We start from the raw sequence: 72,089 nt of genomic DNA, 5'->3' as shown, positions 1-72,089 counted from the left end.
ACGCAGCTCGCGTTCGAAACGCGTAGGCTCAGGTTCAAAGCCTGACTACTTGCAGCTTGGGACTGCGTCTCCCTTTCGATTTTACTACTTTTCTCCAATAAACATGGGACTCTCATCTCCCTTTTAATACCATCATCAGCGCTGGATCAATTCTTTCTCCTCATTTGATATTCTACACCGCGGGCCGTCGCGGGGATCCGACTGACGCTACCAGGAGACGCAGACCGGTGAGCTGGAGGTTCTCTCCCTGTTTTCAGGCTCTGGGATTACAGTCATAGCGAGGAGGAAGAGGCAGAGGAACTGTGGCTCTGGAACAAACAGGGGGAGAAATGGGCAGTGGCACAGCAACAGCCTCTGGAGGAAGAACTGGAGGAGGAACAGTGAGCTGATCCAGATGGGCCATGATAGTATTTACCGCCTCAAAGAGTTGATCCTGGCGTGTGCGTAGGTCATGCACCTCTGTCTGTATCTTCTGGACTGCGGTCTTGGGCTGGCCAGCAAGTTCCATGGTGTCACGATCACAGGGTAGTCAATGGCCATTCTAAGCTGAATGTGCCTGCTCTCGTCAGATCGAAGAAGTTACACGGCTTAAGGCCTCGCTAGTACCAGTGTGTAAGATGCGAACCAGCGCTCACTGATCCATGGCTGCGGGCGTCGGGAGGTAAGTAAACCCGACGGCCCACGGCCATGGACGCTACAGTATCCCCCCTCTTAAGCCCCCTCTTTTTGGGACCAGAGCGAGGGAGAAATTTCTTAATGAGAGCAGGGGCACTGAGGTTCTCTTCTGGCTCCCAGGACCTATCCTCAGTGTAATGACAGGGATAGGGAAACAGACAAGTGAGCCCTAATCTACCCGCCACTCAGTCCCTGCCTACTTGCAACGAACCACCCTAGGCGACGGGGTACAACTGGGCGACGGTCCCTACACTCAGTAAGTGCACGACAGACAACCAGACAAGGAAACACAGAACAAAGGGAAACGGGGCAGTTGCCCACGGCAACACCGTGAGCAACAAGAGTAGTAAACGAGCCGAGTCAAACCAGGAGAGTACGAGGTGCCAAACGCAGAGCAGGAGAGTAGTGAACAAGCCGAGTCAAACCAGGAGTGTACAAGGTACCAAACGCAGAGCAGAAGAGTAGTCAGTAAGCCAGGGTCAATACGAAGCAGGGACAAGTAGTTCAAGAAGCTGCAACAGGGCCAGGAAACCAACAGAGAAGAATCACAAGCAAGGAGGAACAGGAAAGGCAGGTATAAATAGACAGAGGGCGGGAGCTAGCTCCGTCTGGCCAGGCTGTGATAGGCTCTCCCACTCCTAAGCCTGCCATCCTGAGTGGTGGAAGATGGAGTCAGTCTCACAGACATAGAAGCAGGTGCAGACTGATTACCTATGGGCTTGGATACAGAAGCTGTGCCTGGCAGATCCTTAACACTCAGGACCAAACCCTCTCCAGTCCACCAAATAGAAAGTCCTTCCTCCTACCCTTTTGCAGTCCAGGATCTCCCTCACCTCAAACACATCAGAAGAACCGCTGGGAGCAACTGTGGAGCTGGAAGTCTTACTGTAGCGGTTCAGGACCACTGGTTTCAGGAGGGACAAATTAAAGGAGTTGGGGATTCTGAGGGTAGGAGGCAGCCGCAGCTTATAGGAGACAGGGCTTATCTTTTGCAGAATCTCAAAAGGACTGAGGAACCTGGGAGCAAACTTGTATGAAGGCACCTTCAAACGAATGTTCCGTGAGGACAGCCAGACTTTGGTACCTGGAAGTTACTGAGGCGGCTCTCTTCTCTTTGTATCCGCTTTTCGCTTCATGCGATCGACTGCCAGCAAAATAGAAGACAGGGTCTGTTGCCAGATTTTCAGAAAGTCCCCAAATGCAGAGTCAGCACTGGGTACCTGAGATGTAGTTGACACAGGAAGAGGGACTTGTAAAACGGAGTGGTGGACTCACTTGTGTGGTTGTTATACGAGAACTTGGCCCATGGAAGAAGCTGTACCCAGTTATCATGCTGTAAGGAGATGAACTGGTTCCAAATGCTTCTCTTCCCCGTGGATGGGTATATCCTCTCTCCTAGCCAGAGACTTTATTCATGTCTGCCTATATCAAGGAGAATTTGGAGAGGGGTTTTATATGAAAATCTTCCTCCACGGCCGAGGCCCGATTCTTCTTCTTTAAGAGAGATGGATCTCTTCGTCCCTGCATTGACTACCGTGGTCTCAACAAGATCACGGTCAAGAACAAATACCCGTTGCCACTTATATCCGAGCTGTTTGACCGTATACGAGGAGCCAGAATTTTTTCAAAATTAGACTTGCGTGGAGCTTATAATTTGATTCAAATCCATCAAGGGGACGACTGGAAGACGGCATTCAATACCCGAGACGGGCACTACGAATACCTGGTGATGCGCTTCGGACTGTGTAACGCTCCCGCAGTCTTTCAGGAATTCGTCAATGATATTTTCCGAGATCTCCTCTATATCTGTGTTGTAATCTATCTCGATGATATTTTGATTTTCTTCCCAGATCTGACGCGACCCATCGGAGGCATGTCCGTCAGGTTCTACTGCGATTAAAGGAGAATCACTTATATGCCAAGTTGGAGAAGTCTTTGCCCTTCCTGGGCTACATCATCTCATATCAAGGTCTCAAGATGGATCCGGAGAAACTAAAGTCTGTCCTGGAATGGCCACATCCTCAAAGCCTGAGGGCCATACAGCATTTCTTGTGATTTGCCAATTTTTTACCTGCAGTTTATTCCAAACTTCTCATCTCTGACTGCTCCCATCTCTACCCTTACCAAGAAGGGTGTGAACGCCAAGGTGTGGACTCCAGCATTTATTAGCCTCAAGAAAGCCTTCACTTCAGCCTCGATCTTCCATCATCCAGACGTATCTCGGCAGTTTTCATTGGAGGTGGACGCTTCTTCTGTTGGTGCAGGTGCACTTCTGTTCCAGAGGAGCTCCAAAGGAAAGGCAGTAGTATGTGGCTATTACTCGAGACTTTTTTCTTCTGCAGATCGCAATTACTCTATTGCAGATCGGGAGCTACTGGCCATCAAATTGGCTCTGGAGGATTTGAGACATCTTCTAGAGGGCGCAGCTAACCCCATCTTGATCTACACCGACCACAAGAAACTCATCTATCTCCAGTCCGCTCAACGACTAAATCGGCGTCAAGCCAGGTGGTCTCTGTTCTTCACCCATTTCCAATTCGTACTCCAATACCGTCCCGCTGACAAGAATGTGAGGGCCGATGCCCTGCCCAGGTTATTTGAGACAGAAAACACGGTGGAGCCCCTTCAAAGTATCATAGACCCCTCCTGCATTGTCACTGCCAATCCTTTGCAGGTCAGAGACATCCCTCCGGCGAGGACTTTCGTTCGGTTGGCAGACAGGAGAAGAATTCTCCGCTGGGGACACAGCTCTAAACTGGCTGGGCACGCTGGTGTTCGTAAGACTCGGGACCTGATTGTTCGTCTCTTCTGGTGGCCCACCGCTACCCAAAGATGTTGTGGACTTTGTCTCTTCCTGCATAGTGTGTGCTTCTAACAAGTTTACTCACTCCAGACCTGCCGGCCTGCTCGAACCTCTGCCTGTACCCAATGCTCCCTGGCAGCACATTGCGATGGACTTTGTCATGGACCTTCCTCCCTCAGCAGGATGCAACACTGTCTGGGTGGTGGTGGACCGGTTCTCGAAGATGGAACATTTTATCCCACTGACCGGCCTACCTTCTGCTCCCCGACTGGCGAGTCTTTTCATTCAGCACATCTTCCGCTTGCATGGCTTGCCACTTCACATTGTGTCCGATCGGGGAGTTCAATTTACCTCAAAGTTCTGGAGAGCCCTCTATAAACTCCTGGATGTGAGATTGGACTTTTCCCTCAACCTATCACCCCCAGTCCAATGGGCAAGTCAAGAGGATCAACCAGATCATGGAGAATTATCTCCGCCACTTCATCTCCTTGCAGCATGATAGCTGGGTACAGCTTCTTCCATGGGCCGAGTTCTCGTATAACAACCACACAAGCGAGTCCACCACTCTGTTTTACATTGTGTACAGTCCACATCCTAGAGTCCCTCTTCCTGTGTCGACTACATCTCAGGTACCCACTGCTGACTCATGCATTTGGGGACTTTCTGCAAATCTGGCAACAGACTCGGTCCTCTATTTTGCTGGCAGTCGATCGCATGAAGCGAAAAGCAGATACAAAGAGAAGAGAGCCGCCTCAGTATCTTCTAGGTACCAAAGTCTGGCTGTCGTCACGGAACATTCGTTTGAAGGTGCCTTCATACAAGTTTTCTCCCAGGTTCCTCGGTCCTTTTCAGATTCGGCAACAGATAAGCCCTGTGTCATGTACTCCCTTCCTGCTGCTCCTTCGGTCTCCTGGACGTCGAGAGTTACTCGCTCGGGCATCGCCCGACCTGGCAGACTGAGGCAGTCTGCAGCCAATAGGGGCTCAGGAGTGTCAGGCCAATCAAAGCCTGGCTGATGTTCTTGAGATACCTAGCCTGGTGCTTTCCCTTGTTTCAGACTCCCCTGAGCGACTTGCATTTTGACTCCTTTGTGACCTGACCCTCAGCTGGACTTCTGACTTTTCTTTGCCTTCTGACTTTTGTTTTTTCCGCACTCTCCCGGTTTGACCCTGCCTGCCTGACTCCGCCCTTTGCGCCTGGACTTGTCCGTGGCGCAATTTCCCTGCCTCTCCCTCCGTGTACTTCCCAGGTGACCCTTTGTTATTTCATACTGTCTCTGTCTTATCCGTTTGTCAGTTCCACTGGTAATAATATAGGGAACGCTGCCCAGTTGTGCGCCGTCGTTTAGGTCGGGTCGTACAAGTAGGTAGGGACACAGGTTTCGGAAGAACAGGGACCTCACTGTTTACTGTGTATTTGTCCGTGACAGAATTACAGGCCCTTTATATGCTCTTCCCTGTTGTCTGGCTTTGTTTGCCATGGACCCCTTGGTAGTGTTAACAGAGCAAATGCAGTGTCTCACCCAATTGGTGCAGGATCTGGCCCAGAGAGTCTACCAGCAGGAGCATGCCGCGCAGGTGGCCGCCCCTGTGTTACCCGTGGCAGCCTACCCTCCCGCACCTCAGCTGGAATCCCAAATCCACTTACCCGATCGTTTCTCTGGCGATTGAAAATTTTTTGTATCTTTTTGTGAGAGCTGCATGCTTTATTTTCAGTTACGGCCCCATTCTTCTGGCTCTGAGTCTCAACGTGTGGGGATCATCATATCCTGTCTGCTGGGGGACCCTCAGGATTGGGCATTTTCCTTATCTCCCACTAGTCCCCAACGCTCCTCTGTCGACGCTTTATTTTCCGCCCTGGGACATCTCTATGACGAACCCGACAGGACAGTGTTCGCTGAAACTCAGTTAGGGGGACTTCGTCAGGGTAGGAGGCTGGTAGAGGAGTACTGCTCTGAGTTTAGGAAGTGGTCAGTGGAATCTACCTGGGGTGACTCGGCCCTGAAGTACCACTTCAGGCTAGGACTGACTGACTCCCTGAAAGACCTGCTAGTAGGTTACGCCCCCCCCCCCGACTCCCTAGATCAGCTCATGAATCTCGCTGTCCGTCTCGACCGATGCATACGGGAGTGTCGGCAGGAACGGTCCGGTCCTCCTACTCCAGTCGATCCTCCTAGGTCTCGAGCTGTCCCAGTGCCATCTTCTTCAGCTGACTACCAGGAGGAACAGATGGAGATAGGGATCACAGGAGATCCGAAAGTTTGCAGGGAGTTCCGCTGCAAAAATGCCTTATGCTTCTACTGCGGAGACTCGGACCATCTACTCAGCGCCTGTCCCAAACGCAAAAAAGAAGACTCCGGAAAGCTTCCGCGCCTAAGTGGTCATCGGGGAAGTCACTTAGGCGCGCAGGTATTTCCCGTTCGTTTTAATAAGGTCTTGTTGCCAGCCCAGGTGTCATTTTTGGGCAAGACTGGGATAGGTTCTGCGTTTGTGGACTCAGGGTCCGTTGCCAATTTTATTTCCCACAGTTTTGCTTTGTCGATTGGTTTACCCCTTATTGATTCGTCTGTTCCTATTCCCCTGGTAGGGGTAGACTCCTCCCCGTTAGCTTTCGGGCATGTTTTCCAGTCTGCCCCTGTGTTTTGTTTAAAGATTAGTTCAATTCACTTGGAGGAATGTACTATGTTTGTCCGTAAGGGGCTACCCACCGAGATTTTATTAGGTCTCCCCTGGTTGCGCAAGCATAACTCCATCTTAGATTGGGTGATGGGGGAACTTGTTACTTGGGGTGAGAAGTGTTTGCCATCTTGAATGTCCACCTTAGCCTCTTCCCTCCAAAGCCATTTTTCGGATTTTCACGTATGTTTTTTCCTCCCCACCTTCCAAATACCATAACGCTTTTATTTTTTCATTAATATTGCTGTATGAGGGTTTGTTTTTTGCGGAAAGAGTTGTAGATTTTCACAGCACCATTTTTTGTACCATATAATGTAGTGGGAAAAAAATATATGCGGGGTGGAATAGGAAAAAAAACAGCGATTCCTCAACCTTTTGGGTGGTTTTGGTTTTACGGCGTTCACTGTACGGTAAAAATGGCATGTTAACGAGGCTCTGTCACAACATTATAAGTGCCCTATCTCCTACATAAGGAGATCGGCGCTATAATGTAGGTGACAGTAATGCTTTTTATTTAGAAAAACAATCTATTTTAAACCACTTTATGAGCGATTTTTAGCTTTATGCTAATGAGTTTCTTAATGCCCAAGTGGGCGTGTTTTTACTTTCGACCAAGTGGGCGTTGTACAGAGGAGTGTATGATGCTGACCAATCAGTGACCAGTCAGCATCATACACTCCTCTCCATTCATTTACAGAGCAGCATCGCGTTCTTACTAGAACACGATGTGCAGCCACATACACAGACATTAACGTTAATCAAGTGTCCTGATAATGAATATACATGACCTCCAGCCTGGACGTCATGTGTATTCAGAATCCTGACACTTCTGAATCTTTTTTGTGAGATTCCAGCAAGCCACGCGTAATCTCGCGAGATTACGATCGAAACGAGATTTTGTTTCCCTTGCTGGAAATCTCACAGAAAAAATTCAGAAGTGTCAGGATTCTGAATACACATGACGTCCAGGCTGGAGGTCATGTATATTCATTATCAGGACACTTCATTAACGTTAATGTCTGTGTATGTGGCAGCACATCGTGTTCTAGTAAGAACGCGATGCTGCTGTGTAAATAAATGGAGAGGAGTGCATGAAGCTGATTGCTCAGCGTCATACACTCCTCTGTACAACGCCCACTTGGTCTAAAGTAAAAATATGCCCACTTGGGCATTAAGCAACTCATTAGCAGAAATCTAAAATCGCTAATAAAGTGGTAAAAATAGATCGTTTTTTTAAATAAAAAGCATTACTGCCACCTACATTGTAGCGCCCATCTCCTTATATAGGAGATAGGGCACTTATAATGTGGTGACAAAGCCTCTTTAACTTTATTCTGCGGGTCAATATGATTACAGCGATACCAAATTTATATAGTTTTCTTTATGTTTTACTACTATTACAAGGAAAAAAATGATTTTTCTGTCGATTTAGCCGTATGAGGGCTTATTTTTTGCAGGGCGAACTGCAGTTTTTATTGGTACTATTTTGGGGTATGTGAGACTTTTTTATCACTTTTTATTTCATTTTTTGTTAGAGAAGAAGGGACCAAAAAAACAGCAATTCTGATGTTTTTAATTTTTTATTTTTTACGGCCTTCACCGTGCGGACGAAATAATGATATATTGTAATAGTTCAGACTTTTACGGACACGTCAATACCAGTTATGTTAGCTTTTTAGTTTTTTTTACATTGTGCTTGAGGGAAAATGGGAAAAGGTTTTTTTTTTGAGCTTTTCATTTTTTTTTGTTTGTTAAAAAAACTTTATTTTACAGTTTTTTACTTTTTTTGCTTGTCTCCTCCGCCCCGGTACTAATCCAACCGGATCAAACTCAACCCTTTATTGTGGAGATAGATGCTTCCGAGGTGGGTGTGGGAGCAGTATTGTCTCAGGGTCCTACTTCTCACACTCACCTCCGAACCTGTGCCTTCTTTTCCCATAATAGCTCTCCCACTGAGCAAAATTACGATGTGGGCAATCAGAAACTGCTGGCCATCAAATGGGCTTTGGAGGAATGGCGCCATTTTCTTGAAGGGGCAAGACATCGGGTGACGGTCCTTACTGAGCATAAAAATTTGGTCTTTTTAGAATCAGGCAAGAGACTCAATCCTAGACAGGCTAGATGGGCTCTATTTTTTACCAGGTTTAATTTTATTGTCATCTACAGGCCTGGTTCAAAGCATATTAAAGCGGATGCTCTGTCCCGTAGTTTTCTGGCCACCCCTCCGCCTGAGACCAAACCTGAAGCAGTATTGCTTCCTGGTGCGGTAGTGGCAACCGTAGACTCTGACCTGACCACAGAGGTCACGGCCAGCCAGGACACTGCTCCTGAAGCCCTTCCAGAGGACAAACTGTTTGTACCCCTACACCTCCGGCTGAGGCTCCTCCAGGAGTGTCATGACTCAGTCCTGTCAGGGCACCCAGGCATCTCTGGTACCAGGGACCATGTCACCCGTGGTTTCTGGTGGCCAGGGCTGCTACGAGATGTCCGAGCCTACGTGGTCTCATATGAGACCTGCGCCCGGTTTAAATCTCCCAGATCCCAACCTTCAGGCTTGCTGTGTCCTTTGCCGGTGCCCAAAGGACCCTGGACCCATCTAGACATGGATTTTATCACCGATCTCCCTTCGTCCCAGGGCAGGTCGGTGATCTGGGTAGTGGTTGTAAAGGATCTGCCAGACACAGCTTCTGTGTCGATGCCCGTGGTTAATCAGTCTGCACCTGCTCCTAGGTCTGATAGAGTGACTCGATCTGCTACCAGTCAGGCTGGTAGGTTCAGGAGTGGGAGAACCTATCACAGCCTGGCCAGATGGTTCCCACTCCTCAGGTTCTGAGAGCCAGCGAGTGGGTATAATTCTGTCCCAGCTCAAGGACGGGCCCCAAGAATGGGCCTTCTCCTTGGCTCCTGACGCCCCTGAACTTTCCTCTGTTGATCTTTTTTTTTCTCCTCTCGGGCTCATATATGACGAGACTGACAAGACTGCCTTTGCCGAGAGTCAGCTGGTGACCTTACGTCAGGGTAAGAGACCCATTGAGGAGTACTGTTCTGACTTTAAGAAGTGGTGTGTTACTTCTCGGTGGAATGACCCTGCCTTGAGGTGCCAGTTTAGATTGGGTCTGTCGAACGCCTTGAAAGACCTGTTAGTTAGCTATCCCTCTTCAGACTCTCTAGATCAGGTTATGGCTTTAGCGGTACGTCTTGACCGACGTCTCAGGGAACGACGACTTGAACGTTTTTGTGCTTTCTCCTCTGGCTCCCCCATGATGGCTCCCGAGGTTTCGTTGCTTCGTTCTTCCACGGAAAACTCGGATGAACCAATGCAACTCGGGGCCTCAACAACGTAGAGAGCTCCGCAGGAAGAATGGTCTCTGCTTCTACTGTGGCGATGACAAGCATCAAGTGAACAACTGTCCTAGGCGTAAGAAAAAGCAGCCGGAAAAACTTCTGCGCCTAAGTGACCATCGGGGATGTCACTTGGGCGCAGAGGTATTTCCCGTAAATATGAAACCTAATAAGATCTTGCTTCCCTTTCAGGTCTCTTTTGAGGGTAGGTCTGCTACCGGCAGTGCCTTCGTGGATTCAGGGTCTTCTGCTAATATTATGTCTGTGGAATTTGCTATGTCTCTAGCTATGCCATTGATTGATTTGCCTAAACCTGTCCCGGTAGTGGGTATCGACTCCACTCCTATTGCTAATGGTTATTTTACGCAGCATACCCCTGTTTTCAACTCATTGTTGGCTCCATACATTTGGAGCAGTGCTCTGTACTGGTGATGCAGGGATTATCGTCCGATTGGGTTTTAGGCCTTCCCTGGTTGCAGATGCATAATCCCATGTTTAACTGGAGTACTGGGGACCTTACCAAATGGGGTAATGAATGCATGACGTCATGTTTTTCTGTTAATTTTATTTCTCTCCCTGAGGAGGTGAACACTCTACCTGAGTTTATTCAGGACTTCGCTGATGTTTTTTCTAATAAGGCCTCCGAAGTGTTACCTCCTCATAGAGAATACGATTGCGCTATCGATTTGGTACCAGGAGCTAAGCTCCCTAAGGGTAGGATATTTAAGCTCTCTTGTCCCGAACGTGAAGCCATGAGAGAGTATATCCAGGAATCCCTGGCCAAGGGTTACATTCGTCCCTCAACTTCTCCGGTAGGTGCTGGCTTCTTCTTCGTAGGGAAGAAGGATGGTGGTCTTAGGCCGTGCATCGATTACCGAAACTTGAATAAGGTCACTGTAAGGAACCAGTATCCCCTTCCTTTGATTCCTGATCTCTTCAATCAGGTTCAGGGGGCCCAATGGTTCTCTAAGTTTGATCTTCGGGGGGCTTATAACCTTATCCGCATCAGACAGGGGGATGAGTGGAAGACTGCGTTTAACACGCCCGAAGGTCATTTCGAATACCTCGTCATGCCCTTTGGGTTATGTAATGCTCCCGCGGTCTTCCAGAATTTCATAAATTAGATTTTAAGAGACTACCTGGGGGAATTTCTGGTAGTGTACCTTGATGACATACTTGTGTTTTCCAAGGACTGGTCCTCCCACATTGAGCATGTTAGGAAGGTGCTCCAGGCCCTTCGTGAAAACAAACTCTTTGCTAAAACTGAAAAATGTGTGTTTGGGGTGCAGGAGATATAATTTTTGGATCAAATCCTCACTCCTAATGAATTCCGCATGGACCCTGTCAAGGTTCAGGCTGTGGCTGAATGGGTCCAACCTGCCTCCCTGAAGGCGTTACAGTGCTTCCTGGGGTTTGCTAATTATTACAGGAGATGTATTGCTAACTTCTCGGTCATCGATAAGCATCTTACTCGCAAAGGTGCTGATCTCCTGCACTGGCCTCCGGAGGTGGTCCAGGCTTTTGAGGTCCTTAAGAAGTGCTTTATCTCGGCCCCAGTGCTGATTCAGCCTAACCAAATGGAGCCATTCATCGTGGAGGTTGACGCCTCCAAGGGGGGAGTGGGTGCTGTCCTGTCGCAGGGTACTTCTCCAGGAAGTTCTCGCCCACTGAGAGTAACTATGACATTGGCAACCGCAAACTCTTAGCCATTAAATGGGCATTTGAAGAGGGGCGCCACTTCCTGGAGGGGGCTAGGCACCAGGTAACGGTCCTTACCGACCACAAGTATCTGGTTTTCCTAGAATCTGCCCGGAGGCTAAACCCGAGACAAGCTCGATGGGCGTTGTTTTTTACTAGATTCAACTTTTTGGTCACCTATAGGGCTGGGTCTAAAACTATTAAAGCTGATTCACTGTCGCGTAGCTTCATGGCCAGCCCTCCTTCGGAGGAAGATCCTGCTTGTGTTTTGTCCCCAGGTATAATAATTTCCTCTGTTGATTCTGACTTAGTCTCCGAAATTGCGGCTGATCAAGGTTCAGCTCCCGGGAATCTTCCTGAGAACAAGCTGTTTGTTCCCCTCCAATTCCGGCTAAGGGTACTCAGGGAAAATCATGACTCCGCACTATTTGGCTATCCAGGCATCCTGGGTACCAAGCACCTCATTGCCAGAAACTATTGGTGGCCTGGGTTGCCTAAAGACATTAAGGCCTACGTCGCCGCTTGTGAAATTTATGCTAGATCCAAGATTCCCAGGTCCCGATCAGCGGGCTTACTATGTTCTTTGCCCATTCCCCAGAGACCTTGGACCCATATCTCCATGGATTTTATCACCGATCTGCCTCCATCTCAAGGCAAGTTGGTGGTGTGGGTTGTAGTAGACCGCTTCAGTAAGATGTGCCACTTTGTGCCCCTCAAGAAACTTCCCAATGCTAAGACGTTAGCTACCTTGTTTGTCAAACACATCCTGCGTCTCCATGGGGTTCCTGTCAATATTGTTTCTGACAGAAGGGTGCAATTTGTTTCATTGTTTTGGAGAGCTTTCTGTAAAAAGTTGGAGATTGATCTGTCCTTCTCCTCGGCCTTCCATCCTGAAACTAATGGCCAAACCGAGAGGACTAATCAGTCTCTAGAACAATATTTAAGGTGTTTTATCTCTCACTGTCAATATGATTGGGTCTCCTTAATTTCCCTCACCGAATTTTCTCTTAATAGCCGGGTCAGTAACTCGTCAGGGGTCTCCCCCTTTTTCTGTAATTTTGGGTTTAATCCACGGTTCTCTTCCGTTTCACCTGGTGGTTCCAACAATCCCGAGGTAGATGTCATTCATCGGGAAATGTGCACAGTCTGGGCCCAGGTTCAGAAGAACCTAGAGGCGTCGCAGAGCATACAAAATACTCAGGCAGATAGAAGACGTTCTGCTAACCCCTTGTTTGTGGTCGGGGATCTGGTGTGGCTGTCTTCAAAAAATGTGCGCCTTAAAGTCCCGTCCAAAAAATGTGCTCCCGGTATATAGGGCCATACAAGGTCATTGAGGTCCTTAACCCAGTCTCCTTCCGACTGGAGTTACCCCCGTCTTTTCATGCCTCCCTCCTGAAACGCTGCTCCCCGTCCTTGGCTACCTCGGGGAAACCTCCGGTTCCTGTTCTCACCCCTGAAGGGGTAGAATTCGAGTTGGCCAAGATTGTGGACAGCAGGATGGTCCAAGGCTCCCTCCAGTACCTGGTCCATTGGAGAGGATACGGGTCTGAGGAGAGGACTTGGGTACACGCTCGGGATGTTCACGCTGGGGTATTGCTCAGAAGGTTCCATCTTCGGTTCCCCAATAAGCCAGGTCCACCTAGAAAGGGTCCAGTGGCCCCTCATAAAAAGGGGGGTACTGTAAATGATCTGCCAGACACAGCTTCTGTGTCGACGCCCGTGGTTAATCAGTCTGCAGCTGCTCCTATGTCTGATAGAGTGATTCGATCTGCTACCACTCAGGCTGGTAGGCTCAGGAGTGGGAGACCCTATCACAGCCTGGCCAGACGGTTCTAGCTCCCACCCTCGGCCTATTTATACCTTCATTTCCTTCTTGTCTTTGCCTGTGATTCTTTCCTGTTTCCTGGCTCTGCTGCTCCTTCTATTATTATAGACCCTAGCTTTACTGACTACGCTCCTTCTCTGCGTTTGGTACCTCGTACACTCCTGGTTTAACTCGGCTCGTTCACTACTCCTGTTGCTCACGGTGTTGCCGTGGGCAACTGCCCCATTTCCCTTAGCTTCTGTGTACCCTTGTCTGTTTGTCTGTCGTACACATATTGAGCGTAGGGAACGTCGCCCAGTTGTACGCCGTCGCCTAGGATGGGCCATGCAAGTAGGCAGGGACTGAGTGGCGGGTAGATTAGGGCTCCCCTGTCTGTCTCCCTACCCCGTCATTAAAGTGGTAGACCGGTTTAGTAAAATGGCCCACTTCATTCCCCTGAAGAAATTGCCCAATGCCAAAGAGCTAGTTATACCTCTTTATTAAACATATTTTACGTTTGCACGGGGTACCTGTTAACATAGTTTCTGACAGGGGGGTCTAACGTTGTTTTGGAGGGCATTCTGCAAGCAATTAGGACTAAACTTGTCCTTTTCATCGACCTTCCACCCACAAACTAATGGCCAGACTGAGAGGACCAATCAGTCTCTGGAACAGTAACTCAGATGCTTCGTGGTCGATGCCCAGGATAAATGGTTCCGGTTTTTGACCCTTGCGGAATTTGCCATCAATAATCACATCAGCACATAGTCAGGAGTATCTCCATTCTTTGCTAATTATGGTTTTAATGCCCGGTTTTCTTCATTTTCCCCAGGAACTTGAGAGTCATCTGGGACCTGGTCCAGAGTAATCTCAGGGCAGCCCAGGACCGCCAGCGGCTTCAAGCCAATAAAAGGCATTCAGCCAATCCTGATTTCTTGGTGGGAGATCGGGTTTGGTTATCTTCCAAGAACCTCCTCCTGAGGATACCCTCCAGAAAGTTCGCCCCCAGGTACATCGGTCCTTATGAGGTCAAGGAGAGGATCAACCTGGGTCTCCTTCCGCTTAAAATTGTCCCCCTCCTTCCGCATCCATGATGTGTTTCTGTCACGAAGGGTCTCTGGACCCACTGGATTGTACCGCCTTGGTGGTATGGCAGCTGGCCAACAGGGCACAGGTCAATGTCTATAGTTCATATAGGTACCTGTGGCAGCTCGAACAGTAGCAAGGTAGGCTCGGCTAGGACTAGGCAGCAGGCAGACGTCAGTTGAGGTGAAGCAGGTCAGGCATGGTATACAGCACGGCACAACTTTGGCTCAGCACAGTACTCGACCAGGATAGTATGGAATGCAGGGAACAGAAACAGGAACACACTAGGAGACCATTGCATAGACAAACTAGGGAAACAACAACGCTCAGGCATCAAAGCAGGAGGCTGGACCCCTCTTATAGTCCAGGTTACTCACGGCCGGATGTTCATCAAAGTCCGGTGTGCGCGCTGCACCTACGGGATCCGGCTGAGGTGAGTGGAAGCGGCTGTCAGGGAGAGATTGGTGCTGACGGCCCGCAGCCACGGACATGACAGTTTCATTCCTCCTTTCTGAAGAGATATGTTCCCCCCATCCTTCCCATAGGGAAACCTCCCGTCCCAGTATTGACACCCGAGGGACAGGAATTTAAGGTGGCCAGGTTGCTGGACAGTAGAAAGGTTCAGAGGTCTATCCAGTACCTGGTCCATTGGAAAGGATATGGTCCAGAGGAGAGGACTTGGGTTCCAGTCCGAGATATCCACGCTCGGACCCTTAAAAAAAACTTTCATAGAAAATTTCAGAATAAACATGGTTCGGGGGTGGAGGGTTCAGTGGCTCCTCGTAAAAGGGGGTACTGTCACGTACTCCCTGCTGCTCCTTCGGTCTCCAGGACGTCGAGAGTTACTCGTTCGGGCGTCGCCCGGCCTGGCAGACTGAGGCAGTCTGCAGCCAATAAGGGCTCAGAAGCGTCAGGCCAATCAAAGCCTGGCTGATGTTCCTGAGATCCCGCCCTCTCCTTATTTAGTTCAGCCTGGGGTAGTTGGCCTTTGCCTGTAATTAGAGTTACCTAGCCTGGTGCTTTCCCTTGTTTCAGACTCCCCTGAGCGACTTGCATTTTGACTCCTTTGTGACCTGACCCCTGCTGGACTCCTGACTTTTCTTTGCCTTCTGACTTTTGTTTTTTCTGCACTCTCCCAGTTTGACCCTGCCTTACTCTGCCTTACTCTGCCTTTTCGCGCAATTTCCCTGCCTCTCCCTCCGTTTACTTCCCAAGTGACCCTTTGTTATTTCGTACTGTCTCTGTCTTATCCGTTTGTCAGTTGTACTGGTAATAGTATAGGGTACGCCGCCCAGTTGTGCGCCGTCGTTTAGGTCGGGTCGTACAAGTAGGTAGGGACAGAGGTTTGGGAAGAACAGGGACCTCACTGTTTACTGTGTATTTGTCCGTGACACCCTGTCTCCTATAAGCTGTGTCTGCCTCCTACCCTCAGAATCCCCAACTCCTTTCATGTGTCCCTCCTGAAACCAGTGGTCCTCAACCGCTATAGTAATACTTCCAGTTCCACCGTTGCTCCCAGCGGTGGTTCTGATATGTTTGAGGTGAGGGAGATCCTGGACTGCAAAAGGGTAGGAGGAAGGACTTTCTATTTGGTGGACTGGTGAGGGTTTGGTCCTGAGGAGAGGTCCTGGGAGTCGGAAGAGAACCTCAGTGCCCCTGCTCTCATTAAGAAATTTCTCTCCCGCTCTGGTCCCAAGAAGAGGGGGCGTAAGAGGGGGGATACTGTAGCGTCCATGGCCGTGGGCCGTCGGATTTACTCACATTCCGACGCCCGCAGCCATGGATCAGTGAGCGCTGGCTCGCATCTACTTCCTAGGAGACACCAGCGCTCACTTCCGCTCTGGTCCGCTGTGTCCCGTAGGGTGCGCGCACGCTCGTGCCAGTTCTTAAAGGGCCAGCGCGCGCACATGAGAACAATCATCATCATCATCAACTACACATGATTTTCTGGACTATACATAGGAGCTAATACTTTTTTGTTCTAGGAAATTATCTAACCCTGTTTTACAGCCATCTACTGTCCCTGCTGTCACCAGCTCCTGCGGTAGGCTATTCCATAGATTCACAGTTCTTACAGTAAAGAAGGATTGTCGCATCTGCAGGTTGAACCTTTTTTTCTCCAGACGGAGGGAATACCCCCTTGTTTTTTGAGGGGGTTTTACATGGAACAGGATTTCACCATATTTTTTGTATGTGCCATTAATATATTTATATAAATTAATCATGTCCCCCCTTAGTCGTCTTTTTTCAAGGCTAAATAGGTTTAATTCTTTTAATCTTTCCTCATAACTTAGATTCTCCATGCCCCTAATTAGCTTCGTTGCTCTTCTTTGTATTTTTTCCAACTCCAGGGCATCCTTTCTATGAACTGGAGCCCAGAACTGAACTGCATATTCTAGATGAGGCCTCACTAATGCTTTGTAAAGTGGCAATATTACAAACCTGTCCCGCGAGTCCATGCCTCTTTTAATACACAACAATATCCTGCTGGCCTTTGAAGCAGCTAATTGACACTGCATGCTGTTATTTAGTTTATGATTTACAAGTACACCCAGATCCTTCTCAACAAGTGAATCCACCAGTGTAGCTCCCCCTAGGACATATGATGCATGCAGATTGTTGGTACCCAGATGCATAACTTTACATTTATCTACATTAAACTTCATTTGCCAACTGGACGCCCAAACACTCAGTTTGTTTAAATCCGCTTGCAATTTACGAACATCTTCCATAGTCTGAACTATATTACATAGCTTGGTGTCATCTGCAAAAATAGAAATAGTGCTATTAATCCCATCCTCTATATCATTAATAAATAAGTTGAATAATAGTGGTCCCAGCACTGAACCCTGGGGTACACCACTTATAACCGGGGACCATTCAGAGTAGGAATCATTGACCACAACTCTCTGGATACGGTCCTTGAGCCAATTCTCAATCCAAACACAATCTATATTTTCTAAACCTATAGTCCTTAATTTACCCATTAGGCGTCTATGGGGGACAGTGTCAAATGCCTTTGCAAAGTCCAAAAACACTATATCCACAGCGGCCCCTCTGTCTAGGCTTCTGCTCACCTCTTCATAAAAACAGATTAGGTTAGTTTGACAACTTCTGCCCTTAGTAAAACCGTGCTGGCTGTCACTTATAATACTATTTTTTGTCACATAATCCTGTATATAGTCCCTCAATAGCCCCTTAAACATTTTCCCCACGATGGATGTTAAGCTTACTGGTCTATAATTACCCGGGGAAGACCTAGAGACTTTTTTGAAAATAGGCACCACATTTGCCCTGCGCCAGTCCCTTGGCACTATTCCAGTCACTAGAGATTCTCTGAATATTATGAAAAGGGGGACAGAAATAACTGAACTAAGCTCTTTAAGAATTCTAGGGTGTAACCCATCTGGTCCCGGGGCCTTGTGCACATTTATTTTATTTAATTTAGCTTGGACCATATCTACATTCATCCAATTCAGTATATCAACTGATATATTGACAGCCCTGGCATCGGCTACATCAGCTGCCCTTTCTTCAGTTGTATATACAGAGCTAAAGAACCCATTTAGTAACTCTGCCTTCTCTTGATCCCCTGTGACCAACTCCCCATTACCACTAGCTAGGGGTCCTACATGTTCAGACCTTGGCTTTTTAGCATTTATATACTTGAAGAATTTTTGGGGATTTGTTTTACTATCCTTGGCCACCTGCCTTTCATTTTGTATTTTTGCTAATTTTATTACATTTTTACAGATTTTATTAAGCTCTTTATATTTTACAAAGGCTGCAGATGTACCTTCAGATTTGTATTTTTTAAATGCCCTTTTTTTGTCATGTATTGCCCCTTTCACAGAAGGGGTAAGCCATGTGGGATTTAATTTTAGTCGTTTATACTTGTTACCAATAGGAATAAATTTTGCACTATAATTAGATTTGAAAATCTCCCATTTGTCATTTGTCCCATTATTTGACATTAGTTCTTCCCAGTCTATATCCTGAATTTAAGCCCTCATCCTGGGGAAATTGGCTTTCTTAAAATTAAATGTTTTTGCCCTCCCAGCCTGCGTTTGTTTTTTACAGTATAGGTAAAATGTAACTATATTATGATCACTGTTACCAAGGTTTTCACGAACATTGACATTCCCAACAAGATCTGCATTATTAGAAATGACCAGATCCAACAGAGCTTCACCTCTAGTCGGGTCTTCCACAATCTGGCCCTTAAAATCAGGTTGAGGAAATGTCTCCCCTTTGTATTTGAAGCCGAACCATGACACCAATTAATATCCCGGAAATTAAAATCTCCCATTATCACTACAGTACCCACCTGTGCAGCCCGCTCCATCTGTTTATATAGCTGACCTTCCATCTCCTCAGTTATATTGGGGGGGGGGGGGGTCTATAGATTACACCAAAAGTAATTTTTTCAGTGTTTACCTCCCTTTCTAGTTCCACCCACAAGGTTTCAACCTCCTCACAGTATTCACCCACTATTGTCTCTTTCACACTCGCCTTCATATCACTTCTCACATACAGACATGCACCACCCACCTTTCCTATTTGTCCTGTCTTTCTGAAACAGTGTAAAACCCTGTAGATTTACAGCCCAGTCATGTGAAGAGTCTAGCCATGTTTCAGCAACACCAACTATATCTATATTTTCTTCCAGTACCAAGGCCTCCAGCTCCCCCATTTTGCTTGCTAGACTTCTGGCATTTGTGAACATACACTTTAACTTGCCTTTCAGTTTTTCACTTTTATTATCAGAAATGTGATTTGACATTATTTGGGCATTTTTATTTACACTGCTGTTTTGTAACAAGAGGATCTCCTTATCCTGTGGTCTAGTCCTCTCCCCACATTCTGTTTCTCCCCCCACCAATATAGTCTGACCCCTCTCTAACCTGACTACCCCTTTTTTTTCTACATTGACCTCCCTCCACAGCCCTAGTTCAAATACTCCACCACCCGAGCTAGAATTCTCTCCCCCAGCACAGTGGACCCCCTTCCATTTAGGTGCAAATCATCTGCAGAATACAGTTTGTACCCCAATGAAAAGTCAGCCCAGTGCTCTAGGAACCTAAAGCCTTCTCCTCTACACCAAGACTTCAGCCTTGCATTTAACTCCCTGAGCTCCTGCTGTCTTTCCTGTGATGCGCATGGCACAGGCAGTATTCCTGAGAATACAACCTTGGAGGTCCTTCCCTTCAGCTTGTAGCCTAGTTCTTTAAAATTATTCTTAAGGCTCGTCCACCTACCATTTTTTGTGTCGTTGGTACCGACATGGATCAGGACAGCTGGATCATCACCAGCCCCTCCCAGCAATTTGTCCACCCGTTCCACCACATGCCGAACCCTGGCACCAGGGAGACAGCAAACCATTCGGTTGAGGTGGTCTTCGCGACAAATTATTCTATCCGTCTTCCTGATTATAGAATCCCCTACGACTATCAATTGTCTTGGCTTACCTGCATTACCATCCCGCCGACTACTAGCTGGGCTGTTCTCCCGTCTGTTAGGGAAATCAGTATCCACTAGGGCTGCCATTTCTGAGACCGACACCCTCGCATCATCACCCTTGGCAATTTTGCTTGGAATGTCAGAAACAGGATTGGCCTTCCTTTTCTTGGACCCCTTTCTACTGCCCCTAACTACATTAACCCAGCTACTTGCCTGATCCTGCTCACCCATGTCTTCACCCTCCAGTTCTAACCCACTAACTGCATGCTCCGTGAGCAGCAAGCTCCGCTCAAGATTGTCTATCTTCCTCAGTGTTGCATTCTGCTCCTCCAGATCTCTAATGCGAGCTTCCAGGTGACCAACATGCTCACATCTGCCACAGAGGTATTCACCCTGGAACACCGGCTCCAGTCGTGCATACATATGGTAAACTGTGCACTGAAGAAAACCTCCAATCTTGCTATCCATTATCCCAGTTACAAAAAAACAGTGAACAGTTGTTAATGCAAAAAGAATAGAAGAGTACTTACTGGGGCTTTAACTCCTCTTTTTAACTCCGGTTTTTGTAACTCCACTTGATATACAGACCACTTGTTTAGCAAGCCAACCAGAGCAGGCTCTACAGAGTACTGAGGCCTAATTTATACCACCTGGGACCAGCTAACCCCTCCCCCTAGTCAGCTGCTCAGCAGGAAGTAAGCTGCAAAGAAAGAATGGTTTTAAATTGTGTCACTTTTGCAAACTTTTTAGCAAGCAAGCAATTAATTCATATATCAAATACAATGGCCCCCCACTTTGTCACACACAACACAGTAAGTCAATCCGGTTTTTGTAACTCCACTTGATATATAGACCACTTGTTTAGCAAGCCCACCAGACTACAGTGTACATGTAGTGGAAAAATTTCTTGATTCTATTGCCCTTCCAACTCTAACACAGGAATAACTTGATTTCCTCAACTCAGATATCGCATTAGCAGTAGTTAGTGGGGTTATTAAAAATCTGCACAATTGTAAATCACCTGGCCCGGATCGGTTTACGGGGGAATTTTATAAAAAGCATGGTGAACCAAGTCACCCCTTCGCTATTGGGTTATTATATGTCGGTGCTGCGCACGGGTGGTCTTCAATCTGGATCTAATGAAGCGTATATTAAAGTGTTGCCAAAGCCAGGTAAAGACCAGTTTTTCCCGGTTTCGTATCTGCCTATTTCTTTTATTGACCAGGACTTGAAGATCCTAACTAAAATCATGGCTGATTGGCTGGCAACTCTCTCGGCATAGGTGGGTTTAATTAAGGGCCAATCGGCGGTGGCTAACATTTGCAAGGTATTTGATCGGGTCCGGCATCGTCTTCAGGCAGGAGAAACACCTGCCTTGCTTACCTTGGATGCAGAAAAAGCATTTTATAGTGTAAAAATGCATTGGCTGGGGACGGTGCTGGACAGGATAAATATACTGGGGGCTAAAAGACTCTGCGAGGGCAAGAATACATTCTCCAGGCTTCTTATCTGAATGATTTCTGTAGAAAGGGACTTGCCGGTACTGACTCTTGTCCCCTCTTCTCTTTGATCTGGCGTTGGAGCCTTTGGCAAGGCTGTTAGAGGGAAGTAACGCTGTCTCTGGGATTAAGGTAGGAGGGCGAGAGATCTGTTTACACTATTTGCGTACGATGTTTTGATCTTTATGTCAAACCCCAAGGCTCTGACAATTATTAGACTCCAGACACAGTTTTCACTAAATTTTTCCTCCTCTCAAACACAAAATTATCTCAGAACTTAACAAGTGGCAACATCTACCGATTACTCTTCTGGGATTTTCGTAACTAGTGAAAATGGGCAGAGCATCAGCTAACGCTTTGCCCAGGGTCTCCAGCACTGTCCATCTGGAGTGATGGTTGGGCACTGGGGTGGCCGCAGGCTGGTATTATCAGGCTAAGAACCGTGGCCTTTCCCACCCTGATAATGCTTGCTTGCTGCTATGTTGTATCTGGCTAGTTATGAAAAATGGGGGGGACCCCACATAGTTTTTTTAAAAAGTAAATAAATGATTGGAAAAAAATTATGTGGTGCCCCCCCAATTTTTCATACTCAGCCAGATACAACATAGCTGCAGCAGGCTAACATTACCAGGGTGGGAAGGGCCATAGTTTTTGGGCTTTCCCAACCTAATAATACCAGCCTGCGGCCTCACCAGTGCCGTCCATCACTACAGATGGTCGGGTATTGGATCATACCCGGCTCTTCCTGGTACCCCTGGTGGCGGTGGGTACCAGGGTAATAATGGGGGGTTAGTGTTAGCCTTTTCACCAACTAACACTAAACCCTGCTATAGTAATGGACACTGTCAATCAGACAGTGGCCATTACTAAGGCAGTAGTAATAAAGTTAAAAAAACCACAATTGAAATAAAAAATCCTACACAACCATTGTTAACTATTTTATTCAGATTATAAAACACTGTCATCAAAGTAGTCTTAGAATCCAAAGTAGTCCAAAAACTGAACCTGTAAAAAAATGCAAAATAAAATTAGTAACACTTAAAAAAGCATAGCAATTATTATACTTACCCTTCCTGATTCCAGCGCTGTCAGCGAGCAACGCTGTTTCTTTTATTTTGATGCACTTCCTGTTGTCACTTTTGCACAAGTGACAATATCTCTTATCTCTCTATCTCTAATTAAAACATTATTACCAAACTAAACCTAAATGTTTAAAAAAAATGCAAAGATAATATTTGTTAAAACAAAGTTAAAGTGACTTTAAAGAGTAATAAACAATGCCACAGGTAACTGATTAGGTAAATAAATGGTTAAATAAGGTTGAGCAATAGTCATAATGGAGCTGGTCTTGCACCAGTGACTTGGAACCTGAGTGAGAGGGGCTGATGGGTATGTTTGGGAGGGGGTGATGAGACAGCAATGGGATAAGCTTACACTTATTAGAACATCCTCAGGTCACATTACCATGCTGGGACCTGCAGTGTAGCACAGGGACAACAATGACAAGACAAGATTACTTTGTTACGTTAAAGACTGTAATATTGGGGTAAATATATGAGAACCACTGATCTGACATTCTTAAATCCCATTGAATCCATTAACATTATAGCATTTATTATTTCTAGTAAATAACATTTTCTGGATATAGCATTTACTTTATGAAGAGATGGGAGAGCATACAGAAAGAAAAATACCCATGATTGCAGCAAAGGAGACTGGTAAGTATTATTTATGGCGGCTATTAGTATTGCTGTTTACTACATCACTATTAACAGGATACATCCCATGATATAACCCAGTGGTCTCCAAACTGGTACTCTCCAGCTCTTTTCAAACTACAACTCCCAGCATGCCCTGTAACCCACCCATAATTTTCTCTCTATACCTTAAATGTAAAGGTTTTGTGCTTATCTATAAAATCCCGTATTTTATTCATCTCAACCTTCCATAGATACATCTTTTATGTACCATCTATGTAAAATGCTTTAAAGACCTGCGTTATCTTTAGACTTTTAGGTGACACCTGTTTGTATGATACTGTAAAATTAGTGGCAGAAATCTTCAGTTCAGAATGGGAAATATTTGTCATTCTGAATAAAATTGTAAGATTTCTACAACATCTATCACAGAGCGCAGGTATAAATGAGACTGTCATGTAATTTATTTCTATGGCTCGTGAAGCAGTATGTAGCGTTTGATTTTACATCTGATGAAAAAAATGTTCTTTCCAGCACACCAATTATTTCAATGTTGATTCACCAATTTAGACTCTGTTCTCACTGGCGTTATGGTTTTTGTTTTTACAGGATCCATAACGCATATGACACATCATATATGATCTGTTTCACGAATCAGTCATGATCAATTATGATCAGTTTTTTTTTACCCCCATTGTCTTATAATGGGTTTAATTTATTTTACTGGATAGAAAAGCGCAGCATGCTACCCTATTCTGATCTTCAAAAAGTTACAGAAACCTAATGAAAAAGTGAACAGAGCTCAACTTATCATACCTAAAAGTCATGACCACTGAATAAGAAATTAGTGGTGGTCTGCTTTCAACAATCCCTTTTTGTTAGAAAGGTCCCCCTATATTACTCCATTGCATAGACCTAGAGGGATCATCTGTAATCTCTGGGGGAGTCTGATAGTAAGTGTTCATTTCCCCTGCAGCACCATCACAGGGGAAATTAAGCATTACACAATTTTCATTGAAATAAATTGGTTGTCTGTGTAATGAATGGCTGTGCTGGGTCCTCCAGTGTAAGAGACACTCTTTGTAGCTGCTCTCTGCTCCGGATAATTTATAAGGGTCTTAAAGGGGGGATACCCCACTAAATGTGTTTTCCAAACAAGGCAACTACCCTTAAGCAACCCTCCGTTCTTGGGACAACATTTTTAAATATGATGGTGTATATGGTGTAATATTACCTGGTGCCCTCCAGTTGTGCCCCTCTGCCGTGGATCCGCTTTTTTAGGGTTCCCTCTATGCTGTCATAAAATGGCCGCAGCACTAAGAGGCTTAGCGATGACCGAGAAGTTAGCAATAAATCTCCTGTAATAATTAGCGAAACCCAAGAAACACTGTAACGCCTTCAGGGAGGCAGGTTGGAACCATTCCGCCACAGCCTGGACCTTGGCGGGGTCCATGCGGAATTCATGAGGAGTGAGGATTTGACCCAAAAATGTTATCTCCTGCACCCCAAACACACATTTTTCAGTTTTCGCAAACAGTTTGTTTTCCCGAAGGACCTGGAGCACCTTCCTGACATGCTCAATGTGGGAGGACCAGTCCTTGGAAAACACAAGTATGTCATCAAGGTACACTACAAGAAATACCCCCAGGTAATCTCTTAAAATCTCATTTATGAAATTCTGGAAGACCGCGGGAGCATTACATAACCCAAAGGGCATGACGAGGTATTCGAAATGACCTTCGGGCGTGTTAAACGCAGTCTTCCACTCATCCCCCTCTTTGATGCGGATAAGGTTATACGCCCCCCGTAGATCAAACTTAGAGAACCATTGGGCCCCCTGAACCTGATTAAAGAGATCAGGAATCAAAGGAAGGGGATACTGGTTCCTTACAGTGACCTTATTCAAGTTACGGTAGTCAATGCATGGCCTAAGACCACCATCCTTCTTCCCTACAAAGAAGAAGCCAGCACCTACCGGAGAAGTAGAGGGGCGAATGTAACCCTTGGCCAGGCATTCCTGGATATACTCTCTCATGGCTTCACGTTCGGGACAAGAGAGATTAAATATCCTACCCTTAGGGAGCTTAGCTCCTGGTACCAAATCGATAGCACAATCGTATTCTCTATGAGGAGGTAACACTTTGGAGGCCTCCTTAGAGAAAACATCAGCGAAGTCCTGAACAAACTCAGGTAGCGTGTTCACCTCCTCAGGGGGAGAAATAGAATTAACAGAAAAACATGACGTCAAGCATTCATTACCCCATTTGGTAAGCTCCCCAGTATTCCAGTCAAACGTGGGATTATGCAACTGCAACCAGGGAAGGCCTAAAACCAAATCGGACGATAATCCCTGCATCAACAGTACAGAGCACTGCTCCAAATGCATGGAGCCAACAAGGAGTTCAAAAACAGGGGTATGCTGTGTAAAATAACCATTAGCAAGAGGAGTGGAGTCGATACCCACTACCGGGACAGGTTTAGGCAAATCAATCAAAGGCATAGCTAGAGACATAGCAAATTCCACAGACATGATATTAGCAGAAGACCCTGAATCCACGAAGGCACTGCCGGTAGCAGACCTACCACCAAAACAGACCTGAAAGGGAAGCAAGATTTGATTACGTTTCATACTTACGGGAAATACCTGTGCGCACAAGTGACCTCCCCGATGATCACTTAGGCGCGGACGTTTTCCGGCTGCTTATTCTTACGCCTAGGACAGGTGTTCACTTGATGCTTGTCATCCCCACAATAGAAGCAGAGACCATTCTTCCTGCGGAACTCTCTACGTTGTCGGGGGGACACAGAGGCCCCGAGTTGCATAGGTACCTCCGAGTCTTCCGTGGAAGAGCGAAGCAACGGGACCTCGGGAGGCATCATGGGGGAGTCAGAGGGGAAAACACAAAAACGTTCAAGTTGTCGTTCCCTGAGACGTCGATCAAGTCGTACCGCTAAAGCCATAACCTGGTCTAGGGAGTCAGAAGAGGGATAGCTAACTAGCAGGTCATTCAGGGCGTTCGACAGACCCAACCTAAACTGGCATCTTAAGGCAGGGTCATTCCACCGAGAAGCTACGCACCACTTCCTAAAGTCAGAACAATACTCCTCAACAGGTCTCTTACCCTGACGTAAGGTCACCAGCTGACTCTCGGCAAAGGCAGTCCTGTCAGTCTCGTCATAAATGAGTCCGAGAGCAGAAAAGAAAAGATCAACGGAGGAAAGTTCAGGGGCATCAGGAGCCAAGGAGAAGGCCCATTCTTGGGGCCCTTCCTGGAGCCGGGACATAATTATACCCACCCGCTGGCTCTCAGAACCTGAGGAGTGAGGCTTTAAGCGAAAGTAGAGCCTACAACTCTCCCGAAAGGAGAGAAAAGTCCTCCGGTTCCCTGAGAACCGGTCAGGCAACTTGAGGTGGGGTTCAAGAGGTGAGGTGAGGGGCACTATCATGGTAGCGTCAGGCTGGTTGACCCTCTGGGCCAGGGCCTGGACCTGTAGGGAGAGACCCTGCATTTGCTGAGCCAGGGTCTCAAGGGGGTCCATAGTAGTGTGAGGGACCAGGGTAACCTAGGTATATGGGCTTGTGATTATGTAATGATGGGGGTAGGGAAACAGACACTCAGTCCCTGCCTACTTGCAACGACCCACCCTAGGCGACGGGGTACAACTGGTACTACGCTCAGTAAGTGAACGACAGACAAACAGACAAGGGTACACAAAGCTTAGGGAAATGGGGCAGTTGCCCACGGCAACACCGTGAGCAACAAGAGTAGTGAACGAGCCGAGTCAAACCTGGAGTGTATGAGGTACCAAACGCTGAGCAGGAGAGTAGTGAACAAGCCGAGTCAAACCAGGATTGTACGAGGTACCAAACGCAGAGCAGGAGAGTAGTCAGTAAGCCAGGGTCAGTATGAAGCAGGGTCAAATAGTTCAGAAGCTGCAGCAGGGCCAGGAAACCACACGAGAAGAATCACAAGCAAGGAGGAACAGGAAAGACAGGTATAAATAGACAGAGGGCGGGAGCTAGCTCCGTCTGGCCAGGCTGTGATAGGCTCTCCCACTCCTAAGCCTGCCATCCTGAGTGGTGGAAGATGGAGTCAGTCTCACAGACATAGAAGCAGGTGCAGACTGATTACCTATGGGCGTATACACAGAAGCTGTGCCTGGCAGATCCTTTACACTGCGTCTAAGACACTCCCTCTGTTCCCGGATTGACCAAAGCTGCTCACATGAGCAGTTCTGTCTAATCCGACAACAAAGGGAGTGTCTTAGAGTCAGTCTGAGAAGCGCTGTGGCCATTTTGACACAACACAGAGGGATTCACGGCAGAAGGGCACAACTGGAGGGTACCAGGTAATATGACACCATATAAACCATCAGATTTAGAATTTTGTCCTGAGACTGGAGGGTCATTTTAAATACTTCATGTCTTTTCCCTGATATTAACCTTTGACTTCTCGCTGATGTACTTTAACTGAACACCGTCTACACATATACTACATTGGATTCCTCTTGTATGTTTTGTGAAAAATATTGGATATGACCACCATTACTTATTCCTCTACATCTACTGTCAATATTCTATCTTCCTTGCCTCCTTATTTAGGTCCTGGACCTGGACGGTATAACCTGCCCCCTACAGTAGGCTTTGTGGGTCATGACTATACAAAATACTCCAGTCCAGCATATTCTTTTCATGGACGGACAAGTCACTCCGGTGAGCCTGATGTCTGAGTCGACTGCAATGAAAGAATTCAGTTGTAATAATAAATCAAGTGACACAGGATCCTATGCACCTTTTACATATTTTATATATGTTTTCTTTTTTATTCTTCTTCTCCAGCTCATCTCAGCGATTGCAGTCCAGGACCTCGATATTATGTGGAGCCATGCCTAACACGTTTTGGCCGGAGTGCTGGACCTGCCTACTCCATGTTGGCGCGAGGCAAATCAGCAGGTGAGAGCTAACAGGGTAGGGTACAAAAATCATTAACAAAGGCAGCATAGAACTATCAGTTTATGCGGTTTCTATAAATTTTTTACCATGTCATCTGCATGCTGCTGCAAAAAATGTAATTGTTTATTTCAGCTTTGTTGTTTTGGAGATGTATAACCTACAGATCAAATAATAAGAGATACATAAGTTATTAAACTATAATATACTGTTAAATACGTGCCAAATATAAGCAGCAACCTTATATACTACACACAAAGAATGATACGACTATAAAACAGTTAATATGTTGAAAAGAATAAAAATGTAACAGAAAAAAGCATCAAATGTTTTTAGTTAGAATAGTCACAAGAGGGCAGCAAAATAGCACTATAATATCCATACGCGAATGCTAGTATATAAAGGCTGATAGCCTAAAACAACGGGTCAGCCAATCTTCTATGCCAATTAGCAGTAACAGTACATCACCATCAGAAGCCAACGGCCCATCGTCTTAAACATCCGAGTCAGAACACCCAAACTATAACACAGTGGTATAGTGGTTGCTCTGGCATGCATGCTAAATAGACAAAAATTGTATATTAAAAATCAGACAATAATATCACTGAAACAAATTAAATACCCTGATTTGAAAGAAAAGAGAAAGTCAGCATCTCAGGAAAAATCCCTTTGTCACCCTCCCTCCCCCAACTATGTTGATATGATCGCAGGGATCAGGCTGGTGGAAGAAAGAATACAATTAGAATATTATATGATGCAATTTTTATATTATGTATATATCATATTCAACAAAGCAAAACACAGCACGACATAACTTAATACCGCAAGGTGTAGGAAAAAATAGGAGGACTCCTCCAGCTCACCGTTATGTGGGTCCAGGTATGGACTGCACTCGGATCCTGCGTGGCGGCACATGATATGGATAAACAAAACAGAAGAAATTTGATCCAGCGCTGGTTGATTTAAAAGGAAACAGTGTTCCAACTTTATTCGGACAAATGGTAAAATCCGATGGAGGTAAGGGTGGTTGCATCAGCAATAAGCCTACGTGTTTCTGACAGATCACCTGTCCTTAGTCATGGCACAATCTTCTGTTTTGTATAACTTAATACCACCATGCATCCAAAGATATCCTAATTGGAATACATGGCCCTTTTTTTATAGGCTGTATCTTAGCTATACATAGTGGTTCTGTGTGCAGAATTCACCACAGACACATAGTAGAACCATTTATATATTTGCACTCTCTTTCCTGGAATCAGGGACGGTTATAGAGGGTGAAAAACTGGCAATTGCCCAGGGCTTCTGTTTCCCAGGGGCCCCCTTTACGCCCAGGGGTAACCTGAGAGTGAAACATTCATGTCCACTGTCAGTTCTAGTAGTCGGCCAGATGGCTCATTTACATGGAATGAATAGAGCGTACTGTCTTCTGCTCTTCACTGATCTATATGATAAGTTCTGGGAAGGCAGAGGAAGTCAAATGTGAGTAGGCTGACCCAGTACAGATTTCTGTTAGGACTCGACCATATTACAAGTTCTGAGTTGTATAGCGCCATAATACAACACCCACAAATCACTCTGGGCCCGGAGGGTGGAGAGCATTCTTGTCTATTTTGCTTGTTGCTCAGGGCCTAATTTTCTATAAAACCAAGCCTGTTTGGATTTGGGATTAAAGGGGTTTCCCCACGAGGGACATTTATGACATATCCACAGGACGTGTCATAAATGTCAGATAGATGCGGGTCCCACCTCTGTTCCGGCTGATTTCCGACCATGAAGGAGAAAGCAGTGTACGGTGTTTCCGTAAGCCCCATAGAACTGAATGGGAGTTACGGAAACAGCGTAGCTCGCATGCTACACTGTTTCCGTAACTCCCGACCATGTAATCAGGAAGTGGCCGGGAGGCAGCGTGAGCACAAAAAGCTAGAACGTGGTTTAGGGGACCCCGTTCTAGAGGTTTGGCTCCCAGAGGTCGGATCTGCATCTATCTGACATTTATGACATATCCTGTGGATATGTCATAAATGTCCCTCATGGGAATACCCCTTTAACCACTTTATTTTTTAAATGCATGATGGGATTGAGCGGATTTATAAAAGCTGATGTGATGGCAGGAAGGAGGTGAAGGGAAAGTGAGCCCTAATCTACCCACCGCCCTGTCCCTGCCTACTTGCAACGACCCGCCCTAGGCGACGAGGTACAACTGGGCGGCGGTCCCTACGCTGTCTAAGTGCACAGGAAAACAAACAGGGAACACGCAAGGGAAGGGGCAGTAGCCACGGAACGCCACGAGGAAACGGAGCGGCGAACGAACAGTCAGGACCAGGACGAAGTGAGTAACCCGAGCGGGCACGGAGACAGAAGCAAGCCAGGGGCAAAGCAAAGCAAAGCAAGTCAAGTCAAGGAGAACTGCAGCAAGGCAGAAGCACGGCAGAAGCAGGCTGGAGCAAGCAGCAGTGGGGCCAGGAATCCAAAAGAATAACAAGCAATGAGGAAGAGAAAACTGCAGGTATAAATGGACAGGGGGCGGAGCTAACTCTGACTGACCAGGCCGCGATAGGCTCTCCCACTCCTGAGCCTGCCACCCTGATTGGTGGGAGCCGGTGTCAGTCTAAGAGGTCTGGCCTCAGGTGTCGACTGATTAACCCTGGGAGTCTCCACAGACGTAGTGCCTGGCAGATCCTTTACAGTACTCCCCCTTTTATGAGGGGCCACCGGACCCTTACTAAGAGGACCCGGTTTAGTGGGGAAGAGAAGGTGGAACCTCCTGACCAATACCCCAGCGTGAACATCTCGAGCAGGTACCCAAGTCCTCTCCTCCGGCCCGTATCCTCTCCAATGGACCAGGTACTGGAGGGAGCCCTGGATCATCCTACTGTCCACAATCTTGGCCACCTCGAATTCCACCCCCTCAGGGGTGAGAACGGGAACAGGAGGTTTCCTAGAGGGGGACCAGGACGGGGAGCAGCGTTTAAGGAGGGAAGCATGAAAGACGTCGTGTATGCGGAAGGATGGGGGCAGCTCCAGACGGAAGGATACAGGGTTGAGGACTTCAATGACCTTATAAGGCCCAATAAATCGGGGAGCAAACTTACTGGACGGGACCTTAAGGCGCAAGTTCCTGGACGACAACCAGACCAAATCCCCGACGACAAACCGGGGGTTAGCAGAACGTCTACTATCCGCCTGAATCTTTTGTGCGCTCTGGGACGCCTCTAGGTTCTTCTGAACCTGGGCCCAGACAGTGCACAGTTCCCGATGAACATCCTCTACCTCAGGATTATTGGAACAACCAGGGGAGACGGAGGAGAACCTTGGGTTAAACCCGAAATTACAGAAAAACGGGGAGACCCCTGACGAGTTACTGACCCGGTTATTCAGGGAAAATTCAGCAAGGGGAAGGAATGAGACCCAATCGAATTGACAGTCAGAGATGAAACACCTTAAATATTGTTCCAGGGATTGGTTGGTCCTTTCCGTTTGGCCGTTAGTTTCGGGATGGAAGGCGGAGGAGAAGGACAGATCAATCTCCAACTTTTTACAAAAGGCTCTCCAAAATAAGGAAACAAATTGTACCCCTCTGTCCGAAACGATATTGACTGGGGCCCCATGGAGACGCAGGATGTGTTTCACAAACAAAGAAGCTAACGTCTTGGCGTTAGGTAGCTTCTTAAGGGGCACAAAGTGGCACATCTTGCTGAAGCGGTCGACTACCACCCACACCACCGACTTGCCCTGAGATGGAGGCAAATCGGTGATAAAATCCATGGAGATATGGGTCCAAGGTCTCTGGGGAATGGGCAAGGGACGTAGTAGGCCCGCAGGTCGGGACCTAGGGGTTTTGGACCTAGCGCAAACCTCACAAGCGGCGACGTAAGCCCTAACATCTTTAGGCAACCCAGGCCACCAATAGTTTCTGGTAATGAGGTGTTTGGTGCCCAAGATGCCAGGATGACCAGATAGAGCGGAGTCATGGTTTTCCCTGAGTACCCTCAGCCGGTATTGCAGGGGAACAAACAGTTTGTCCCCAGGGACGTTCCCGGGAGCTGCACCCTGATCAGCCGCGATATCAGAAGCTAAATCAGAATCCGTGGCAGAGACGATTATACCAGGGGGTAAAATACAAGCGGGATCCTTCTCGGAAGGAGGATTGGCCATGAAACTACGTGACAGAGCATCAGCCTTAATATTCTTGGACCCAGCCCTATAGGTAACCAAGAAATTAAATCTGGTAAAGAATAGTGCCCACCGAGCTTGTCTAGGATTAAGCCTCCGGGCCGATTCTAGGAAAACCAGATTCTTGTGATCCGTAAGGACCGTTACCTGGTGTCTGGCCCCCTCCAGGAAGTGCCGCCACTCCTCAAAAGCCCATTTAATGGCTAGAAGTTCGCGGTTGCCAATATCATAGTTACTCTCCGTGGGCGAAAACTTCCTAGAGAAGTAAGCACAGGGGCGGAGATGGGTGAGGGAGCTGGTACCCTGGGACAAGACGGCCCCCACTCCCACCTCGGAAGCGTCAACCTCCACAATAAATGGCTCCTCTTGGTTGGGCTGAATCAGCACGGGGGCCGAGATAAAGCACTTCTTGAGAGTCTCAAAGGCCTGGACGGCCTCAGGGGGCCAATGGAGGACATCAGCACCCTTGCGGGTAAGGTCCGTAAGAGGCTTAGCGACGACCGAGAAGTTGGCAATAAATCTCCTGTAATAGTTGGCGAACCCTAAAAAACACTGTAACGCCTTAAGGGAGGCAGGTTGGACCCATTCCGCCACAGCTTGAACCTTGGCAGGGTCCATGCGGAATTCATGAGGAGTGAGGATTTGCCCTAAAAATGGTATCTCCTGTACCCCAAAGACACATTTTTCAGTCTTAGCAAACAGATTATTCTCCCGAAGGACCTGGAGCACCTTCCTGACATGCTCCACGTGAGAGGACCAGTCCTTGGAAAACACCAGTATGTCATCAAGGTACACAACAAGAAAATTACCCAGGTACTCTCTCAGGATTTCATTAATAAAATTCTGGAAGACAGCAGGGGCGTTACACAACCCAAAGGGCATGACCAGGTATTCGAAATGACCCTCGGGTGTGTTGAACGCAGTTTTCCACTCATCCCCCTCTTTGATGCGGATAAGGTTATATGCCCCCCGTAGATCGAACTTAGAAAACCATTGGGCTCCCTGAACCTGATTAAAAAGATCCGGAATCAAAGGAAGTGGGTACTGGTTCCTTACAGTGACCTTATTCAGGTTACGATAATCAATGCACGGCCTAAGACCACCATCCTTCTTCCCCACGAAGAAGAAGCCAGCACCTACAGGAGAAGTCGAGGGGCGAATGAAACCCTTGGCCAGGCATTCCTGGATATACACCCTCATGGCTTCACGTTCAGGACATGAAAGATTAAATATCCTACCTTTAGGAAGCTTGGCACCAGGCACCAAATCGATAGCGCAATCGTAATCTCTATGGGGGGGCAACACCTCGGAGGCCTCCTTAGAAAACACATCGGCGAAGTCCTGAACGAACTCAGGAAGCGTGTTTACCTCCTCCCGGGGAGAAATAGAGTTAACAGAAAGACATGACATAAGACATTCATTACCCCATTTGGTGAGATCCCCAGTATTCCAATCAAACGTGGGATTATGCAACTGCAACCAGGGAAGGCCTAAAACCAGATCAGACGATAATCCCTGCATTACCAGTACAGAGCACTGCTCAAAATGCATGGAGCCAACCAGGAGTTCAAAAACAGGAGTATGCTGAGTAAAATAACCATTAGCAAGGGGAGTAGAGTCGATTCCTACTACAGGGATAGGATAAGGTAAATCAATACAAGGCATCTTTAGAGACATAGCAAATTCAACAGACATGATATTAGCAGATGAGCCAGAATCCACGAAAGCACTGCCCGTGGCAGACCGGCCAGCAAACGAGACCTGAAAGGGAAGCAAAATTTTATTGCGTTTCACATTAACGGGAAATACCTGTGCGCCCAAGTGACCTCCCCGATGATCACTTAGGCGCGGAAGTTTTCCGGCTTCTTATTCTTGCGCCTGGGACAGGTGTTCAGTAGATGCTTGTCGTCCCCACAGTAGAAGCAGAGACCGTTCATTCTGCGAAACTCCCTACGTTGTCGAGGGGACATGGAGGCCCCGAGTTGCATAGGTACCTCCGAGTCCTCCGTGGAGGGGCGAGGAGGCGGGACCTCGGGGGGGATCGCAGAAAAGTCAGAGGGGAGCACACTGAAGCGTTCTAGCTGACGTTCCCTGAGACGTCGGTCAAGTCGTACTGCTAGGGCCATAACCTGGTCAAGAGAGTCAGACGAGGGGTAGCTAACCAGCAGATCCTTCAGGGCGTCAGATAATCCTAACCTAAACTGGCACCTTAGGGCCGGATCGTTCCACTGAGAAGCTACGCACCACTTCCTAAAATCAGAACAGTATTCCTCAACCGGTCTCCTACCCTGACGTAAGGTCACCAACTGACTCTCGGCTAAAGCAGTCCTGTCAGTCTCGTCGTAAATGAGTCCGAGGGCAGAGAAAAAACGATCAACAGAGGAAAGTTCAGGGGCGTCAGGAGCCAAGGAGAAGGCCCACTCTTGGGGCCCTTCCTGGAGTCGGGATATGATGATACCCACCCGCTGGTTCTCGGAACCTGAGGAGTGGGGCTTAAGGCGGAAATATAGTCTGCAACTCTCCCGGAAGGAGAGAAACGTCTTACGGTCCCCTGAAAACCGGTCAGGTAACTTGAGGTCGGGTTCTAGAGGTGAGGTGGTGCGCCCAACCCTTTGGGCCAGGGCCTGGACCTGTAGGGAGAGGCCCTGCATCTGCTGGGTCAGGGTCTCAAGGGGGTCCATGATAGCGACAGCGTAGGAGAAATGGTAGACTAGGTAAGGGCTTGTTATTCTGTGATGGCAGGAAGGAGGTGAAGGGAAAGTGAGCCCTAATCTACCCACCGCCCTGTCCCTGCCTACTTGCAACGACCCGCCCTAGGCGACGAGGTACAACTGGGCGGCGGTCCCTACGCTGTCTAAGTGCACAGGAAAACAAACAGGGAACACGCAAGGGAAGGGGCAGTAGCCACGGAACGCCACGAGGAAACGGAGCGGCGAACGAACAGTCAGGACCAGGACAAAGTGAGTAACCCGAGCGGGCACGGAGACAGAAGCAAGCCAGGGGCAAAGCAAAGCAAAGCAAGTCAAGTCAAGGAGAACTGCAGCAAGGCAGAAGCACGGCAGAAGCAGGCTGGAGCAAGCAGCAGTGGGGCCAGGAATCCAAAAGAATAACAAGCAATGAGGAAGAGAAAACTGCAGGTATAAATGGACAGGGGGCGGAGCTAACTCTGACTGACCAGGCCGCGATAGGCTCTCCCACTCCTGAGCCTGCCACCCTGATTGGTGGGAGCCGGTGTCAGTCTAAGAGGTCTGGCCTCAGGTGTCGACTGATTAACCCTGGGAGTCTCCACAGACGTAGTGCCTGGCAGATCCTTTACAGCTGAGCTATGTTGCGTAGTGCAAGAAGTTAAAATGCTTTTTTTTTTTTTTGTTTATTAACCGGTTCCCGATCGTTGGTGGTGTTTTTACGGCCAGCGGTCAAGGTCCTTAAAACCCGCGCCATAGAGTTTTTACGGCGCGGGTTTTAGCTTGCTCCCTGAGCAATTGGGCAGCTGAATGTCGGGTCTCCAGCAGTCAGTGACTGCCGGGGACCCTGAGGAGAGGATAGAAGCAGCTTTCGCTGCTTCTGTCTTCTCTGATCACTTATACACAGTGCTCAATGAACGCTGTGTATAGGAATAGAGGCAGCGGCCGCGCCGCTATGTCTATTGTTCCCAGTGTTCATGTGACTGGTCACATGATCGCCGGGTGCCGTTAGTGGCACACTGCTGCTGGGTCTTACTAGACCCAGCACAGCCCTATTAGTGACAATCGTCACTATGAGAGGGCTGATTTCCCCTGTAACTGGGGCGGCTGTGCAGCTCCAGGTACAGTGGAAAAGCATGGTGTAAAAGAAAGAAAAATATATATATAAAGTTGCCCAAAGGTCTTTTTTGACCTTTGATGGACAGACCATAGTAATAAAAAAAAATAAAAGTAAAGTAAAGTGCAAAATTTTTTTATAATAAATACACATAATATACCCACCCCAAAAAAAAAAGGTTTCCCCTCCACCAATCATTGTCGTAATGCTAGCCCGGACCCAATTACTCTAATATATTAAAATTTACGTTAGACAATGGCGATCACAAATAAAAGGTCTATTTTAGGGTAAAACTATGTTATTGCTAAAAAAAAAATAGCTGAAATGTAAAAAAGTTTATTTTTTTACTATTATTTTCAAACTTTAAGAATAAAAATTTTAAAATAGCAAAAAGGATGTGAATAAAAATGATTAAAAAAAAGAAACCTGCATTGTCTACGAAAAAAACATTGCAAAAATCACGTCGCTAGCCCAACAAATAAAAAAGTTATAGCCATTTAACTAACACGTGCTAAAAATGGCTAAACGGTGTCTGGTCCTGAAAGCTCAAAATAGCCCGATCCTGAACTGATTAAAGTCACCCAAACCGTGTAGGCACATTTTTCCAACTTTATATACTCTCTTCTTCCACTAGAGAGAGACAACACACAGTAGCTACAACTGCAGCCATTCTTTCTCCAATGTCATGCTATCTGGGTTAGTGACCTAAACCACATTGTTCTTGTAAACTCTCTGGTGCATTCATTAATGGAGTGAGCTATACACAAAGCTCATATTAATTTTGCTTAGCTAAAAAAACAAAAACAAAAAAAAAACAGTCTCTTGCCTACCTTCACCTGGACCAATACACTTTGAATTATTCCATATATGCTGTATCTAGTTGTAAGAAATAAATATTTCTAACATCAGTCTCTTCTACTTCAGCCTCTGAAGACACCCAGAGGGAATCTCAAATTCCTTGAGCTTCTCCCGTGTTCTCACCACTTGTCAATGGACAGTAGCTATGCCCACGCGGTGGATGGAATCTATAGAAACCGTTTATTCAGCAGTCCCCATAACTCCCATTCATTTCCACACTATGTCACTTTCCATTGATGGTCAGCACTGCCACAAGTTGAACTATTTCAGGATTGCAGGGGGCCCCAGTGACAGACTCTCCGCCAATACATTTATGACATGTTTAGGTCCAATATATTGGAACAACCCCTTTAAGAAGGCTCTTCTGGGTGAGGGAGGGGGGTCTGAATTTTCAGTTTTTTGGCTCTAGATTAACTTTAATCTTTGAATGTGTTTTACATATGCTTGAAACATCACAGATACATTTTGTGGGTTGTATTAAAATATGACATTAAAACTGCAGATAGGATCTTTAAGTTAAGTGCTGTGTCTAATAATTAACCAGTTCAGGACCAGATACAGTTTAGCCATTTTTAGAAGGCGAGAGTTGAACGGCTTTAACGTTTTTATTTGTTGGGCTAGCGACGTAATTTTTTACGTGAACAATGCACGTTTCTTTTCTTCTAATTTTCATACACATAATTTTTGCTTTTTCAAATTTTTTATCCTTATAGTTTAAAATAGTAAAAAAAATGCTTTTTTAATTTTTAGCAAATTTTTGGGGTAATATAGTATTATGATAAAATATAATTTTTATTTGTGATCGTCATTGTCCACTGTAAATTTTGATATATTACATGTCTAGCAAGTGTAACAATGATTGGCAGGGGAGTGGTTTTTTTTTGAGTAGAGGTTTTTTATGTGTATTTTTAATTTAATATATTTTTCCTTTTTTTTTTTTTACTTTTGTTTTTTATTATTATGGTCTGTCTTTCAAAGGACGGAAAAGACCATTAGGAGAGTTTCACACTATACTTTTCCCATATCAATTACAGGGGAATTCAGCCCTGTTATAGTGACTATTGTCACTGTTAGGACCCAGCAGCATCCTCCCACTAACGGTATTCTGGCGATCATGAGACCAGTCATACGATCATCTGGACCAATAGAGGCATTGCCGCTGCCTCTATTCTATACACCAGAGCAGTGCCGCTGCCTATATTCTAAGCACAGCGGCATTGCTGCTGCCTCTATTCTATACAGAACACTCATAGAGCGCTGTGTATGTGAAACCATTACAAAATCATTGCCTGTGCACTGTGCTAGGAGTGACTCACCAATCACAGCACCGCTTGTAGCTTTCCCACACTAACTTAGGTGATGTTTTCTCTGATAAGTTGTTCACTTTCCCTATTTTCCTCCATCCGGTCCAGACCACTCTGACGATTTATTCAAGCCACAACTCGTCTCTGCAGAATTTGACACACAGACATGTTGTTTCTCGCTTTTCCAGCACCCTTCATGCCTATACCCATCCTAAACAAACTCCTAATCCACGGTGTCCCATATAGTAACAATGATCCCTCAGTGCTCGACACAATAAAAGTGCCCCATCAGTAACCGTGCCCCCTTTGTGCCCCCTGTAGATAGCCCCACACTGCAAAGTGCAAACAGAGCGAAGAGTGGTAGTGGTAGCCAACCGCTACCCTTCTCTGCTCTGCCTGACGTGACTCACCGAGGAGCCGAGGTGGTCATACGACTGAGGTCCTCTTCTGACTGGGGTCGGTGACGGCCCTGGAGTGGACCAGTCCAGTCACCTGACCTGAGTCACCTGACCTCATGTCGCTGACGTGAGGTCAGGTGACTGGATTGGTCCACTCCTGGAACCGATCTCACTTGGCAGCATATTTTCAGATTCCGCTGTCAAGCGGAATCGGAAAATGTGCCAGGCCGCGTGTTTCGTCTATGGTCACTGAGCACAAACTCCTTCCATCCGGTCGATGCCCTTCTCTCCAGAGATGTCTGCACATGCAGCCGTCCTGTTCCACAGTGACCACCAGGGTGCGCTCGCGAGCTCAGTTCAGACTAGGAGCCAGGTCGCACACAGGTGGGAGATTGAGCTGATTGCTCCCAGAGCACCCTGGACTATAAGAAGGGCTGTGCCCCTCCCTCCAATGCCTGAGCCTTGTTGTCGTTATCCTAGTTATGTCTATGCAAATGGTCTCCTAAGTGTTTTCCAGTTCCCAGTGTTCCCCGTTCCTGTAACCTGTATCCAGTGCTATCCTGGTCAAGTGCCGTGTTGAGCTGAAGTCGTGCTGTGCTGTGTACCACGCCTGTCCCGCTGCGCAACGCCTGGCGCCTGCCTGCTGCTTAGTCCCAGCCGAGACTGTCTTGCTACTGTCTGAGCTACCACAGGTACGCTATAGACTGTGACCTGTGTACTGTTGGGCAGCTGCCATAGCGTCAAGGCGGTACGGCCCAGTGGCTCCACATACCCAACGTGAAACCGCGGCCTACTATTTCTTTGCACTGCGCATGTACATTTTGGCGCATGCGCTGTGCAAAGTTCCGGGAGAATGTAGAAAAATCCCGGACGGTGCTTTTTTCTGCCGTACGCTACGGACGGAAGAATAAAAAACCAATTTTTGCGGACTGTCCGTAAATTTAAGGACGGTTGCAGGGGCGTAGCTAAAGGCTCATGGGGACTGGTGCAAGAATTCAGCTTAAGCCCCCCTACCCCTCCCCAACACCACAAGACCCCTGCCGCGCCTATGGCCAGCCGCCTTGCCCAACAGCCCCCCAGTATAATTCCCCCTTTAGCCACCCCCACACAGTATAATGCCCCCCGTAGCTGCCCTTATACATTATAATGCTTCCCATAGCTGCCCCCATACAGTATAATGCTCCCATAGCTACCCCCCACACAGTATAATGCCCACATACAGTATAATGCCCCCCCATAGCAGACCCCATACAGTATAATGCCCCTCATAAATTCCCCCATACAGTATAATGCCCCCATAGTAGCCCCATACAGTATAATGCCCCTCATAGCTGCACCCACACAGTATAATGCCCCCATAAAGTATAATGCCCCCATAGCAGCCCCATACAGTATAATGCCTCCATAGCTGCCCCATATAGTATAATTCCCCCATAAAGTATAATGCCCCCATACAGTATAATGCCCTCCTTAGCTGTCCCACACAGTATAATGCCCCCATACAGTATAATGCCCCCATAGCAGCCCCATACAGTATAATGCCCCCTTTAGTTGCCCCCACACAATATAAAGCCCCCATAGCTGTCTCCCTACAGTGTAATGCCCCTATAGCTGCTACCATATCAGCCCCCAGACAGTATAATGCCCCCATAGCAGACCCGATACGGTATAATGTCCCTCATAGCAGCCCCATACAGTATGATACCCCTCATAGCTGCCACGATATCAGCCCCCCATACAGTATAATGCCCCTCATAGCTGCCACCATATCAGCCCCCCTCCTTATACAGTATAATTCCTCCATATGTGCATAATAGAAAAATAATAAAGTTAGTTACCTAGCCCCGTTCCCACGACGGGTGGAGGATGAGATCCTTCTCCTCCTTTGCCCTGTGTTATGAGTGACTCGGCGCAGACAGGCGCGATGACGTCACTAAATCGCGCCTGTTTGCGCCGAGCCGCTAATAGCTCATATCACAGTGAATGCTGGAGGAAGGAGCCATCAGCTCCAGGATTAAATTAAACTGGATCTGCGTCCTGAGGACGCCAATACAGTTGGAAGCAGGACCTCGATGAGTGGTTCGTGACCCCCCGGAGGTCTTCACAAGACCCCCCAGGGGCAGAGCGACCCACAGTTTGTAATGTCGTGAAGTTTGTATTTGCGGTGGAGAGAAGAGAGGGGGGTCTGTAATTTAAAGCCCCCCTCTCCTCTCTCCACCGCAAACACAGACAGTACAATACAACAGACAGTACAATACAACACACATACATTACGGGCCCCCTCTGCAGCTCATCTGCAGTTTTCCATGCTCTTCCACATCGGCTCTTCCACAGTGGCTGGAACGCCCCCTCACATGACGTCTAAACACATGTGACTGTGGCGTCTAAACAAACCATGCCCGTAACCAGGAAGTGCCGGCATCACGGCACATACAAAATTTGTATTAGCGCGCTGCGTGGAAACGGGGGCCCTGCGGTCCCCCCAGGCTGTGACCGCTGCGACCCCTGTAGCTACGCCACTGGACGGTTGGCAACCCTGGATGAAAACCGCTTCTATCTTCTCTCCTGGGTCACCGGCTTAAACCAGCTTAAGCATGCACCATAGATATATGGAGCAAGCTTTCAGGACCAGGACTGCCCGCCATAAATATACAGTGGGCGGTCCTGAGCAGGTTGCTTAATCTACAGCTGGTATAGGAGAATGGAAATCTATCTGCAGCCTCTGTTACAAATAACATTACCGGCTGATACTTATCAAATAGTGTAGCTAAAAGATTATGTATTAGGGAGTATAAAAGACTACCAATAATGACAAAGGATTTCTCCGTTAGTGATAAAAACTTGTGTTATCATACCCAGGTCCAGCCATGGTTTACATGGCACCCTGTGCAAGAATTTGGGGTTTATTTACAAAAATTAAAGAACATAAATTAGGAATCTAAAGTGTATGGGAACAGCCTGATCCATGAGACTTATCTCCATCTCCCTATTGAAATAAAAATGTACATTCGGCTAAGCATGCGGAAGTCGATAGCTGAATGTAAGCAAGAACGTTCCCATTCACTTACAGCAGACAGAAATATTACAAAGGGTGAGAAATTGACACACAAAGTTGTATAACTTTTAATTCTACAATGATTAAGCTGATTATCTATCTATCTATCTATCTATCTATCTATCTATCTATCTATCTATCTATCTATCTATCTATCTATCTATCTATCTATCTATCTATCTATCTATCTATGTCATATCTATCTATCATCTATCTATCTATCTATCTATCTATCTATCTATCTATCTATCTATCTATCTATCTATCTATCTATCTATCTATCTATCTATCTATCTATCTAATCTATCTATCTATCTATCTATCTATCTATCTATCTATCTATCTATCTATCTATCTATCTATCTATCTATCTATCTATCTATCTATCTAATCTATCTATCTATCTATCTATCTATCTATCTATCTATCTATCTATCTATCTATCTATCTATCTATCTATCTATCTATCTATCTATCTATCTATCTATCTATCTATCTATCTATCTCATATCTATCTATCTATCTATCTATCTATCTATCTATCTATCTATCTATCTATCTATCTATCTATCTATCTATCTATCTATCTATCTTTTGCTTACAGTTGTAATAGTTGACACTTTTCAACACTAATTATCTAACCATTGCTTTATTTTCATAGAAAATAAGGAGATTGCTCCAGGTCCAGGAATTTACAGACCTGAGAAATGCCTTATTCCAACATATCGGAAGCCGCCATCATACTCCATGGGCTCTAGAACACGGTACCGATCGATAGATCAGGTACCAGCTCCAAACACATATTCCCTGCCACCAGTGGTCGGTCCCCGTGTTCCTTTGAAAGTATCTGCCCCTGCTTTCAGTCTCTCTGGCAGAACACATCGTGGAGGGCATTCTGAAGATTTGGCTCATACACCTGGTCCAGCTCACTATAACCAAACAGATAATAACAGCTACTTGCGAAGAGGTCCAGCTTACTCTATGCTTGGGAGACACCAAACTTCAAAAGCAGAGTCTGTCACCCCAGGCCCTGGTACTCATAGTCCAGAGAAAGTAACAAATCACAAGGGAAAAGCACCTGCATACTCAATGGGTATTCGACACTCTGAATATATTACCCCTCTTATAATAGAATTACCCAACTAACCTAAATTTTACCATAAAGTGGTACAAAAGTGTTTGAAATTAAGATGAATCACATTAAGCATTTTTCATCTTCAAATGATATATTTTAAACTGTGTAAAATTTGAACAATCTTAATAGTCAAAAAAGTTGTATAGGATAAGAAAAACATGTCTGCTTTCCTCCAAAAACAGTGCCACATACGTCCATAGGTTGTTCTGTGCTATTGCAGCTCAGCCCAATTCACTTTAATCAAGCTTAGCTGCAATACTAGACACAACCATGGAGAGGTGTGGCACAGTTTTTAGAAGAAAGCAGCCATGTTTTACTAATCCTGTATAACCTCTTTAATGTTAACAGAATAAAGTTAAGGATATTTGTAACTACTTAGCATGATTTATACGCCCTAGTGGCTGCAGAGAATTCTGGGCAAAAAAATGCATCAAATTGTGGTGCAGTTTTTCGCCCGGAATGTGTGCTGCAGAAAACTTCAGAATTAGCCGGACTGCTGACAGGCCGGCCTCCTGGGATGACGTTTCATCCCAGGAGACCGCTGCAGCCTGTGATTGGCTGCAGCGGCAGTCACATGGGATGAAACGTCATTCCTGGAGGTCGGCCCTCTGACGTCATCCTGGCCGGCCTCCTGGGATGACGTTTCATCCCATGTGACCTCCACTACAGCCTGTAATTGGCTGCAGCTGTCAAATGGGATGACATGTCATCCCAGGAGGCTGTCCTGCAGAATGTCAGAGGTAAGTATAGGTTTTTTTAAATTTCTAAGTCGTGATTTTTGCGGCGTAATCGCATGCAACCGCAAAAGTCGCAACACTTGACTGTTTGTTGTGGGTTTTAGATCCCCATTGAATTCAGTGGAGAAAACCCACAACAAATTACCGGTGATTCCACAACCATGCAATGGCTTAAAAAAAACGCACCGCAGGTCAATTTGTGTGCGGAATCTCCGCATGTCACGAACGCAGAGTGTAGATGAGATTTCTTGAAATCTCAACCACTCCTCTACTACTGTATTATGCTACGGATTTTCCACAATGAAATTTCTTGCGGAAAATACACAGGTGACCTTGCTACTATCACAATTTCACTAAATATTCACTAAAAATCAAGAACATTTTTAACGAAAATAATTTAACATAAAAGCCTGACATGCCCAGCTGGCCATGTACACAATCTTTTATAATGGGGGATGTAGCCGTGATCATGCTGTCAAAATAAAGTCCAAAGGTAATTAGAATTGGAATGAATGAAAGTGACTCTGATTAAAAAAAAAAAAAAGTTCCACTCTTGCATCCTACTGGAAAAGACAATATCCGCAAAATGGATCTTAATTTTGAAATGCAAAGAGAGAAATATTTAAAAGAATATTGTCAATAAATGGAGAATATGTGGCAAAACAAGGATATTGAGAAGATCAGCACGTCCTTACAAAGTGGATGATAAGGCAAAGATGGAGGCTATTGAAGCTGCAAAACATTCTGCTCCTGAACTGAATCATGGTGCCTGGATTTCTGCTCCTTTATTTGATGTTTTTTATTCTCAGCACACATCCCTTCCATAGTTCCACCCATTTTCTCAGTTCTGTAAAGCCACAATAAAACCCTGATATATTCAGTATAGTGTTGACATCAATTTCAAAGCAGAGATCAGGAACTATGTTACTATGCATTGTTTATAGACAATAAAAACAGGACAAGCTGAACAACTGTCGGTCTCTTGTATTAAAGAGGCTCTGTCACCACATTATAAGTGGCCTATATTCTACATAATGTGATCGGCGATGTAATGTAGATTACAGCAGTGTTTTTTATTTAGAAAAACAATCAATTTTGACGGCGTTATGACCTATTTTAGCTTTATGCTAATGACTTTCTTAATGCACAACTGGTCGTGTTTTTACTTTTTGACCAAGTGGGTGTTGTAAAGAGAAGTGTATGACGCTGACCAATCAGCGTCATACACTTCTCTCCATTCATTTATTAAGCACATAGTGCTCTTGCTAGATCACTATGTGCAGCCACATACACACACATTAAAGTGTCTTGAGAGTTAATAGACATCGTTAACTTCGATAACGTTAATGTGTGAGTATGTGACTGCACATCATGATCTAGCAAGATCACTATGTGCTGAATAAATGAATGGAGAGACGTGTATGATGCTAATTGGTCAGCGTTATACACTCCTCTTTACAACGCCCACTTGATCAAGAAGTAAAAACATGCCCAGTTGGCCATTAAGAAAGTCATTAGCATAAATCTAAAATAGGTTATAACTCCGTCAAAATTGATCGTTTTTCTAAATAAAAAACACTGCTGTAATCTACATTACAGCGCCGAACACATTATGTAGGATATAGGGAACACCTATAATGTGGTGACAGAGCCTCTTTAAAATAATTTTGGTATTTTGTCCTCTAGCAAACTAACACAAATTATTACACACAGTCACCACAATGCCACGCATGTCCCTTCCCCCGCTACATATGTTTTGAAATATCTTCTGAAAGAAACCATGTCTACAAAATAAGGGAGATTACATATCGAAATAGAAAGGACCTTTCACACTGAAATTTCTTTAATCCAGTTTCTGATAAACCAGAATGTTTGATAATTGAGCCCTTATCTCCTACATGGGACTGTATAATAATCTGAAACTTCCCAAGACTAGAAGCAGCAGACAAAGAAATAATAACCAATTAGGATTATAAAGGTTACAGTCGCAGATATTTGTTTATTTTAAACTTCTATTCTGGAGACTTTCTACCTTTACAAGTACATTATATACAGTCAGAAGAAAAATAAACATGCAGCCAAGGGAAAAAAAAAGTACACCAATTATTTCTAAGTTTATAATTAGCAGGTGTCATGTCCGTGGCTGCTGGCCGTCACGTTCACTCTCCTCCTGACGGCCGCAGCCATGGGTCTGCGAGCGCTGGCCCCAGTCTCCTCCTCAGGAGACTCCAGCGCTCACTTCCACTCACCTCGGCCGCCCTTAAAAGGGGCAGCGCACGCACCGGACTTTAATGTTTAATCAGCCCATGCGTGCCCTGGACTATTAGAGGGGCCCAGCCACTTGCTTCTATGCCTGAGCGTTGTTTGTTGTATCCTAGTTTGTCTATGCAAATGGTGTCCCAGTGTTTTCCAGTTCCCAGTGTTTCCTGTATCCCGTGCTATCCTGGTCAAGTGCCCTGCTGTGCTATAGTCATGCTGTGCTGTATTCCACGCCTGTCCTGCTACTCCACGCCTGACGTCTACCCGCTGCCTAGTCCCAGCCAAGCCTGCCTTGCTACTGTCCGAGTTGCCACAGGTACCCTATACGAACTATAGACTGTTACCTGCGCCCTGTTGGCCAGCTGCCATACCGCCAAGGCGGTACGGCCTAGTGGGTCCACGAACCCTACGTGACAGCAGAGCTTAAATAAGGGCTCGTTAACATCTGAGCTCCAGGTTCCTTTGTTCTACTCCGTCACAGGAGCAGAATAATGAGAATACGGGTAGCTCGGGATCCGTTGCATGACGGAAACCAACAGTTCAGACAAAAAACATTGACTTTAGTGGGTTCTGTTGTTTGGCCAAAAGTGGTCTTCATGAAAGCATTGCGGCCAAAAAGTCATACCTTCAAGATAGAAACAAGGCCAAGCGACTCAACTTTGCATGAAAACATAGGAACAGGGGTGCAGAAAAATGGCAGCAGGTACTCTGGACTGATGATTCAAAATATTAAATATTTGGATGTAACAGAAGGAAGGAAGGAAGTTTGGGTCTGCATTTCAGCAAATGGAGTTGGGGATTTGGTCAGGATTAATGGTGTGTTGTTCAATGCTGAGAAAGAGAGGCAGATACTTATACATCATGCAATACCATCAGGGAGTTGTCTGATTGGCTCCAAATGTATTCTGCAGCAGGACAATGACCCCAAACATGCAGCTAATATCATTAAGAACTATCTACAGCTTAAAGTAGAACAAGGAGCCCTGGAAGTGATGATATGGCTCCCACAGAGCCCTGATCTCAACATCATTGGGTCTGTCTGGGATTACATGAAGAGACAGAAGGATTTGCGGAAGCTTACATCCACAGAAGAGTTGTGGTTAGTTCTTCAAGATGTTTGGAACATCCTGCTTGCTGAGTGCCTTCAAAAAGGATGGCCACACCAAGATTTACATGATTTAGATTTTTTTTCTGTTGATTCACTTTGCATTCGCCTCTAACCCTGCCCAATCCCCGCCCATACACACCTGGTTCAGCCCACACAGTATCATGCTCCCATACTGCCTCCCCACAGTATAATGCCCCCATAGATGCACCCATACAGTATAATGCCCCCCTATACAGTATAATTCCCCTATAGCTGCCCCCACACAGTATAATGCCCCATAATAACTCCCACACAGTATAATGCCAAATAGCTGCCCACACACTGTATAATGCCAAATAGCTGCCCCCATACAGTATAATGCCCGCATAGATGCACCCATACAGTATAATGCACACACAAATACCACCATAAAATGTAATGCACCATAGCTGCCCCATACAGCAAAATGCCCCCCCATAGCTGCCCCATACAGTATAATGCCCCATACTGTATAATGCCCCATAGCTACCCCTATACAGCATAATGCCCCCCATAGCTGCCCCATACAGTATAATGCTCACATAGCTGCCCCCATACAGTATATGCCCCCACAGCTGCCCCATACAGTAAAATGCCAACATATATGTCCCCATACATTATAATGCCCAATAGCTGCCCTATTCAGCATAATGCCCCCATAGCTGCCCCCATACAAGTAAAATTCCCCATACAGTATAATGCCCCACAGCTGCCGCATACAGTATAATGTCCCTATAGCTGCCCCCACACAGTATGGGGCATTATACTCTGTGGGGGCAGCTATACAGTATAATGCCCACACAAATTTCCCCATAAAATATAATGCCCCATAGCTGCCTCATACAGCAAAATGCCCCCATACAGTATAATGCCCACACAAATGCCCCAATACAGTATAATGCCCCCATAATTGCCCCATACAGTATAATGCCCACACAGATGCTCCATACAGTATAATACCCATACAGATGCCCCCATACAGTATAATGCCCCTACAGCTGCCCCATACAGTATAATGCCCCATAGCTGCCCCATACAGCATAATGCCCCTATAGCTGCCCCATAGAATATAATGCCCCCACAGCTGTCCGATACAGTGTAATGTCCCTATAGCTGCCCCATACAGTATAATCCCCCCTTAGCTGCCATCATACAGTATAATGCCCCCTTAGCTGCCCCTAATGCCAGTGCCCACTTACAAAGTGTCAGTGCCCACCTAGATAGGGCCACTGTGCCCATGTAGATATTGCCATTGTGCCCATGTAGATAGTGCCACAGTGTCCCCTGTAGATAGTGCCCATATAGTGCCACAGTGCCCATGTAGATAGTGCCACATCCCCTTTGAAAATATCACCACCTCCCTCTAGATAGCACTATCCCCTTCCTTTAGATAGCACCATTGGGGCTCCTTCTAGGAGCGGATTGCCCAGCCAGAGCGTCAGCAACGCTCTGGCAGGGGATTCCGCTCCAGGAGTAGCTCCTGACGTCACTGTCCATATATAGACAGTGACGTCAGGGGTTCCCTCTAGGAGAGGAATTCCCGGCCAGAGTGTCGGCAATGCTCTGGCAGGGGATTCCACTCCAGGAGTAGCCCCTGATGATAATGTCCATACATAGATAGTGATGCCAGGGGCTTTGTCAGGAGTGAAATTCCTGGCCGCAGCGTCGTCAATGCTCTTGCTGGGGATTCCACTCCCGGAGGAGGCACTGACATCACTGTCCATATATGGACAGTGACGTCATGGGCTTTCCCAAGACAGGTGTCCTCGACGAGTGGAGGAGCTCCCTCTGCTCCTCTGCTCTGCACTAATGATGAAGCAAGGACCTAACGATTCCCTGCTTCAGGATTGGATTAGATAGATTCTGAGGACGCAGATATAGTTGGACATACCACCGGCCGCCCGGGACAGAGTGACACCACCTGGAATGCTGGACTCTCCCGCTGAATCCGGGATGTTTGGGAGGTTTACTGTACCATTTGAATAACTGTCAGATAATCCTGAATATTTGATAATCCAGCACCCATAAGGTCCCATTAATGGTAAATTAAAGGAATTTTACTTTATTATTAAATGCATAAATTTATATTACAAAATCACATACGGTACATATTAGCCTCAAACCTGTTAAACAAACTAGACCCTGTATGACTCGAAGGCCCAAATGATAATGATCTGAAAGATTTATTGATGGTAACAATATACATTGAAGCATGCATATGTAACAGCTGCGGACCGCCGCTGTTGCTCACCTTCGGACGGCCGCGACCGCAGACCTCTGGCTTCTCGCCAATGTCTCCCTCCTCAGAGACGTCAGCTCACGTGGCCATCCTGCTCTGCACTGTCTCCTAGGGTGCGCGTGTATACAAAGGCCAGGGACGAGTGCGCACATACAAGAAGTTCCCTAACCAATCCCCAGATCATCCTGGACTATAAAAAGGGCTTCACCCTTCCTCTCCTTGCCTGAGCGTTGTTGTTGTCTACCCATGTTTGTATTGCAAATGGTCCCTTAGTTGTTTCCTGCTCCCAGTGCTCCCGTATCCTGCTTCCTGTATCTTGTACCCTGTTGCTGTGTTTGTTTCTGAGCCTAAGCCTTTAGTTGGAGTCGAGTGTGTCATCTGCCACATCTGGTCATCATCTGCCACATCTGGTATCATCTGCCACGTCAAGCTCCACCTGTGCCAAAGCCTCTGCTACAACTCGTGTCTGTCTGGACTCTTACAGGTACTCTTGTGCTAAAGACTTTACAATGACTTTGCAAAGACTGCTGATTGGCCAGCTGCCACTCTGCTACAGCGGAGCGACCTAGTAGGTTCACATACCCCAGGATCGTGACAGTACGCTCAGGCCATGGACCCCGCTGGTCAGCCTAAGACAGTGTTTCAGGTGATGCAAACGGATATGCATGACCTGTGTGCACGCCAGGATCAGCTCCTACAATCGGTAAATTCAATCATCACCCGTTTGGATCATCCTACTTCACCTTCTCTGGATGCTGCTGCTGTTTCACTACCTGGTACCTCTCCTACCTGTCCTGGATCTACAATTTCACTACCTCTACTGCCTCACTACGACAGGGATCTTAGGGTCTGTATAGGTTTCATTAATCAATGTACGATCCACTTTAGATTGCGTGCTCATGTCTTTCCCTCTTATGAGGCCAAAGTAGCATTCATTATTTCTCTCCTCGCTGGCAAAGCCTTGGCATAGGCGAACCCCATCTTGGAACGGGAGGCCCCGGAATTCTTGGACCTATCATTGTTTCTAGAGACTTTTCATATAGTGATGGAGGAACCGGGTCGAACATCCTCTGCAGCTGCCTCTCTGCTAGACCTTAAGCAAGGAGAGTTGACGGTAGGAGAGTGTGTCATTGCCTTTCGTACACTCGCGGTGCGAAACAATGAGGCCTTGGTGGAGACTTTTTGGCAAGTTCTGTCCACCCACATCAAGGACGAGCTTGCAGCTCGCGATCTTCCTTCCATCCTGGATGCCCTTATCCTGTTGGCGACCCGGGTCGACATGAGGATCCAGGAACGTGCTCAGAAGGTTCGCCGGGAGAGATGACCCTATAGACTGGCACCTTCATTCCATAGACCCCTGCTGCCTACTCCTGTTGTTCCACCTGGAGAGCCAATGCAGGTGGACAGAAACAAATTGTCCGATCAGGAGAAACAACGCAGACGCTCTTCATGTTTGTGTCTGTATTGTGACCTCAAAGGTCATCTTGTGCGTCAATGTCCACAAAAAACAGGAAACTCCAGAACCTAGGGTTGGTTGGACGGACAACCCTAAGTGGAACGACATCTAATGCCAAATCCTCTCCCAAATTATCCATTCCAGTAAACATTGTCTCTGGAGAGAGATCACTAACCGCCTCTGCCTGCCTGCATTCCGGAGCAGCTGCAAATTTTATTCAGCAGGATCAAGTGGATTGTCTCCATCTGCCCACGGTCCCTCTGGAGAGACCCCTGATTGTTGCCTCTGTGACTGGACTACCATTGCCCGATCCTATTTTGTCCATCACTGAACCGCTGACACTACAAATCGGAGCCCTCCACTCGAAACAGATTGCCTTTCTCGTCTTGCCTAAAGCTATCAACCCTATGCTGCTGGGCCTGCCTTGGCTTCGTCTACATGCTCCGGTTCTCGACTGGAGTTCTGGAGAAATCCTCCAATGGGGATCAAAGTGTCTTCACCTCTGCCTGCCGCAGGTTCGTCCTGTTTTGTCTCCACTGCCTCAGTCACTCTCTGATCTGCCCACACATTATGCCAGGCTTTGCGGACGTCTTTAGTAAGAAAGAGGCAGAAACTCTTCCTCCCCATCACACTTACGATTGTCCTATTGAACTGCTCCCAGGCCATGTCAGCGTAAGTTAAGGAGAACCTTGAATTCTTCTTTGTGAGGAAGAAAGATGGATCACTTCGTCTTTTTATCGACTACCGAGGTTTGAACCACATCACGGTCAAAAGCAAGTACGCCTTGCCGCTCATCTCAGAGCTCTTTGACAGAATTCGTGTTCACAAAGCCGGGTATACGCGGGGCTTATAACTTGATCTGTATCCGCAAAGGTGACAAGTGTAAAACCGCATTCAACACCCGAAATGGTCACTACGAATATCTTGTGATGTCCTTTGGATTGTGTAATGCTCCAGCTTAGTTCCAGGAATTCGCTAATCACATCTTCCGGGACCTGCTGTATGTCTGTGTGGTGGTCTATTTGGAGTACATCCTGATCTACTCACCTGATCTGATGACGCATCGGAAGTATTTTCGCCAAGTCCTGTTGCAGTTAAGGGGGAATCGCCTATATGCTAAACTTGAAAAATGTGTGTTCGAGAGAAACTCTCTGCCCTTCCTGGGCTACATGGTCTCTGATCGCGGACTCACGATGAATCCAGAGAAGGTGAAGTCTGTCTGTCTTAGAGTGGCCACGTCCACAGGGTCTTCGGTCTAAACAACGATTTTTTGGAATTGGCAAACTTCTACCAGTAATATATCCCAAACTTCTCATCTCTGACTGCTCCAATATCTGCTATCACTAAGAAGGGGTTGAATGCCAAGGTTTGGCCTCTGGAGGCAGAGTCAGCATTTACCAGCCTCAAGGGCACTTTCACCTCAGCCTCAGTTGACTGGTCTTCCATCTGCTCCTCATCTGGCTAGTCTATTCATTCTGCACATCTTTCGTCTGCACGGACTACCTCTACATATTGTCTCAGATCGGGGTGTACAGTTCACATCCAAATTCTGGAGAGCCCTGTGCAACCTGCTAGATGTGAAGCTGGATTTCTCTTCTGCCTATCACCCACAGTCTAATGGTCAAGTGGAGAGGACCAATCAAATTTTAGAGAATTACCTTCATCATTTCGTCTCTGCCCAACATGATAATTGGGTACAGCTTCTGCCTTGGGCAGAGTTTTCTTACAATAATCATACAAGTGTGTCTACTGCTTCTTCTCCTTTCTACATTGTATACAGTCAGCATCCACGAGTTCCTCTTCCTGTACCAGCCATGACTCAAGTTCCGGCAGCTAATTCTTCATTTGGGACTTTCAATTCACATCTGACATCAAACCAGTGCCGATAGTAAAAGAAAGGCTCCTCCTCAATTCTCCCCCGGAGCCAAGGTCTGGCTATCCTCTAGAAACACTTGTCTCATGATGCCTTCTCACAAATTCGCTCCCATATTCCTCGGTCCTTTCAACGTTTTGCAACAAATAAACCCTGTGCCCTATAAACATCGGCTGCCTCCTACTCTCAGGATTCCCAACTCGTTCCACGCGTCCCTCCTTAAGCCTGTGGACCTGAACCGCTACAGCACATCTCTTAGTTCTGCAGTTGCTCCTGATATCTTCGACGTGAAGGAGTTTCTGGACTTCAAGAGAGTGGGAGGAAGGACTTTCTATCTTGTTGGCTGGAAAGGGTTTGGTTCTGCGGAGAGGTCTTGGGAGCCAGAAGAGAACCTTAATGCCCCTACCCTCATTAAAAAATTCTTCTTATGCTCTGGACCCAAGAAGAGGGGGCGTAAGGGGGGTACTGTAACGGCTGCAGCTGCAGACTGTCGCCGTTCCTCACCTTCGGACGGCCGCGACCACAGCCAGAGGGCTTCTTGCCCGCGTTTCCCTCCTCGGAGACGCCAGCTCACGCATCCGTCCTGCTCTGGATTGTCTCCTAGGGTGCGCGCGTGCGCGTCCCTGGCCTTAAAGGGCCAGCATGCGCACATGCATAAAGTTTCCTAACCACTCCCCAGATCATCCTGGACTATGAAAAGGGATTCACGCCTCCACTTCTTGCCTGAGCGTTGTTGTTGTCTGCCCATGTTCGAATTGCAAATGGTCCCTTAGTTGTTTCCTGCTCCTAGTGTTCCCGTATCCTGCTTCCTGTATCCTATTGCTGTGTTTGTTTCTGAGCCTAAGCCTATTAGTTGGAGTCGAGTGTGTCATCTGCCACGTCTGGTATCATCTGCCACATCTGGTGCCATCTGCCACATCTGGTATCATCTGCCACGTCTGGTATCATCTGCCATGTCAAGCTCCATCTGTGCCAAAGCCTCTGCTACACCTCATGTCTGTCTGGACTCTTACAGGTACTCTTGTGCTAAAGACTTTACATTGATTTTGCATAGACTGTTGTTTGGCCAGCTGCCACTCTGCTACGGCGGAGCGGCCTAGTGGGTTCACATACCCCAGGTTCGTGACAGCATGTAGCTGCACACACACAGACATGTGCTCACATTAGACTGATGTAGTCTGGCAGCTAATGCTGACTATATATAATATGATTCAATTTACACCAGTTCCTCTCTCCAGATGTCTCCAGATGAAAATCTGATTGGGTTCTATGTGTCAGGACTAAGTATCACCCTCATGGGTATAACAATGAGCAGGCCTTTCATCATTGAATTAAGGAACCACATTGCAGTATTGTGGTTTCTGTTTTCTTAAAGCTTAACAGTATTTTATATATATTTCATTAATTATACAACCCGCACTGCTAATATTCATGTATATATGGTGACTACACTCCCTTTGCAGCACACAGCATTGCTTGTTTTCCTGCCACTGCTTGTTTTCAGCTCCTCGCATAAATCTGTAGTCTAGCCCACTATACTGCACTTCTATCTCAGTCAATTTACAAACCTAGTCATCGATGTTTTTCCCCTGATAGCTGTATTGCAATCTATTCACACATAGCTATTTCTCATCTTCGCCACCACCGGCATCAGACACAGCCTTTTACCCATTTATGTAAAGAAAATGAATTATGCAAAATTTACTGAAGTTTTATGCAAACAAGTGTCTCTGAGGAATACGATTATACGGAGAAGCGTGTGAAAAATAAACCGAGAGACGCGGGGGTGGTGAGAACTGTAGAGCAGAGCAGAGGTGATGGATGGAGACTAACACAAGTGTTGGGTCTATGTCTATCTATCTATCTATCTATCTATCTATCTATCTATCTATCTATCTATCTATCTATCTATCTATCTATCCATCCATCCATCCCAAAACTGAGTAATTGGAGGCAATTATTATACAATATTATTCCATTTCATATTATTGGGTCATATTTTCTGTGGGTTAAGTTCTCCCAAACTATTACATTCTGTGGAATGTGCTCTAATAGAGAATCATTTTTCACAGATGAAAAAGCTAACAGTTAAAACTTTATTGTAAACATGTTAAATTCTAATGTAAAAGAAGGTAATTCTTTCCTCGACATTTTGCAGGTGAATTTCTTAATTTACCTTGATAAAGAGTGAAGTTACCAGATGTGTGCCTGTAATTGGAGGGTTAATTAGAAATACACAATATTCATTATTTATGGTGGAGAGTTTCATCATTATTAACTATTTATAAACTAATGGACTGCACATAGAGTTGCTCATATTTTAAAGTAGAAGAATGCCTCTATCAATGTATCCAGATATATTCACAGAACTGAGCTAGTGATATATAAGCATCAATACAAATCTATATCCAAACTTTTCTAAAGTACAGAGACTATCTTAGGGTACATGTACACGACCGTTGTTTTCGTGAATGTGCTGTTTTTTAAACTGATTTCCCACTGACCCATTCATTTCTATTGCCCCATGCACACGACCGTGGTTTTTATTAGTCCGTGTGGGGGCATGGGACCGGGCCGCAAAACAGAGCTAGTACTATTCCTGTCCATTTTTGCGGCTTGGTCTAGCTCATTCAAGTCTATGACGAAGTGAAAACCACGGACGGCACACGGATGCTATCAGTGTGCTGTCTATTTGCCGACCGTGTTTTGCGGATAAGTTGCTAGGCGACGGGGAATTCCCCATTCTGCACAGTTCAGTGTCCTATAAACCACACAGAAGAGCATGCTGGAAACTGCAGTAACAGCATCTAAGAGGAACATCAAGTCAATGCCAATGGATGTGGAGCACCTCATCACAATAGTCCATGATCATTCCATCATTTTATACAAGCAGCGGGACGAATATTATGGTCGAATCCGTAAGGATCGCGCGTGGGATGAGGTCACCAAAAGAATTGTTCCCACAGGAGTGGGAACACAGATCTACTGAGCAGCGGAACAAGCTTGGTAAGTTTCGCCATCGATGTCCCAAATTGATATTTTAAAGTAATTGCCCCCTTTTTTTATAATGCAAATATAAATTCCCAATTTTTTTGTTTGTTTTTCACAATAAAAGACACAATGAAACTGATGTCGTGACCAGTTCCGCCGGGAGTTTTCAGACAAGGGGAAAAGCGGTGATGGTCGCTCAACCTAGAAAAAGTCTGTTTAAACACAGCAGCTACAGTTTCTCTGTGACGTCATGGATGTAGGCCAGTAAGCATATTTTTATTGCTTGATTTTTTATTTATTGTCCAGCGTTTGTTGCATTATGCTCGGTGCCATGTACACCCATGGTACATAATATATTTCCATACGTCCATTTTAACCTATTGTTGACTGATTAGTGAGAGCCTACTGCAGTGATGGGGCTATGCTAGGTGTCATGTACGCACATGGTACATAGCATATTTCCATACAGATCATGTACTGTGTGACTGGTTGGTGATAGGGTATATAAACTATATATTTAAGACAGTTTTTAAAGCTTAATTTTTTTTCTTTTGTTCACACCATAGATTACAGGACAATCTGGAAGAGGCAGGCGCAGACTAGGATGAGACTCAACTGGACTCTGGGCCCGCGGAAAATATATCCCCAGCAAACCCTACTTCCTCTTTTTTTTTTTATGTATTCTTGTATTTTTGGGGTTTTGCGTTATTTAAAATTTTTATAACCATTTATTATGTTTGTGTGTTTTTTTTCCATCAACTTGATTGTTGTGTTGAAAATGAGGTGTATGTGTTGTATGTTTGATGCGAGTGTACATGTGTTGCATGTTTGATGTGAGTGTACATGTGTTCTATGTTTGATGTGAATCTACATGTGTTGCATGTTTGATGTGAGTGTATATGTGTGGTATGTTTGATGTGAGTGTATATGTGTTGTATATGTGTTGTATGTTTTATGCGAGTGCAGGGGCGTAGCCAGGGGCATAACTAGGAAAGACTGGGCCCCATAGCAAACTCTTGACCGGGGCTCCCCCCCGGATGCCAGAAGCCGATGTTTTTTCCATAGACAATGCAGGTTTCTTTTTTTTTATCGCTTTTATACACATCCTTTTTGCTATTTTCGAATTTTTATTCATAAAGTTTGAAAATAATAGTAAAAAAATAAGCTTCTTTACGCTTCAGCTATTTTTTTGGGTAATAACATAGTTTTACCCTAAAATAGACCATTTATTTGTGATCGTCATTGTCTACCGTAAATTTTAATATATTGCATGTCTATATTAGGGTAATTGGGTCAGCGCTAGCGTTACAACAATGATTGGCGGGGGTGGGACTTTTTTTTTGGGGTGGGTATTTTATGCATATTTATTATTACTTTTTTTTTTGCACTTTACTTTACTATTTTTTATTTACTATGGTCTGTCCCTCAAAGGTCAGAAAATACCTTTTCTTTCTTTTACACCATCTTTTCCACTGTAACTGGGGCTGCACAGCAGCCCCAGTTACAGGGGAAATCAGCCCTCTCCTAGTGACGATTGTCACGAATAGGGCTGTGCTGGGTTTACTTAGACCCAGCAGCAGTCTGTCAGTAACGGCACCCGGCGATCATGTGACCAGTCACATGAACACCGAGAGCAATAGAGACAGCGGCGCAGCCTCTACCTCTATTCCTATACACAGCGTTCATTGAGCACTGTGTAAAAGAGATCGGAGAAGACAGAAGCAATGAAAGCTGCTTCTATCTTCTCCTCAGGGTCCCCGGCAGTCACTGACAGCCGGAGACCCGACATTCAGCTGCCCGATCGCTCGGGCAGCAAGTTAAAACCCGCGCCATAAAAAGTCTATGGCTTCGGTTTTAAGGACCCTGACCGCTGGCCGTAAAAACACAGCCAGCGGTTGGGAATCAGTTAATGAGTAATTAGCATATAGTGTGCGCCATTTTAATAGTGGATTTTAAAGATTTTGCTGCATCTAAAAATACATACAAGGGAATGTTTGGAAATATTGTCAGGTCATGTATAACTGCATGGTGGCAGTTCAAGGGGTTAAAACTACCAGACAGGTTACCATGAAATATACAATGAATTGAGAACAATTCCATCTGCCATGCAATTTTGTTATTATAAATATATCCTATATAATTACACCATCAGAACCAAGCTCTGACATATATACAGTACCAAAACCAAGCTCAGTGCATAAATACAGCACTAGAACCAAGCCCATACATATATACAGCACCAGAACCAACCTCAGTACATAAATACAGCACCAGAACCTACCTCAGTACATAAATACAGCAATAGAACCAAGTTCAGTACATATATACAATAGCAGAACCAAGCTCAGTACATATATACAGCACCAGAACAAAGCTCAGTACATATATACAGCACCACAACAAAGCTCAGTACATAAATACATCCCCAGAACCAAGCTCATTGTCACAATGCGGGTTGTGGACCCACTGGGCCATGCCGCGTAGCGAGATGGCAGCAGGCCAAACAGGTAAAGTACAGAGTCAATAGTTCAGAGAGGATACCTGGGGCAACGTAGACAGTAGCAAGGCAGACACATCTGGCACCAGGCGGTGGGTAGACGTCAGGTGTGGCGCAGAAGAACAGGCATGGAACACAGCACAATACGGCAACAGCTCAGCACGGCACTAGAACAGGATAGCACGGAAACAGGATACAGGATGCAGGAACAGGGTACACTGGGAAACTGGAAGACACTAGGAGACCATTAGCACGACAAACTTCGGGAAACAAACAACGCTCTGGCAAGGAACAAGAGGGCACAGCCCCTTTTATAGCCCAGAGCATCCTGGGCTAGATTGCAGACTTCCTGCAATATGCACGCACTGGCCCTTTAAGACCGTGAACGTGCGGGCGCGCGCGCCATCCGGAGACAGTCTCGGTATCCGGAAAAGAGTGCCGATGCCTCACAGGAGGACGACGCTGCACACAAGTCAGATGTCCATGGCCACGGCCGTCGAGGGTTAGTTAGAATGATGGGCCGTGGCCATAGACGTTACACTCATTACATACAGTACCGTTCAAAAGTTTGTGGTCACCCAGACAATTTTGTGTTTTACATGAAAACTCACACTTATATTTATCAAATGAGTTGCAAAATGACTAGAAAATATAGTCAAGACATTGACAAGGTTAGAAATAATGATTTTTATTTGAAATAATAATTTTCTCCTTCAAACTTTGCTTTCGTCAAAGAATGCTCCATTTGCAGCAATTACAGCATTGGAGACCTTTGGCATTCTAGCTGTTAATTTGCTGAGATAATTGGGAGAAATTTCACCCCATGCTTGCAGAAGGCCCTCCCACAAGTTGGATTGGCTTGATGGGCACTTCTTGCGTACCATACGGTCAAGCTGCTCCCACAACAGCTCTATGGGGTTGAGATCTGGTGACTGTGCTGGCCACTCCATTACAGATAGAATACCAGCTGCCTGCTTCTTCCCTAAATAGTTCTTGCATAATTTGGAGGTGTGCTTTGGGTCATTGTCCTGTTGTAGGATGAAATTGGCTCCAATCAAGCGCTTTCCACAGGGTATGGTATGGCGTTGCAAAATGGAGTGATAGCCTTCCTTATTCAAAATCCCTCTTACCTTGTACAAATCTCCCACTTTACCAGCACCAAAGCAGCCCCAGACCATCACATTACCTCCACCATGCTTGACAGATGGCGTCAGGCACTCTTCCAGCATCTTTTCAGTTGTTCTGCGTCTCACAAATGTTCTTCTGTGTGATCCAAACACCTCAAACTTCGATTCGTCTGTCCATAACACTTTTTTCCAATCTTCCTCTGTCCAATGTCTGTGTGCTTTTGCCCACATTAATCTTTTCCTTTTATTAGCCAGTGTCAGATATGGCTTTTTCTTTGCCACTCTGCCCTGAAGGCCAGCATCCCGGAGTCGCCTCTTCACTGTAGACGTTGACACTGGCGTTTTGCGGGTACTATTTAATGAAGCTGCCAGTTGAGGACCTGTGAGGCGTCTATTTCTCAAACTAGAGACTCTAATGTACTTGTCTTGTTGCTCAGTTGTGCAGCGGGGCCTCCAACTTCTCTTTCTACTCTGGTTAGAGCCTGTGTGTGCTGTCCTCTGAAGGGAGTAGTACACACCATTGTAGGAAATCTTCAGTTTCTTGGCAATTTCTCGCATGGAATAGCCTTCATTTCTAAGAACAAGAATAGACTGTCGAGTTTCACATGAAAGCTCTCTTTTTCTAGCCATTTTGAGAGTTTAATCGAACCCACAAATGTAATGCACTGTCAGGCACTCTTCCAGCATCTTTTCAGTTGTTCTGGGTCTCACAAATGTTCTTCTGTGTGATCCAAACACCTCAAACTTCGATTCGTCTGTCCATAACACTTTTTTCCAATCTTCCTCTGTCCAATGTCTGTGTGCTTTTGCCCACATTAATCTTTTCCTTTTATTAGCCAGTGTCAGATATGGCTTTTTCTTTGCCACTCTGCCCTGAAGGCCAGCATCCCGGAGTCGCCTCTTCACTGTAGACGTTGACACTGGCGTTTTGCGGGTACTATTTAATGAAGCTGCCAGTTGAGGACCTGTGAGGCGTCTATTTCTCAAACTAGAGACTCTAATGTACTTGTCTTGTTGCTCAGTTGTGCAGCGGGGCCTCCAACTTCTCTTTCTACTCTGGTTAGAGCCTGTGTGTGCTGTCCTCTGAAGGGAGTAGTACACACCATTGTAGGAAATCTTCAGTTTCTTGGCAATTTCTCGCATGGAATAGCCTTCATTTCTAAGAACAAGAATAGACTGTCGAGTTTCACATGAAAGCTCTCTTTTTCTAGCCATTTTGAGAGTTTAATCGAACCCACAAATGTAATGCTCCAGATTCTCAACTATTTCAAAGGAAGGCCAGTTTTATAGCTCCTCTAAACAGCAAAACTGTTTACAGCGGTGCTAACATAATTGCACAAGGGTTTTCAAGTGTTTTCTAATCATCCATTAGCCTTCTAACACAGTTAGCAAACACAATGTACCATTAGAACACTGGACACTGGAGTGATGGTTGCTGGAAATGGGCCTCTATACACCTATGTAGATATTGCATTAAAAACCAGACGTTTGCAGCTAGAATAGTCATTTAGCACATTAACAATGTATAGAGTGTATTTATGATTAATTTAATGTTATCTTCATTGAAAAAAACTGTGCTTTTCTTGCAAAAATAAGGAAATTTCTAAGTGACCCTAAACTTTTGAACGGTAGTGTATATACAGCACCAAAACCAATCTCATACGTATATACAGCACCAAAACAAAGCTCAGTACGTAAATACCGCATCAGAACAAATCTCAGTACATATATACCACCAGAACAAATACAGCTCAATTTAGTGCAACCCCTGCCATATAGGTTTGTACGGCGTAAAACTACAGCTCCCAGCATGGCCCGAACAATAGTAAGGATATGCTGGGAGATGCTGTTTCACAAAAAAAAATCATACCACCCATCATCTCGCTGCAGATCATACAGTGACTACAGTGCTGATTAGAGGCAGAATAAACATTTACATTAAGTGACTCATCTGTGATGTCTCAGATTCTAGTTCTTTTCTTTACCCTCTGGTCCAACTATGATGGATTTCTCCCGACCATGGCCCATTTCTGCAGTTTTCCGCTCAGATGTCTTCAGCTTCTCAATTTTAAAACATTTCTGCACCTATAAACGAAGTTAAAATTCTCAACACCTCTAAATATAATAAAACGGCATACACTACACCTCTAACTATAATAGCGCCATACACTGTGTCCCTGATTATAATAGTACTATACACAGTGTCCAACACACACACACACACACACACACCGTGCGCCCTGTAGATAGTGCCCCTATAGCCCCCTGTAGATAGTGACCCCCATAGAGCCTCTGTAGATAGTACCCTACATAGAAGCTCCTGTAGATAGTGTCCCACATACAGCTCTCTGTAGATAGTGTCCCACATATGGACTCCAGAGCTGCAAGGCAATAGTGCTAACCACTGAGCCACCGTGCTGCCCTACATATAGCTTCCCCTATAGATAGTGCTCCATGTATAGCCCACCTCTGTAGATAGTGTCTCACATATAGCTCCCCCTGTATATAGTGTCCCACATATAGGCCATTCCTCTAGACAGTGCCCTACATATAGCCCCCCTGTAGCTAGTGCCCCACAGGTAACCCCCCCTGTATATAGTGTCCCACATATAGCCCACCCCTATAGAAAGTGCCCTAAAAATAGCTCACCTATAGATAGTGCTGTACATATAGCCCACCCCTGTATATAGCCACATATAGCTCCCCATGTATATAGTGCCCCACATATAGACCCCCCTGTAGATAGTGCCCCACATCCCCACATATAGACCCCCTGTATATAGTGTCCCACATCCCCACATATAGACCCCCCTGTAGATAGTGGCCCACATTACCACATATAGACCCCCCCCTGTGTATAGTGGCCCACATCCCCACCTATAGACCCCCCTGTATATAGTGCCCCACATCCCCACATATAGACCCCCTCTGTAGATAGTGCCACACATCCCCACATATAGACGCCCCTGTATACAGTAGCCCGGCCAAATCCCCACATATAGACGACACCCCCCCTGTAGATAATGCCACTCACAGTTATATTAGAAAAAAAAACAAAACTTTACCTACTCACATGATTGCCGTCCAATGGCAATGCAGATCTGCTCTCTTCTGAGCAGGTCTGCTGGAGCTGAACGACGCGTCGTTCAAAGGCGCTGATTGGCAGGGCAGAATGACTTGCCCTGTCAATCAGCGCCTTTCAAGCACAGAAGCGGCGCGATGCTGTCATCGAGCTGCTAGCGTAGTTGAAAGGCGCTGATTGGCGGGGAAAGTCATTTTGCCCCGCCAATCAGCGTCATTGTAAGGCGTTGAATGGTCGGGCCCGGCCATTCAGCGCTAATGCATGTATTTGTACCTGCGTGCTATAGACGTAGGTACAATTACTGCAAGACAGTGTGGCGTGGCTGTTGCTAGCACCAGGGCCCCCTCCGGTGCTAGCGACGCCTACGGGCATGATAGGGCCTGTGTCGTCCGGCCCATATATATTAGAGGCTCAGCGGCGCAAGCCCCGTAGTAGCGGCGCTACCGATGTAGCAGCAATAACGGCTGCTGGCAGCACCACCGGTCTTATGGGGGGGGCGTGTCGGCTCGTGGCACGGGCCCTCTCAAACCGCTGGCCCCATAGCAGCCGCTACGGCTGCTACCGCGGTAGTTACACCACTGGGCGTAGCTAAAGGCTCATGGGCCCCGATGCAAAAGTCCTTCATGGCCCCCCAACTTCTCTTCATGACCGACGGCCCACAGATTTCAGCTGCATCGCTGGGTCTCCTAAGTAATCCAACGATGACAGAACTAGCAGCCAAGGGCGTATCTAAGGTCTTAAAATGTCAGGGGAAATAGCCTCAATACATATGTCCACCATTAAAAAATGTGTGTGCATGTATTTATATATATATATATATATATATATATATATCGGAGACAGCATATCTATAGCACTATGACCCTATAGGTGTGGATAGGATTAGATACACGGCTCAGCAGACTTTATTACATATGATAGGCTTAGATATAGGGCCCAGCTCATTCACATTGCGGCTCCAGCGATGGACCCAGGAAAGGTAAGTATAATAATTGCTTTGCTTTTTTATAGGTTACTAATTTTTTTTGGGTGTTTGTGTTTCGGTTGTTGGACTCGAGGACTACTTCGATGGCGGCGTTTTTTTACTCTCAATAAAATGGTTAACGAGGATTGTGTTGTTTTTTTTATTTCAATAAAAAAAATAATCTGCCTTTATATTTTTTTTAAACTTTATTACTACCGCCTTAGTAATGACCGCTGGCTGATTGACAATGTCCATTACAAAGGTGGGACTTAATGTTAGCCGGTGCAGAGGCTAACACTAACCCCCATTATAACCCTGCTACCCACCTCCACCAGGGGTGCCGGGAAGAGCCGTGTATGATACAGTGCCCTACCATCTGTAGTGATGGTCGCAAACAGTGGCTCTCCCACCCTGGTAATGCTAGCCTGCTGCTGCTATGTTGTATCTGGCTGGTTATGAAAAATGGGGGGACCCCACATCGTTTATTCCAATTGTTTTATTTTATGTTATTTTTTTTAAATGATGTGGGGTCCCCCTCATTTTTCAAAACCAGCCAGATACAACATAGCAGCAGGTTGACATTACCAAGGTGGGAAGGGCCACGATTTCTGCCCTTTCCCAACCTAATAATAGCAGCCTGCGGCCACTCCCGTTTCCGGCCATCACTACAGATGGCCGGGTACTGGATTGTACCTGGCTTTTCCCGGTAGCCCTGGTGGCGGTGGGTACCGGGATAATAATGGGGGTTAGTGTTAGCCTTTTCACTGGGTAACATTAAGCCCTGCCTTAGTAATGGACGCTGTCAATCAGTCAGCGCTCATTACTAAGGCGATAATAATAAAGTTTAAAAAAAAACTGAAACATAGAAAAAATATTTTATTGAATTAGAACCCCCGCACACAACCCTCGTTAACCATTTTATTGAAGATAAAAAAAAACATCATCGAAGTAGTCCTCAAATCCTCAACAACCGAACCTGTAAAAAAACACAAACACAAAAAAAAAAACATTAGTAACATTTAAAAAAGCAAAACAATAATTGCACTTACCTTTCCTGGGTCCGTGACAGTTAAGGAAGCAGTGACAGCTCTAAGCTCTCATTGGTTAGTTTACATCACATGGGCCCAGGTTATCCCTGGGTCATTTGCCTACTTTTAGGCCTCATTTACACGAGCGTGTGCGTTTTGCGCGCGCAAAAAACGCTGCGTTTTGCGCGCGCAAAAGGCACTTGGCAGCTCCGTGTGTCATCCGTGTATGATGCGCGGCTGCGTGATTTTCGCGCAGCCGCCATCATAGAGATGAGGCTAGTCGACGCCCGTCACTGTCCAAGGTGCTGAAAGAGCTAACTGATCGGCAGTAACTCTTTCAGCACCCTCGACAGTGAATGCCGAACACAATATACACCAACCTGTGAATAAAAAAAGACTTTCATACTTACCAAGAACTTCCTGCTTCCCCCAGTCCGGGCTCCCGGCCGTTGCCTTGGTGACGCGTCCCACTCTTGTCATCCGGCCCCACCTCCCAGGATGACGCCGCAGTCCATGAGACCGCTGCAGCCTGTGATTGGCTGCAGCCTGTGCTTGGCCTGTGATTGGCTGCAGCTGTCACTTGGACTTAACTGTCATCCCGGGAGGTCGGACCGGAGTTATCGGTAAGTCAGAACTTTTTTTTTTTTTTACAGGTTCATGGATTTTCGGAGCGGAAGTCACTGTCCATGGTGCTGAACCAGTTTAACGCTTTCAGCACCGTGGACAGTGACTGTCTCCTGACGTCGCGTACCCGAACATTTTTTACCGGTTTCGGTCAAAACGAGTTTGGCCGAACCCGGTGAAGTTCGGTGCGCTCATCTCGAATTTGACACTCCGTTTGGATGTTTGTAAACAGAAAAGCACGTGGTGCTTTTCTGTTTACATTCAGGAGTTTGACAGCTCTTGCGCGAATCACGCAGTTCGCACGGAAGTGCTTCCGTGCGGCATGCGTGGTTTTCACGCACCCATTGACTTCAATGGGTGCGTGAGTGCGCGAAAAACGCACGATTATAGAACATGTCGTGAGTTTTTTTCTGCGCACACGCGCTGAGCGCAATTCACGCATCGTCTAAACTGCCCCATTGACTAATATAGGTGCGTACGACATGCGTGCAAAGCACGCGCGTCGCACGCGCGTATATTACGTTCGTGTAAATGAGGCCTTAAAAGTAGGACAATTAACTGAGGTGCCGGGCACCATGTGATGTAAACTAACCAATCACAGCTTAGAGCTGTCACTACTTTGTTTACTGAGGCTTGTAAGAAGTGCACGATCACTCGAGATGCGCCAGAATTTTGGCGCATCTCGGGGCTGTGCGCCACTAAAAACACCTAGTGCAGGGACTCCTTCAGATACAAAGGAGTCCCTGCAGTAGGAGTTATTAGCGGTCATTCATCTACTTTCAAAAGTAGGTGAATGATCGCTAGTAACCAGGTAAGGCCCTGTTCACATCTGCGTTCGGCATTCTGTTGTTCTGCTCCATTGACTTTAATAGGTTTCGTTGGGATGTCTGTGGTTTTACCTGAAACAATAGCGCACAATAGAAACAATATTTTCGGCGGAATCTGCTGGGAGCGTATGTGTGGCAGATTCAACTGTATGGCATCCGTCAGAAGTATACGTTAAACTTATACCTTGGGAGCTTCCGACATAACTATCCATATATGGACAGTTACGACAGGAGCAGTGCTTGATTCCCCGGGCAGAACGCTAGTACCTAGTGGCAAATACGGGCCTGGATACAGGTCCCAGCAGACAGTATCACACCATATGTGATACTGTCTGCTGGGCCCTTTATCTAAGCCTACCACATTAGGCTTAGATACAGGGCCCCAGCAAACAATAATCTTATACTTACCCTCCTCTTCAGCTCTGGGACAAGCGCAGGTCCTGACACCATTCAATGTCATGAGGTTGTGCGCGGTGCGCATAGCACTGTGACACTGAAAGACGTCCAGAGCAACGCTGCGCTCAGGAACGAGGAGGGTAAGTATACTGTTACTATAGTAACAGGGGCAGTGTAGTTTATTACACAAGCCCCAGTTACTATAGCAACTTTGAATAGACGTAGTTTATTCGTGGACCCAGTCTCAATTGTGACCCCTATAGCTATGCCACTGTCCATATGGTAATATCACAAGTAGCAAGAAAACACAGTTAGGCCGGATCCACACGAGCGTGTGTGTTTTGCGTGCGCAAAAGGTACATAACAGCTCCGTGTGTCAGCAGCGTATGATGTGTGGCTGCATGATTTTTGCGCAGCGGTCATCATTATGACACTCTGTTTGTATGTTTGTAAACAGAAAAGCACGGGTGCTTTTCTGTTTACATTCATAGTTTTTACTGCTGTTGCGCGAATCACGCACGTCACACGGAAGTGTTTCCGTGTGCTGCGCGTGATTTTCACGCACCTATTGACTTCAATGTGTGCGTGATGCGCGAAAAACGCACAAATATAGGACATGTCGTGAGTTTTACCCAGCGGACACACGCTGCTTGAACCTCTTGGACTGTCTGAACTGCCCCATTGACTAACATAGGTCCGTGCGAGGCGCGTGAAAATCACGCACGTTGCATGGACGTATATCACGTTCGTCTGAATAAGCCCTTATAATGAGCGCTACAGGAGGAAGGCAGTATTTTGTGGATTAATTTAAATAATTACTTTATTTTTAAATGCTGAGGCCTAGTTCACACAGAGTGTTTTGCAGGCAGAAAAATCTGCCTCAAAATTCCTTCAGGAATTTTGAGGCAGATTTTGGCCTGCTAGCAGAAAAATTGGCCACATATTTGGGCAAAAACCACCGCGAAAAACGCTTTCTCTGCCTCCCATTGATGTCAATGAGAGGTCAGACACAGAAACGCCTGAAGAAAGGACATGACGCTTTTTTTCCCATGAGCGTTTTTTCCGCTCACAGTAAAAAAAAAACTCCTCCGCTTCCCATTGAATTCAATGGGAGGCGGTTTTGGATGCTTTTTGGCACGGTTTCCGACTAGCCCTAAGCATTATGGAACCGAACCGTAATCATATAATTGATAAAGGCACCACCTAGTGGTTATTAATAAAGTAATACTTTAAAGAACTACTGGCTTCATCCTCCAGCGCTCATCATACCTATGTTTTCTTACTACTTGTGATATCAGGATATACAGTATTCACAGTGCGGTCAAATTGTGTTTTTTGACACGGTTTTCACAAAATCGCAACACATGATGTGATTTGACCGCACTGTGTGAATTAAGCCTACTATTTTTTGAGCAATCTTCTGTATTGTGATATGAATGATGCGGTTTTGCTGCAAGCTTCATAATCACGGCAAAGCCCTTAAGCCCACTAGGAACCAGTATCTGTCCTGCTTTAGTGCTCAAATATAGTGGGGGGGGGGGCACGGGCAATTGTGACCACTGCACCCAGTATAGCTACGCCACTGTGTGATTGTATATGTTTTGTATGTTTGATGTGAGTTAACTGAGTAAACTAAACTTGAAAAACAACAGTCCTGAACCAAATGATCTACAATCATGGATAGCATTGAACTGCCATAGAACCGCTCCCGCAGGTGACATAAAATAGTCTGTGTAGAGTTCTCAAATAGACAGTCCTGCCGTTCCAGGTCTGCCATGCTGCGTCTGATCCTGAGGAATGATTGATGGCGTCATGGCCAGCCTTAGCTATGTTCGACCAGTGCGGTCGCACAGGGCGCCAGCCGCCACACGGCAAGAGGGGCGTCAGCGGGTGTGTGTATCCCCGCGCCATTGCAACTACCAGCGGGGATACACACACTAACTGCAGTCGCATTTTCCACCCGGGCGCTTCTTCACTTAGTGGCCGTCGCTACCGCTGTAGCAGCCATCAAGCACCGCTCCTTCAGGGAGCTACAGTGGCGCTATCTACAGGGGGGTACTATAGCAGAGCAGGGAGGTATCTCCCTGCTCTGCTGTTTACTAACGCCACTGTAGCTCCCTGAAGGAGCGGAATCCCCGGTCCATATATGGACAGTGACATCAGGGGAAACTCCTGAAACGGAATCCCCGGTCACAGCATTGCAGACTCTATGACCGGGGATTCCACTCCAGGAAAAGCCAATGACGTCATGGACACAGACGACAGGAATTTCTCCTGGAGTGGAATCGACGGTCATAGCGTCTGCAACGCTGTGACCGGGGATTCCGCTTCAGGAGTTTTCCCTGATGTCACTGTCCATATATGGACAGATGCATCAAGCAGCGCTCCAGGAGCGGAATACCCCAGCCACACGGGGATTCCGCTCATTCAAGGAGCTACAGTGGCGTTATCTTTACTGGAAGGGGGGCGGGGGGTTTGCTATTTACAGGGGGGCTGTGGGCTGTGTGGCACTACCTACAAAGGACAACTGTGCAGGAGCACACAAAATACCCAGCTTTCCCGGGTATCAAAAAAAAAGTGTGGAAATAAACTAAGATATAACTTTTATTTAATCTAGCTAAAAGGATTAATCCTTTACTCAGACTAAATAAAAGTTATATCTTAGTTTATTTCCACAAATTTATTTGATAGCTGGGGAAGCTGGGTATCTTGTGTGCTCCTGCACAGTTGTCCTTTTTTGAATGTCTATTGCCCGCCAGCTATCAGGGTCATTTCGTAGTCCTTGCACTACCTACAATGGGGCTGTGGGCAGTGTGGCACTACCTACCAGGGGGCTGTGTGGCACTACCAACCAGGGGGCTGTGGCCTGTGTGGCGCTACCAACCAGGGGGCTGTGGGCTGTGTGGCACTACCAACCAGGGGGCTGTGGACTGTGTGGCACTACCAACTAGGGGGCTGTGTGGCTCTACCTACCATGGGGCTGTGTGGCTCTACCAACCAGGGGGCAGAGGGCTGTGTGGCACTACCAACCAGGGGGCAGTGGGCTGTTTAGCACTACCAACCAGGGAGCTGTGGGCTGTGTGGCACTACCAACCAGGGGGCTGTGGGCTGTGTGGCACTACCAACCAGGGGGCTTTGGGGCACTACCAATAAGGGGGCTGTGGGGCACTACCAACCAGGGGGCTGTAGGGCACTACCAACCAGGGGGCTGTGGCGCACTACCAACCAGGGGGCTGTGGGGCACTACCAACCAGGGGCTGTGGGCTGTGTGGTACTCCCTACCAGGGGGCTGTGGGCTGTGTGGCGCTACCAACCAGGGGGCTGTGGGCTGTGTGGCACTACCAACCAGGGGGCTGTGGATTGTGTGGCACTCCCTACCAGGGGGCTGTGGGCTGTGTGGCGCTACCAACCAGGGGGCTGTGGGCTGTGTGGCACTACCAACCAGGGGGCTGTGGGCTGTGTGGCACTACCAACCAGGGGGCTTTGGGGCACTACCAATAAGGGGGCTGTGGGGCACTACCAACCAGGGGGCTGTAGGGCACTACCAACCAGGGGGCTGTGGGGCACTACCAACCAGGGGGCTGTGGCGCACTACCAACCAGGGGGCTGTGGGGCACTACCAACCAGGGGCTGTGTGGCACTCCCTACCAGGGGTCTTTGCGGCACTCCCTACAGGTGGCTGTGCGGCACTCCCTACAGGGGGTTGTGCGGCACTCCCTACAGGGGGCTGTGCGGCACTCCCTACAGGGGGCTGTGCGGCACTCCCTACAGGGGGCTGTGCGGTCCTCCCTACACGGGGCTGTGTGGCCCTCCCTACAGGGGGCTGTGTGGCCCACTCTACAGGGGGCTGTGTGGCGCTATCTACAAGGGGGCTGTGTGGCGCTATCTACAAGGGGGCTGTGTGGCGCTATCTACAATGGGGCTGTGTGGCGCTATCTACAAGGGGGCTGTCTGGCGCTACCCACAAGGGGCTATGTGGTGCTACCCACAAGGGGGCTGTGTGGCGCTACCCACAAGGAGCTGTGTGGCGCTACCTACAAGGGGGCTGTCTGGCGCTACCTACAAGGGGCTGTGTGGCGCTACCTACAAGGGGCTGTGTGGCGCTACCTACAAGGGGCTGTGTGGCGCTACCTACAGGGGGAATCTGTGAGTGGGGGGCTGATGGTCATTTTACTGTGAGTGGTGGGCTGATGGTCATTTTACTGTAAGTGGTGGGTTGATGGTCATTTTACTGTGAGTGGGGGGTTGATGGTCTTCAAGTGGTTTCTACCTCTGACCTCCAATTGAAATTAATAGGAGGCAGAAAATACCTGCGACGCCCGTTTGGAACTTTTTTTGATAAATATAAGTGTGAGATTTCATGGAAAACACAAAATTGTCTGGGTGACCCCAAACTTTTGAACGGTAGTGTATATTTTGAAAAGTTTATTTGTTGTAAAAAATGTGTATTTCTGTGTATGTTTTTTACTATTTTTTTTTATTTAACAAAACTTACTTTTTTTTAAATTAATTTAATTCATTCATTCATTCATATTTTTTAATCCCATAAAGGGATTTTTCATTTTGATTTTGATTTTTGAACTTTAATGTACTGGCATATACAGTAAAGGAAATAAGTATTTGATCCCTTGCTGATTTTGTAAGTTTGCCCACTGTCAAAGTCATGAACAGTCTAGAATTTTTAGGCTAGGTTAATTTTACCAGTGAGAGATAGATTATATTTAAAAAAAAACAGAAAATCACATAGTCAAAATTATATATATTTATTTGCATTGTGCACAGAGAAATAAGTATTTGAACCCCTACCAACCATTAAGAGTTCATCCTCCTCCAGACCAGTTACACGCTCCAAATCGACTTGGTGCCTGCATTAAAGACAGCTGTCTTAAATGGTCACCTGTATAAAACACCCCTGTCCACAGACTCAATTAATCAGTCTGACTCTAACCTCTACAACATGGGCAAGACCAAAGAGCTTTCTAAGGATGTCAGGGACAAGATCATAGACCTGCACAAGGCTGGAATGGGCTACAAAACCATAAGTAAGACGCTGGGTGAGAAGGAGACAACTGTTGGTGAAATAGTAAGAAAACGGAAGACATACAAAATGACTGTCAATCAACATCGATCTGGGGCTCCATGCAAAATCTTACCTCGTGGGGTATCCTTGATCCTGAGGAAGGTGAGAGCTCAGCCGAAAACTACACGGGGGGAACTTGTTAATGATCTCAAGGCAGCTGGGACCACAGTCACCAAGAAAACCATTAGTAACACATTACGCTGTAATGGATTAAAATCCTGCAGTGCCCACAAGGTCCCCCTGCTCAAGAAGGCACATGTACAGGCCGTCTGAAGTTTGCAAATGAACATCTGGATGATTCTGAGAGTGATTGGGAGAAGATGCTGTGGTCAGATGAGACTAAAATTGAGCTCTTTAGCATTAACTCAACTCGCCGTGTTTGGAGGAAGAGCAATGCTGCCTATGACCCAAAGAACACCGTCCCCACTGTCAAGCATGGAGGTGGAAACATTATGTTTTGGGGGTGTTTCTCTGCTAAGGGCACAGGACTACTTCACCGCATCAATGGGAGAATGGATGGAGCCATGTACCGTCAAATCCTGAGTAACAACATCCTTCCCTCCACCAGGACATTAAAAATGGCTCGTGGCTGGGTCTTCCAGCACGACAATGACCCGAAACATACAGCCAAGGCAACAAAGGAGTGGCTCAAAAAGAAGCACATTAAGGTCATGGAGTGGCCTAGCCAGTCTCCAGACCTTAATCCCATCGAAAACTTATGGGGGGAGCTGAAGATCCGAGTTGCCAAGCGACAGCCTCGAAATCTTAATGATTTACAGATGATCTGCAAAGAGGAGTGGGCCAGAATTCCATCTAACATGTGTGCAAACCTCATCATCAACGTCGGACTGATGTGCTTGCCAACAAGGGTTTTCCCACCAAGTATTAAGTCTTGTTTGCCAAAGGGATAAAATACTTATTTCTCTGTGCACAATGCAAATAAATATATATAATTTTGACAATGTGATTTTCTTTTTTTTTTTTATATAACCTATCTCTCACTGGTAAAATTAACCTAGCCTAAAAATTCTAGACTGTTCGTGACTTTGACAGTGGGCAAACTTACAAAATCAGCAAGGGATCAAATACTTATTTCCTTCACTGTATCTATATGCCAGTACATTAGCCTGTGTATTGATTGTACACAGGCAGTTGTTAGGGCATACCTAAGTATGCCCTAACAACAGGAAAAATGGTCAGACAACCCTGGGGTCCTTCAATGGACCCTGGACTGTCTGCCCATACCAGGAATAGCCATTGATCGCATCACAGTGATTTCCTGTGATGCGATCAAAGGGGAGACCCCCTTTTCACTTTAGCTTGGAATGCCGCGATCAGCTTTAAAACCCTTTTTTCCTTTTTTACT

At 46.4% G+C, this 72,089-nt stretch overlaps 1 protein-coding gene across 1 annotated transcript; it reads left to right on the top strand.

The window, feature by feature from the left end:
* Positions 1–22,708: 22,708 nt before the first annotated feature.
* Positions 22,709–42,428, top strand: CIMAP1D (CIMAP1 family member D). Its single transcript, XM_075851133.1, has 4 exons — positions 22,709–22,760; positions 27,343–27,453; positions 27,580–27,693; positions 41,944–42,428. The coding sequence occupies exons 1-4, from the start codon at positions 22,709–22,711 to the stop codon at positions 42,426–42,428; spliced, it is 762 nt and encodes a 253-aa protein (XP_075707248.1).
* Positions 42,429–72,089: the final 29,661 nt, after the last annotated feature.

Source organism: Rhinoderma darwinii, chromosome 1 (assembly GCF_050947455.1).
Source record: "Rhinoderma darwinii isolate aRhiDar2 chromosome 1, aRhiDar2.hap1, whole genome shotgun sequence".
In the NCBI taxonomy this organism is placed as follows: Eukaryota; Metazoa; Chordata; class Amphibia; order Anura; family Rhinodermatidae; genus Rhinoderma; species Rhinoderma darwinii.
Note: the sequence above shows the minus strand (reverse complement) of the source record. Positions and strands in the feature narration are given on the sequence as shown.

Bases quoted from the DNA above. Each gene is read 5' to 3' on its own strand.
- CIMAP1D (XM_075851133.1), top strand. From the start codon at position 22,709: ATGGGAGAGCATACAGAAAGAAAAATACCCATGATTGCAGCAAAGGAG. The intron at 22,761-27,342 runs GTAAGTATTATT...CTCCTTATTTAG, and splicing joins GATTGCAGCAAAGGAGACTG to GTCCTGGACCTGGACGGTAT. The intron at 27,694-41,943 runs GTGAGAGCTAAC...TTATTTTCATAG, and splicing joins GGCGCGAGGCAAATCAGCAG to AAAATAAGGAGATTGCTCCA.